Here is a 72,089-nt window from a genome sequence, read left to right as displayed (position 1 = left end):
TTCTTTCATATGGAGAGTGTATGGCTTGATTGAACTTGTAGTGCAATCACACTCCTTAACCAGTGAAGCATTGCCAAAAGCCAAGTAAAAAAGCAGCACCCAGCAAAGCAAAGCAACAGAAATCCAGCTGTCCCATTTCCTGTATCAGCTATACATCAATTATTTGTCAGGCAGCAGGTGTAATGTCATTGCAGGTTGTTGAATCCATGGAAGATTGCTGATGACATTTATGGAACACAATGGTATTTCAGGAGCTTCTTGGTGTTCTTTTATCAAAGGTGACACACTGCAGGTTAAAGTCAGGAAGGCCAGACTGCGCACTAGGGACAAATGAGGTATATTGATGAATGGTCTGACAAAGCAGACCTGCCTGCAGAGAATAAGTCCTGGGAGGTGAACATGAAGTAAGTCACAGAAATCCAGAATGAGAGGCAGATGAATTCTAAAAAGAAAAAGGCATGATGTCTCTGTGCACTTAGCTCAGTGGAGTGTAATATCTTCTTAATGGCAAGCTTAGATTGAGGACATGAAAGGGTCTGAGTCTGTTGGAGACTATGAAGACTTATGTTTAACTTGACAGAGTGTACTCTGCACTGCCTCTGGTCCAGCAGGTAGTTTCAGTCTAAATTCAACCTTTAGTTGACAGGGCAAAACAATCAGTGCTGACTGATTGCATTGGGATTACATGAGGTGTAAGCGACTCCAGAATTTGGCTCCATGGGTTTAATTTGGTAAAAGGCTGCACTCGGATCTGCTCAGGCAGTTCATCTGCCCATGTGGTCTGTACAGAACTCAGTGGGGCTCCATATAGGCAGATGGATCCATCCATGTAGACTGAGTTTCAGAGGCAGGAGATATAATATGGTCCCATGGCTTTGTGCAGAGGTGAAACTGTGAAGGAAGTGAAATAAACTTTGGATTTATTTCTCTCTCTCTGATGAAGGGAAAGGTCTAACAGAGGTACATTGTCCTGCTATGCCTAAATATATGCCACATAAGAGCAGAAACTGAAGACGAAATTTCTCTCTTAGCAATGTACCCAGCCATTTGATGGTGTCATCCTCAGCCAGATGGAAAATTGGTAGCCTGCCGTCAAAATAAGCCAGCAGGCATTCATGAAGGATATGAGGCAAGTTGACCGCAGCTGCATCATGGGTTGTTAGAAGAATCCCATTTGAAGAGATTAGCTATACAACTGGCCTGGCCTATTCAAAGCTAGTTCAAAGATGATCGCAGGTGCTTTGGCAGATCAAACTCTGGTGGACAGATGGTTGGATAGGTGACAAGAGAGTGATTAATGACAGTCTTCTCTGACCACTCATTGTGCTAAGCAGATTCCACTGTTACGTCCCACGGCGACATAAATGACCATATAGGGCGTCTAGTAAATGGACGAGCTGGCGAGTGGTTGAAGAGATCTGTGTACAAAAGCAGGTCACTGTTCTCATGGATCTTGGCCAGCAATGTGATGGAAACCTCCTCATGGTGAATATGGGGCAGTGCTATGTTACTAAAGTATTGGCAATGGAGTTGCATGTAAAGTCCCAGTAACAATACACAGCTTTGTTAAGCTCAACATCCATGAGCCTCATGTGAGAGCCCCAGAGCAGCCATGGAGTCAGCGCCTGCATCTCCAACAAAGATTTCTAGATGGTCAAGCGTTGGGAGGACCTACTGGTCACAGTGCACCCTGAGAGTCTTATATACGTTGGCAATCCTAAGGCCGCCAACCTGGATCACTTCACAAAAACTGGAGAAGGGGAGTGGAATAACATCAGATGTATTGGAATACATGCATATTGCATGGCCTTATTTAGCGTCAGTGGTGTGTGAAATGAGATCAAAGCTGTCAGTGCTGTAACGTCCTGCTACATTAATTACAACTTGTGTTTCTTGCAAAAGGATTGAGTCAATATTGGGATGAGACGCTAAGGCACTAATGATGCTGTGCTTAGCTGCTGACAGGCCCTTGACATTAAGCTGAAGAATTTGATGTGCTGGTCCAGTGGCTTGAAAGTCAAAGGGTGGTGATACACTGAGGTCGCAGTCAGAAATAAAACAGGGCACTATCACAACAGAGATTATTAAACAGAAATTCCCATTGGAATTAGTGTTCTGCTTAATAATCCATGGTATGATAGGACCCATACAATAGAGCAAAAACAAAACTAAAGTAAACTAAACTAACCAAATAAACGGCTAAAAACTGCATTTTTGGAATTCAGTATCATGGCACAAGAACCTCTGGCCTACCAGTAGTTCATGTTACAACTAAACCAACTCAAATGCTGCAGAGCTGTGGAGAGTCTCCACAAAGGTGGGGTGATGCACTCCTTGCTGCCCACCACCACACATTTTCCATTTGAGCAGGCCAGTTGCAGGAGATCAATAGGGATCAGTCAGTTTGAGGGGATGGATTATCACTCCAGAACAAAGACAAGCAATTCACGTCAGCTCCACATGGTTCCTATTGGAAGGAAGGAATGTCACTCTAGGGGTGAAAGAGAGAAAGAGAATTGGCTGTGGGTAACCTGATTGGCTCTGAGCCAATCATCTGTCACAAGGACACAGGTTGCATAGGACAGGGTAATGGGAAGTTTTATTGTAGGCTGGGAGAAAAAGACAGCAGAAAAGGGGGCAGCTAAAAGCTGTTGTGAGGGGTCAGACCTAGGGGCAGCAAGAGCCACTTGGGAAGTCCAAGGAACAAGATTCAGCACCCCAATTGTAAAACACATTCCAATATGCATGACTTCAGTATAAGGTTGTTTGGGATCCAGAATGGGATAGAAGGCTGGGTTGAGCTGCTTGGACTCAATCAGTTTAGAAAGCATTAATCTGTACATTTAGATGTTGGGGGATTAGGCATATTTTACTACTGCTGGGGACATGTATGTGTAATCCCTATAAGAGTCTCCTCCTGGAACTGCCCCTGATATTGACTAAGGGCTTGCCTAGCTTAGATAAGCATTGCTTTATGTTAAGAACAGCTTCTGGTCTTGGGATTAACTCCTGCCTCTCTGAGAGGGGCTGGGGCTCAGCTAGGGACAAAGGGGGCAGTCCCAGGTGCAGTCTGGAGTTTGGGAACCTCTCAGCCACCCTGGGATAACCCCACCTGACAAATGCCCAGCATCATTTCTTTACATATTCATGAAGTTTTAATTTTGTAAAACTGACAACACACTTTCAATTAGCTTGGCAGAGCAGTATAAATGCATGAGCTGATCTTCCTCATTAGAACTTGAAACTGCAAATTTATTTAAGTAGGTGGTAAGAGTATTTTTTATATCCCCAGTGACATACGTTTCAATACAATATGTTACATAAAATTAAGGGGGGGAAGAAGGAAAAAATACTCTCCCCCCCAAAAAAACCCACAGAATAATACAGAAAATCACATCTGGTTCCCCGAACAGCGATGAAGTTGTAAAGGATATGTATCTGTGGTGTCTCTACCTGGAATGACAGCAGGACACGGTACTAATGGCTGTGAGTTTGTATAGTATATTATTAGGCTGATGTTGTGGAGTGATAGAAAGATAAAGCAGAACTCTGGAGTGCAGCAGTTCAAAGCTTTATGTTTTATTCTTCCTATATAGTTTATGACTGTGGTCATTCATTCTCCATCTGAACACTTTTAGAGGGGAGAGATAGGAATAAGCGAAGTGGAAGAAAAAAACCTAAAGTGAGCTGCACGACAGGCTTACATGATCAGATGATGCTGTAGATGGACAAGGCCAAGATAATTATAAGCATAGTCTGTGCTCACAGGACCAAGGAAGTTTAGATCATGCATATTTACATCTTCAGTGTATCCTTATTAGTATGGAGAGCTGGCCAAAAAAAAATGAAATATTTTATTTCCAAATAATTATTTGATGAGAAAAAAGCCAACATTTGCAATGGTATGATTAGAGAACAATATTAATTATACTCCTCATCAGTGACTAGCTCCGGAAGATTGGGATTGAGTGCAGCTCCTTATATGGCCCACATCACTGTAGTATGTGTAAACCAACCCTATGAGGTAGAGAAGTGCTATGATGAGGCATGAAGATTAAGTATTTGATCGAGCAGTCATAAACATCAGCAGGTGTCGTTCCATGTGTAACCCACGCACCACCTGGATGTGGTGTTCTGTTCCATCTAGTGACACCAAGACCACTTAAAGACACAGCTAAATGAGTCTGCTCTACAGCCTTCACTAACAGCCACTTCGCTTTTAGCTCATGCTGTAGAGGCTCATGCACTATGCTCCCGAGGTCCCAGGTTCGATCCTAGAACTCCAGACTGCACCTGCTGACAACTGGGGTCTGTCGGTGTTACACGTGGACCTTCAGTTGATATTGGCTCAAACGCACAATGACTTGCTTCAGGTCAGACCATAATTCAATGGCAGAGTCAGGAAATAACTACTGTCTCCAGACCTAATCACAAGAGACCATTATTGCACTTTTCACCAGATACATTTTTAACATAATTCTTATTTTCTCTATTGAAAATATTTTGTAGGTCCTTTTAAAAACTAACATTGGTTCTGTAGGGGTAGTTTATTAATAGTCTTTCCTTCCTGCTAATTTTGAACATATTTTGCATATTTATTGGATAGAAATTTTTTATGTCTGTGATAATTGCAAATATTTTCAGTGTATTAAATAAGACTTTTGTTTAGTCATGGTCAAAAAACATTCCATTAAAAAAACTTTTTAAATGGAAAATTGAGTTTTCAACTCACTGAATTTTATTGCAAAAAGTGTCTACCAGAAAATTGAAATATTTTGATTTGGAAATACCAACCCAATGCTTCCTAGGAGATTTAGTTCAGTTGCTTCTCTAGGGTCCCCATTCTTCTCTGTGGACTGGGCTCCCCAGCAGGACTTCATAGCTCAATATATTTTGGCCCACTCCCATGGTGCACTGTCTTCCGTCACCAAAAGGTGAGACCATCGTGCGTGATGGGAAGCTGTAGTCCAATCAGGGAACCCAGCCTATAAAAGAGAATGGGGTATAAGACAACTTCCATGAGATATCATGAAGGCATTTCCTAATCAAAATAGTTCAGTTTTCAGTTGAAAATATTTGGTTTTTGTTTTTTCCAGAAAGGTCAAATTTTCTGTGGAAGATTTCAAGGGATTCACTCCCACTTCACATCAGTATGGTCTGTGTGGGGGAAAAAAATCCAAACATTTTCCAAACCAGAACTACTTTTAATATATGATCCTAGATATATTATTTTATATTGTATTATATTATATTATATTTTGGACTGTGTTTAATGACAGAAAAGTGATATTTATACTAAAGTAGTTTATTGTTTTGTTGGATTTTTTTTTTCTTCCAACTCCCTAAGAAATGTGTGATAACTGGACACTGTGGTTCAGGAAATAAAGTACAGTCTCAAAACTGCTACCATTGAAGTCTGTGGCAAAACTCCCAGCAATTTCAATGATACAGAATGGAGGTCCTGTGTTTATCTATGTATTTTCCAAATGTAAGACACATTGGTGGCCATTAAAGTAAACACAGTGGATCTGATGCTCATTTACACTTTGACTCCTTTATACCCCTCTTGCATTGTAAAAGGGCTTTTAATGACTGTAGATTTAATTTATGTCAATTTTAATGCCCTTTCACACCACTAGTGGAGTATAAAGGGGCCTAAGTGTAAATGAGATTCAGGGCTAAATGATGGACAGACAGACACACACAATCTGGTACTTTCTTCTGCTTCCAGTGAAGTCAATTGAAGTTTTGCCTTTGATTTCCATAGAACAGCATCATATCCTTTAGCTTTTCATGGAAAGAGTCTATAAATTATCTACTCCTACACAGTCCAATATGTGATAACATAATGTAAAAAATTAAAGTTTGCTAATTCTAATGATCACTATTTTATATCCTAAGCTAACATAATATCTATTAAAATGCAAGCCTACCTTTCCTGAAGATGTCAAATGACAATGAATACAATAAATTTAGCAAATAACTCAGAGGGACTGGAAGGGACCTGGCTGAGTGAAGAAATATAAAGGGGATGAACTTTATCAAGATCACAAAATGTGCTCACATGGTATAAATCTGCTGGGTACAGATACAGCAGAACCTCAGAGCTATGAACATTTTGGGAATGGAGGTTGTTCATAACTCTGAAATGTTTGTAACTCAGAACAAAATGTTATGGTGGTTCTTTCAAAAATTTACATCTGAAAATTGACTTAAAACAGCTTTGAAACTTTACTATGCAGAAGAAAAATGCTGCTTTCCCTTTTTTTAAAAAAATGTAATTTATTTTTAACACAGTACTGTACTGTATTCACTTTTTTTTTTTGGTCTCTGCCTTTGCTTGATTGCATACTTCAGGTTCCAAATGAGGTGTATGGTTGGCTGGTCAGTTCATAACTTTGAGATTCTACTGTAATTCAGATAGAGAACAAACCCTCATACTGACCCATCAATGGGAATTGGAAGATGGACCCATTTTTAAAAAAAATTATTTAGAAGATCTAAATCTGTTACACAACGAGGGACAGGGGAAGGGGGGAAAGTTGTGGAAAAATTTCCCCTATTTTTGTGCGGGAAAAAAATTCTGTAAGAAGTAAAAAAGTGAAATCTTGGCCCCATTGATGTCAATGGCTCCTGTAGCCTTATCTATATTTATGGATTACTTTAACCAGTTGCCCACCCTAAGGTGGAAGTTTACATGTACTTTAATCTGTAGGAGTTCAGCCCCCAAGATCCACCACAATAGAGAGGTTATCAATGGAAGGAGGACTCCATGGTGCACAACAGAGGCTACATAGTCCTTTTTCTATAATAATTACTTTTATTAGCCAACCAAACAAGTATACACACACTGCACTCTACTAAAGGAGTGGGAGACCAATACGGTACACATAGTATTTTCACTACTCACACCATGCCTTGCTGAAAACCCAAAGTGTTAGTCATCATCTTCCTCATCCTCACCATCAATCGTCATCACCCTGGCGGTCTCCCCAGCAAGGCACCTAGGCCAGGATACAGCTTTTATAATGAGTTACATGGATACCCACTGGTCTCTTGTAGACATTACTATCCAAATTCAGCAGTTATTTTCAAAACATCAGTACATCACAAACAGACACACGCTTAGCAAATTTATTATAATATAACTAACTTATTCTAATACCTAAGGCCTAATTTGACTTAGATAAATATCTTTCAGGCCTGAAGCTCATAGACCCTATGTTACAACATTAACTAACTTTTATTTCACCTCTATATCCTAATTATACTTGATAGCTTTTATTCTTGGCTACACTCCCATTGACTTTAACAGGAGCATGGATTTCATCAGTGAAAATTTTTAACCGTTTCTGCTGTGACAATGCTTGTCCTCTCCTTAACAGACAACCCCACCCCCACTTTCTTGCAGATACAAAGTTTCCACAAAGATTTATTTCCCACAAACTTTCAGAAATGCTGTTTTATTTTCTCCCAGAGCTGGCCGAACAATCCTTGTTGTTACTCATGTCGTCTTACCAGCTGCTTCATACAGCCAGTGCTTACTGGTATGGTCTTGTTTCCTCTATCCAGAGTAAGGGGCAAAGCTTGACTATGAATCCATTCGTTTGCATAAACACTGCTTGCTCCCAGCTCATGGATGACATTTTCGTGCTCAAAATATATCTAAACCAGAATCTTGGACCTAAATTTCAGAGTCAGCTCGCACCTCCAAATGAGAAAAATATAAACCACAGCTCCAAACGTCTGAGAACTTTGGGCAATTTTAAATCTAGAGATACCAAATTTATGGTTCAGGCCCGTCTCCCAGTGTTCTGGAAAAGGCTGCCTTACAAAGGATGTTGTCAGACTGGCTTCAGTGTGATGGACACAATGCCTACTGCAGTGCTACCTGTGCCCCTCCACGTGCCTCTTTTTATCATGCTCTCTACGTTTTTTGTCATGGAATTAATAAGCAGAGTTCTCATGAAATGCAGCTCAGTGAACCATGATGCTTTTACTGTTCTCTTAGCTCCAGGCACTATCCAATACAAATATAGAAATGACAGCTGTCTGGAAGTCCAACACTGAGAATAGTTTTCCTTTGGATGTTTATTAAGTATATCATTACATAACAAAACAGAACCAAAACAACAAACCTATGTTAAAAGAAAGTCAAGATTGCAAAGTCAAACACTAAAAAGTTAGGACATGGCAGACTTAAGGTTGCCTGTGCAATATTAATTTGACCCTGCATGGGGAGATAGTCAATATTTGTTTCTGTCATCATTCAGTGGGTAGTCCCATGCATTACTTACTGCATACCCATCCAAACCTTGCACTGAATGCAGAATTATAAAATCTCCTCATGGGCTTTTCCATGGTGCTCTCATTGTGGTAACTTAGCACTTTACAATGATTAATGAATTATTCTTCATAACTTTCCTATAAAAAATAGGTGGTATCTCCATTTTGCACTTGGAAGACTAAGGCACAGAAATTAAAGGCAAAAATATCAACTAATTTTGGGTGTCCAATCTGAGAAGCTGGGGCCTGATTTTGCAGAATACTTGGCATTTTATAGCCCTTGTGTCCAAAGCTCCCACTGACTTCAGTTGGATCTCTGAGTGTTCAGCACTCCTACAAATCAGACCCTAGACTTTCAAGCTGGGCACCCAGAAAATGAGGAACTCACAGTGGCCACCTGTGAAAATTTGGTTTAAATGACTTGCCTATCACACATAGGAATTCTGTGGCAGAGACAAGGATAGAATCCAATTCTCTAGGGAAGCACTCAAGTGCCTTACCCATGAGACCATCCTTCCTGAAACTTTCTGCCTCATTCATCACACACCCTCCTAACTTCTGCAAATGGAGCAGGGGTCCTACAGACAACAGCCTCGTTCAGTACACAGCCCTGATTTATCCTACAACACAGTCCATCTTGTGCACTTCATGAGGGCAGGCACCCCGTGGTAAACACAGTATGTGATTATGTAAATAAATGCAGATGCATCAGAGGACTGAATTAAGCCTGAGGCAGAGACCCAGCATGGAAAATTTCAGATCAAATATTTTAAGTTCAGCAAATGTATAAGCAACTGAAAACAGAGAGTTTTATAATGGGAGATGTTGGTCAGCCTTAACTTAGGCATCACTACCTGTGCCACCTATAATAATGGTCATGTGCAACGGATTTTGTAAAAAAAATTCATTCCATTCATATCTGCCTGGGAAGTGTAGTATACTTTGTCTTAGGCAGATGCACTGGCCAAAGGAACTGAAGGTACGAGATGCAACTTTGATGTGTGAGACAAAACAATACAAGGTCCTCCTATTTAATGAATTAGGAAATTTAAAAAATCCCTAACTATTTAATTAAAACTTTACTCTGGGTGTGGGGCTGTGCACCCACTAAGTCACCAGTGAATTTCAAGTATAGGAGGGGCAGAAAATCTCCCCCAACAAAGTACTTTATTTTCCCCCTGGATAATGACAGGTTTCAGAGTAGCAGCCGTGTTAGTCTGTATCCGCAAAAAGAAAAGGAGTTCTTGTGGCACCTTAGAGACTAATATATACACCCCCACACACACCCCCACATATATATATATATATATATATATAATAAATTTGTTAGTCTCTAAGGTGCCACAAGTACTCCTTTTCTTTTTTTATTTTTCCCCTGTAATTTTTAACTTCAACCATTGACAGCTGAGTGAATAGCTAGCAAAATTATTCCCAAATGTTTTGGGGTCTTTTAAACAGAAATTTGCTTCAACCATGTATAACCCGCTGCCCATTTTATTGACTTTTTGTGAACAATTGTGTGAACAAAGTTTTCTTTATTATGCATGTTTGTGGAAACTTAATTTTGGGTAACTGAGTTTCATTTAACAAACATGCACCAAAATTCATTTGGTGATGAAATTAAAATTTGTTTTGGGCAAAAGTGGAAGTGATTTATAAAGGACAGTTCACCCAGAATAGGATTAATGTCATGTGACTACAGTGACCAATCACAGAGTTCATATATGGAATCATGCATACCCCATACTTGAAGGAATGCTCAGAGGAGAGATTCTGGACAATCCTTGGGTTGAAGTTTGCACAAAACGTTAGCTGAATAACTTTGAATAATGAAAAATCATCATAAAATTGTAGTCTGTTCACAATCAATTCACAAAAAAGGGGCTAAATTGCAAATACATTTCCAGTGCACAACTGTTCACTCTGCTCTATCTACAAGGCCCGCTTGGACCTGGTCTAGCAGAGTTTTGTTTGGCTGGCTTGAACTTCTCTATCAAATTCTGGATTAATGTCCATTAACGTTTTGAACAGTCCCTGAAAAATACACAGGTTTGGTTTTGTGAGTCCTGTTCACCTTGACATGGTGCTGAAATGGTGCATTCTTTTTGGTTTGTATTAACTGCCTGCAATTTTTCATAGTTCATAGCAAGTGTTTTCTAACAAACAGTTATTTAGGGCAAGTCTTTCTCCTGGGATCTGTTTGAAATCTGCATCAGCAGCAGAGGTAATGGGTGCAGGAGAGATGACAGCCTCCACAGTGGCCTTTAGGTGTATGCATGGCACCTTTTCAAGCCAACAGGTATGACTGAAGGTGGCACTACCAGTGACTCCATGGCTCTGGCACTGCTCAAAACCTGGATTTGCTACTGCACCATCCTGAAGGTGTTATACCAATAAAATAAAACCCAACAGGATCTTTTGAAAGGGGATAAGAAAAATGCCATGTTTATTGTGAATACAAAAAGAGGCACAGTAAATAGGTAGTCATAAACATTCTATCCCAGGTACTCACACAAAATATCAAAAGAGGCAAAGCAAGTAAACAGTCATAGTTACATTCCATTCACTCCCACACACATACACATACAAGTTCTGCAAAGTTGTTATAGTTACCAGCCTAGAGGTTGCTCGTGCCAAGTTACTGGCCAGGTAACCTGGGCATGAGGGTGGAGCCGAGTCTTTGTCAGATGCACATCCGATGCTCCTGGAAGGTGGTTGCAGAACCAGATTCAAAGTCCTTAGTCTTTAGGGTCTGTTTTTATAGGAGTTTATTCCTATGCCAGTCTATGGAGATGGCTTCATCATGCTGTTCCTGAGTCAATCAGCAGATGGCACATCTCTGGTGGCTCCGTGCTGCCAGATGTTATCTTGTTCTTTGGCTGTCCCATCGTTGAGGCTGTTGGATGGATTCCAGTCTGCCCTTGGGGGTCATCCAGTTATCGCCACTTAGTGCAATCTTCGGCCAATCGATACTGAAGTGGTAACTCTTAAGCTGGTACTCCTAACCATTCATCTTCCATTTACACACAACATTCATTCACATGCATTCTCAAGCTTTATTTCAACATTTATCTCTTCTGACTTTAACAACTCTAAGGGTGTAATGAAACTGCTTAAACTCCTTACCATATAACATACATAACAAGCAAGATAAAGAACGCGAGAAGGGTGGGAGTCTCTGTCTGCTGCTCTGAGGAACAGTTGTTTTTGCAAAGTCTTATCTCTTCTGAGAACAGACTCTCTGTCCTAGGGTGTGCTGAGCAGTTTGGCCTTGCATACTGCTCACAGAGAAAGGAAAAAGGAAAGGCCTTCTAATTAACATTACTTTGGGATCTTAAAACTATATAAAATTAAAAATCATACAGACATCCTCTGGTATAGTAACAAAGTATCACTATGTTAATGTCATAAAGAACTGCTTGAATACAAGATGTCCAAATGCAGTGGTACATGTACCTTGAAAGGAAGAGTGGATCCTATGCTATCTTTCCCAATAGATATTAAACATGGGGTAGAACAGGAACAGGTTCCCACACAGTGAATAGAGAGTGGCCTCATGCAGTGAACTTACATACAAGGGGCAGATCTGCTCTGCTTAGTAAGAAGGAAACTATTCTGCATAGCCATGTTTTTTAGGAGTGAAACTAGACTTAATTTTTCATGTGGAACAACAGTAAATGGACACAGACTTAAAAAAAAAATAATCAGACACTCTCTCCCAGGTGATAGTTACTTTAAGTTTCTGTTGGCAAAGCAATCCTAGGAATTGGAATCAGTCTATGCTCACAAACAAAAAAGAAATGGGGCAGTAAGAATAGAAGTATATCTTTCAGCCTATTAAAGACCAAAGGTGGCACTCAAAAATAAATAAATAAATACATAAGAAGTTATTTAAAGATTTCTGCACTAAGTATAAACAACATCTTTGACTTCAGTTTCTTGCATTATACCATAGGAGATATCCTGGCTCATCTTCCACGGTAAATTCTCATGCACACTCAAAAACAATGGTTTGTTTCCTTGCTGAGAGCTCCAATGGCACCAAATCATTTTGAATCACAGCTTAACAGCAGCACATAACACCAGTCACTGTTGCAAACTATTTCAGAAGAGAAAATGAAAACTGTTTGTGACTCAAACTGAATTTAGGTGATAAGGCTTCTGAAGTTCTCATGAGGGTCTTCAAATCAGTCATCTGGTGTGGACAGAAGCATTGGAATCAGTTTTACTAGGTGGAAAACTCAGAGATGGAAAGAAACATGAAATGTGGAAGTGCAAAGTTACGCTCCGGAAAGGGGAACACAGGAAAATATAGGTCTACAGGCTTCTCAAGAATTGTTTTCCTTTCATGCTGATGGTGATAATTTTTCCAAGCAGTTTTGAAATGTTATAACAGACAAAGAAATGCATACCATAAATGCCTTTCATCTAATTGTATGCATTTACAATACTTATTAAATTACTAGATATAGTTCTTACACACTGTATCTCTGACTCACATACCATTTAGTAGCATTAGAGAAATATCTCTGACAAATATTATTGGGAATGAATGTCCAGGGCACATTCAACTTTGGAGGCAATTACTGGTGAAACCTAGAGAAGTTCTGGTCCAATTCCTTAGAATAAGGGCCAGCAACACTGATCATGGGCATTTGCCCTCCACTTAGCTCAGAATGACTTTTGTGTTGGTGGTGGTGGGGATCAGTTACATAGATTTCTATGAAAATTAATTTATATAAATTTTTGTCTTCCATATCATATGTCAGAGCTCATATATAGAGAAGCATATAGGAGAATTGTCTGAGAATATACATTTAAATTCAATACTAGTTTTAAATTTGACTGTATTACACTTCCACACTCATTTTCCACAAATATTTAATTTTTCAAATCAAACTTTAATGCTCAAGAATTTGTCAAAATCAAATTTTGGATTATGCATTTGAGAAAATTCACAACAGGTGGTCTGTTGTCTATTTTCATAAGTCAGACATGATCATCCACAAATCATGAGTTATGGCTTGCAACTGAAAATCTTAAATACAAGTCAAATATGCAATATGAACTGGGCTAGTTAGTCATGTAATTCATGTGATTTTTTTATGATGCCTTTATTAGATTAGCTTGGTAACTGACCAATACAATCTGAATTTCCAACAGTATATTACAAATATATTTGAATATTTTTCAGTGTGCATATGTAAATTTATTATATAATAAAATATAGAAAAATTGTCATTTTCTATTCAATTCTGTAGAACTCTCCCATGCTGAAAGGCCAAGTGAAGCAGACGCCTGAAACTGCAGTAAGAGAAAAGGTACAAAGCATTGGGATTCATCTGGTCCACCCATTCATCCCTAGAGTCGATAACATGACAGATGTAATTTACTAATAATGGGAATTAGGTGATGGTAGCAAGCTGTTTGACTAGATCCTGAGTTAGCTCCTAAAAGGGTTTAATAATCTGATGAAATGCACTACCACTCTCAGACAAGAGATGCTATAAAGTTTGAAATGGAATTCCCCTTCCCCAAATTTGTTTGGGTATGCAGGGTTTTGATTCAAACTTTACATTTCAGGTGAACAAGTTTTCAGAATCAAAACACCAAGGTCCGTTTGTGGTGATTTTTTTTGAAGAGTCATGAATTAGTAATGCAAAAACCAAAAGTACATCATTAAAAACCAGTGGTGGAGTTGGTCACTCAAAAGCAACATGTACATATTTCTCACAGTGGAGAATTTTTTTCCCCTAGTAACCTGACATCCTGAATGAGTTTTATCATGAAGCACTGAACAAGTACCATGAACATTGCTTCCTCTCACCTGATGGTCATCTATCAGAGCTCCCACCCCTTCTGGAATGAGTTTGTAGGCCAACAGTCGGGGAAATACTGCTTTCAAATATACCAGTCCATTGGAATGACTATGTTTTGAGATAGCTTCCTCAAAGCTTTGTTCTCTCTCTCTGTCCAAACCCATTTCACATTCTTTCTTTCTTAATGCAGACACTGGGTTGATTAATGTTGATAAACTATTATGGAGGATCCACTCTAAAATGTAACAGTGGTGGAAAAGACCTCAGCTCAAACATTTCAGGGTGAGCTACAGTCACTCCAAGGATCTATCCTCGGTCTTTAAAGATACCCTTTGGATCTGTATCATATCCCCAGAAAGCATCTTGATTCTGGAAGAAAAACGGGTTTTGATTTTATCTCTATAGTCATTTTTGCAGCCTTTTCAGAACATTTGTTTCACCTCTCGTATGTTACTTTATATCTCTCCAAGTTATCAGTGTCATCATTGAATATCCTGGTGCATCTGATTCATTATCCTCTGAAACATTTGGGCCTTGCTCATCTGGGAACATTAATGGAAATTATGGATTTCATGGATGTACTGGAAGGGCAAAGACTGGCTACGTTTCCCATTGCAAATTGAAGAGCACCAATTTCTATGCTAAAGAAGTTGATGGCCACTGTTATCACATAGCTATTCAGAAATAAACCTTCTTCTGCCTTTTCTGTCTAATTTCAGATATTAGAAGAATATTTCTGTACACTGAATATTAGAAAATGATAAACAGCTCAATGTGCTTTCATCACATCGTATTATTTTCCATGCCTTGCCTTCACAGAGCATAGGCAGCTGTGTCCCATTATTTTATGGAGCTGTGATAGAGTGTCTAGCCACTATACCATCCTAATCTGCTAAATTTCAATGACATTAGAAAGCAATAGAAAATTACATAAAAACCTTCCCCAATCTTTCTACTCTCAACCACTCCTGCAAAACAAACAAACAGTCAAATATAAAGGGAAGGGTAACCACCTTTCTTTATATAGTGCTATAAAATCCCTCCTGGCCAGAGGCAAAATCCTTTCACCTGTAAAGGGTTAAGAAACTAAGGTAACCTCACTGGCACCTGACCCAAAATGACTAATAAGGGGACAAGATACTTTCAAATCTGGAGGGAGGTGGAAAAAGGTTTTTGTCTGTCTGTGTGATACCTTTGCTGGGAACACATCATGGATGCAAGCTTCCAACTCCTGTAAAGTTAGTAAGTAATCTAGCTAGAAAATGCGTTAGGTTTTCTTTGTTTTGGCTTGTAAATTCGCTGTGCTGGAGGGAATGTGTATTCCTGTTTTTGTGTCTTTTTGTAACTTAAGGTTTTGCCTAAAGGGATTCTCTATGTTTTGGATCTGACTGCCTGTGAGATTATCTTCCATTCTAATCTTAGAGTGTTTCTTTTATTTTTGTTTTCTTCTTCTAATAAAGTTCTATTTTTTTAAGAATCTGATTGGGTTTTTAGGGTCCTAAGAAACCCAAGATGGTTTGTGCTCAACTTGTTTATTCTCAAGCCTCCCAAGGAAAGGGGGTGTAAGGGCTTGGGGAGATAGCTGGGGGAAGAGGAACTCCAAGTGGTCCTTTTCCCTGGTTCTTTGTTAAAGCGTTTGGTGGTGGCAGCATACCCTAGTCCAAGGGCAAAGATTTTGTGCCTTGGGGAAGTTTTAACCTAAGCTGGTAGAAATAAGCTTAGAGGGTCTTTCATGCGGGTCCCCACATCTGTACCCCAGAGTTCAGAGTGGGGAAGGAACCTTGACACAAACAAACAAAAAAAGCCAAATAAAACCCCACAACCTTCTAAAATACCCACCTTTTAATTTCAGAGGAAGCAGCAGATGTTGAATTGGGATTCAGGTTATTTTAATTTACTTTAAACCTTCATTTCCTGAATCCAATTTACCAATGCAGCTTTCTAATGAGAGAGAGAAACCACTTTTCTCTTTTGAGTGTAATTTTTCCCCCCTAAGCCCTTACAGATTTGCTGTTGGAAGAAGCTACACTGTACAGGAGCACAGGTGAGTCAGGCTAATCTGAAGGCCATCAGATAACTATGGGCTTGAATGTCCCTGCATAAGGGGGCAGAGATAAGGGTTGCAAGAAAGATTTACTCACACTGTACAAGACCAGGGACCAGTGAGTTTCTGCACTAATGGAAGCTGTTATACATCCACTCAGGGAGGGAGCAATTTGTATTCAATGTTGAAAAAGATATGGAGCATCTATGCCTGTGCACTGGGACAATTCAAATAGTAAAAAGGGCTGCATGGTTGTGGGGGAGCGGAGGGGGTGTTTCCCTAAGAGACTGCCTACATAATTTCTGCTTTGGAATTGCCCAATAGTTGATCATATAGTGTGCTGACAGTGTAACTTTTTACTTGCATAAAGGTAGTGATATGATAAGGTTATGTTGTGTACCTATCTTGTTTTTAGCCTACAAGAGTCATTTGTTGTGATTGTTGTTGCTAACAGACTATTAGGGGATTTGTTTTTGGAAAGACAGCTGCACTAAAAAGAGACAGTCTAACTTTCTGCAACCTGAAACAGAAACACTGTGAGGCATGAATAAACCCTGATAAGAAAATATATTCCAACAGGGAGGGGTAGACCTGGCCACTGAAGCTCTGGCCATTGAGTACTACCTTAGTTCATTCCATATAAAGTCCCACAGAAGTCAATGAATCAGGTCCTTGGCTGGTGTAAATGGGCATAGAGCCTTTGACATCATTAGAAACATAACATTTTCCACCAGTTAAGGATTTGGCCCAATGGGACTATTTGAAGAGTAACATGCTACCAATATGATTAGGGGTCTCACAGTCTAACCCTTAGTTCATTTAGGGTCCAGTCTTGTATGTTTTTCCCACACAAAACAATGAAGCAAAAATGCCAGGAAAACAAACGTTTGACACTGCAGAAATCATCCAACTGCTGTCAACTTACTATTGGAAGAATCCAAAGTGACAGGAGTGATAAAGCCAGCTGTGACTGATAGAGAATCCAGTTTTCATGTTACTGCTAGCCACACCGAAAAGCAAGCACTGGGTTTTCTAATTTGATTGGTTCGTTCTTCAAATAAAAAAGTTAAGTTTACCACAAAAGAGCATTTTAATAAATGTAAATCAATAAGCTTCACTTCCATCTCCTTTTTCCGTTGTGTTTCACAGAGACCAAGGATGTTGCAGGCCGCTCTTGCCTTCTCCTCCATTAGATGGTTGATCAAATTGTCTCTCATCAGTGTCCTCCAGTTATAGGTGCACACTGAGAGGGCAGTCCTTTTTCTGGCCCCTGAGATTCTTAATAGCCTCTCATCAGTTGAGCTCTCCACCACCATCATAGAATGGATTGAGTAGCAAACAAGGAGTTGGGGCCCATTTATTTGTGTTGTTTTAGCCATTTCTTCATCCACCCTCTGGTTATGCTGTCAGTGGCGCATTTACCTCCTCAAGTTAGCTAGCACCTCAAGGAGGAGGATGGCTGTCCTCTCCCTGGGTTGGTAGTCTGACACCTTAATAGTATGGTTGAACCTACTGAAAAATACACTCCTCTATTCTCACTGTCAGACAAGCCACAGTCACCGATGCACCACTTGGAGGCATTGAGGTAGGATTTTGCAGCTCCAAAAACAAAATTTATATGGTCTGACACCTTGCCAAAAGCCCAAATAATAATCAAGGGAGAACAAATAGACATATTGCTCAACTTCTTCTATTTGGGCCAAGAAATTAACATGCACCATGATCAGGAAGGTGAACTCTCACGAAGAAAGAAAGCAGGTTGGTGTGCATTCAATTCCATCAAGGATGTCCTCCAAGAAAAAAAAAATCAACAAGACAACACATGCCAGCCTCTTCAACTCAACAGTGTTGACAGTAATGTTGTACAGCAGCGAAACATGGGCACTGACGAAGACAGAGGAGCAGCAACTGTCTGTCACACAGAGGGCAATGGAAAGAAGAATTCTGGGAATTTCAATCCATGACCAAGTCCCCAATTAAGTGATCAGACAGCAGTGGAGATCAGGATGCCATCGTTGAGAGCAGGCATAGTAAAATGTGATGGGCCGGGCAAATAGCGAGGCTCACTGACGATAGATGGACTACAGCTGTCGCCAAGTGGTACCCACGGGAACTGAAATGACCACTCGGCCAACCTCCAAGGAAATGAGAAGATTTTATTGTGAAAAGACATGGCTGCACATGGAGAAGGAAGGCCAGGATACAAGAAGAATGGAAGACGTGCTGTGATCAGCGCAATCTATATAGGGGCTGAAGGACCAATCGATCAAGGTGATTAAGGTGAAATCAGTAAACACAGAGCAGACACAATGTGTTACCTCTCAGCTAATAACAAGAATATTTTTAAAGATGGCTACAATTAGTTTTTTTAATTATAAAATCAGTGTCAACATTGGGCATTCCAAAAAGTTATTAGAAACGACACGATCTAACAGTTAATCTGTATTATTCAGCAAGAGGAAACAATTACACATCAAGCAACTTCTTGCTTAATTCAAATATGAAGTCATCCGGTAAAAAAGAAGCAAGTAGCTAACCTGTACCAGAAGTAGAACTGCCAGCCCTTGTTCAAAGAACTGGGAATGATTCTGAGCCCTGGTCTATACTAGGACTTTAGGTCAAATTTAGCAGTGTTAAATCAATGTAAACCTGCACCCGTCCACACAATGAAGTCCTTTATTTCAACTTAAAGGGCTCTTAAAATCGATTTCCTTACTCCACCCATGACAAGTGGATTAGCGCTTAAATCGGCCTTGCCAGGTCGAATTTGGGGTAATGTGGACACAATTCGATGGTATTGGCCTCCGGGAGCTATCCCAGAGTGCTCCATTGTGACTGCTCTGGACAGCACTCTCAACTCAGATGCACGATTGTTTGCCGTTGCTCTGACGCAGGGAGAGGCGACTGATGACACGGCTTACAGGATTGGCTTACAGGGAGCTAAAATCAACAAAGGGGGGGCTTTACATCAAGGAGTATTTCAGGCAGGACTTCATGGAGGGTTCCAATAAGAAATGGTGCACCTAAGTTATTGTTCTTATTGGAACAAGGAGGTTAGCCTGGCCTCTGATTGTTACATGGCTAGATTTACCTCGCTGCACCTTCTCTGTGAGTGACTGCAGTGTGACCTAGAGGAATGAGTCCCCTAGACGGGGGGATGGGGGGTGGGGGGGTTTGCAAATGAGTACAAAACAAATCTGGTCTATTTCTTGTTTTGGTCCACTCCATCTATCTTTTACATCTTTGGCTGGCAGCAGATGGTGCAGAAGGACTGCATGCCATCCACATCTCATGGCTGCTCAGCAGAAGATGGTACAATAGGACTGCTAGCAATCCGTATCACCTGCCTGCTTACCATAAGATGGTTCAATAGGACTGACTGCAGGACTAAAGAGAATGACCTGATCAAGTCACTCCAAATTTAGTTCCTGTGCCCATGTCTGCCCAGGCGCTCCTGATCGACCTCACAGAGGTGACCAGGAGCACTTCGGACCTGACGATGACGACTACCAGTCCTATTGCACCGTCTGCTGCCACAAGGCAATGGGTTGCTGCTGCTGTGTAGCAATGCAGTACTGCGTCTGCCAGCACCCAGGAGACATACGGTGACAGTGAGCTGAGCGGGCTCCATGCTTGCCGTGGTATGGCATCTGCACAGGTAACTCAGGAAAAAAGGCGCGAAACGATTGTCTGCCCTTGCTTTCACAGAGGGAGGGAGGGAACGGGGGCCTGACGATATGTACCCAGAACCACCCAGACAATGTTTTAGCCCCATCAGGCATTGGGATCTCAACCCAGAATTCCAATGGGCAGCGGAGACTGCGGGAACTGTGGGATAGCTACCCACAGTGCAACGCTCCGGAAGTCGACTCTAGCCTCGGTACTGTGGAAGCACTCTGCCGAGTTAATGCACTTAGAGCATTTTCTGTGGGGACACACACACACTTGAATATATAAAACCGATTTCTAAAAAAACGACTTCTATAAATTTGACCTAATTTTGTAGTGTAGACATACCCTGATACTTCCTCTACAGATCAAATACTGAAAACTGAATCAGATACTGAATCAGAGTGTTAAGGGAACAGAGTGTTTTATTGGATCAAGGCATTAGTGAACATGAAGAAACTAATGAAGAAAATGTAACAGAACAATTAACTTTAGACGGAGAGCTTCAGGCTGATTTTAGAGAATGAACAAAATAGTATCATTAATCAAAACATACAGTTACCTATGGGTTTTGATTATTAACTATAGATAAACCTAATAGAACAAAGACATTGATTTGTGGAAATTTTTCTTTAAGATTTCTGACCTGATATCTTGTACCATGCTAGGATTAAGTAGAATGAAATACTTATTAATTGTTTTAGAGGACTTAAATGAGCATACAGAAAATCATGATGAAGTGGTAGGCCCAACCCTGCATGCCTTTCTTAAGTGAAAAGAAAAGGAGTACTTGTGGCACCTTAGAGACTAGCTTTTCTTTTTGAGCATACAGACTAACACGGCTGCTACTCTGAAACCTTTCTTAAGTGAGTAATCCCTTTGAAGTCAAAGGTATTATTCATGTGAGGAAAACAAACAAGATTTGACCCTATTCACACCACCTAAATATGCCATACAGAGTGTGTATACACATGTAGACAATAGACAAGAGCCTCCATTGAAGTCAATGGAGTCATGCCAGTTTACATCAGCTGAGGATCTAGTCCAATATTTCTATTCTTTCATTCAGTGGTGCAGTTTCTATGGACATCCTTGGTGAAAAGTTACTTGCATTAGTTTTGCTTCAATATCTACTACAAGAAGTTATTTGATCGTGCTCAAGTTGAGGCTTCACACTTCAGAAAGGAAGATTCTCTAGAGCCCATAGCCTTCAAAGGAGGCAGTATATAGGTTTAATGAGTTAAAAATGTGAGGGTAGAGTTTTATAACTGGTGGGAATGGCAAACTCCCTGTGAAAGTGAAATATAGCTAACCAATCACAGGAAGTTCATTGGCTGCCAGCATCTACCAATACTCCTCTTATAGCTAGAGAAGCATGGTTACAGACCTAATGACACAACAAGGTGAATACCAATTATACAGTTGTCCTATAGATGCTTTGAACCCCTTCACTGAAGCAACAGCCCTGAAAGTGACTACACTTTTGGCCCTCTGGTGTTAGGTGCTCTGTGAATAAAGGGATCTGTGATTAATTGCCAGTTGACACTCCTGTACAGGCCTTTCCAGGAAGAGGGTTTCTACTATGGGTAGGTGTTGCTGTTCCTTCACTTCTGAGTATGAATTTGCTTGTTGTCCTCCAATGAGGACAAGCTGCACAGACCATTTTGAGGTTCAGTATCTTGGATATTGGTCTGGAAAAGCTACAAAACTTCTTCCCCTCTAGTTACTGGCTTTTGCAACTGTGCACCCTGCATACATGCTGGGAATAGGCCAGCTAAGAATCACAATTACTCTTGTTTGTATCAAAAAGCATGCCTGAAAATAGATATTTTTGAGTTCTTTTGAAGATGCAGATGTACTTTATCTACTTGTCTCAGCACTGAAATGAACCCTCTTAAAGAGGATGATATCACAGCATGTATATGAGAGCTAAAAATACCACAGGTGAAATTCTGCAGCCCTCACTCATATTGAATGGAAGTTAGTCATGCAAGTAGTCCTACTCAAGTGTGAGCAAATGCTACACTATATGAATAAGGGTTACAAACGCTGCCCTTATATGAATAGACCTCCGTCAGTTTTAATCCTAGAGTGTGTGTATGTATAGTGAGAAAGCTCTGTCCTTGTCTCCGTGGGTCCCTTGTTTCCTGACGGATTTTGATAGCCTCAGAGGCTCACTAAAAGAAAAGCAGTACTTGTGGCACCTTAGAGACCCTCCACGTAGCCCTTCTCTCTCTAGAGGCAAGGGTCACAGCCTACTGAGCCATTTTCATCATAAGCCAGTGAGGGAGGTAAGGAGAGGTTATCCTCCCTTGCACCATCCCTGTTGACTCCCAGTCTCAGTGATTCATCAGAGGGCAAAGTGGGGAGCCCGAGCCTGCCCTCTACTCTGGGCTCCAGCCCAGGGACCTTAATAGTATCAGCTATGGTAGCTGAATTTTTAGAAACAGGATACGTACAATTCCCTGGGCTATTTCCCCACAGCAGCCCCCACTTCCTCAAGTTCCACTTCACCCTTACCACAGGGCCTCCTTCCTTGTGCCTGATATGGTGTGTACTGCTCAGTCTCTCCAATGGTGCAACTTCCTCCTACAGCTCCTGAAATGCCCGCCCACCTGACTAACTGGGAGGCTTTTAACTAGTTTCAGCCAGCCCATGATTGGCTTCAGCTATCCCAATCAATCTAGCTGTCCTCCCTGCCTTCTGGAAAGATCTTAATTGGTCCCAGGTGTCTTAATTGACCTGGAGCAGCTGCCATTTGCTTATTCTGGTAACAGGTATTTGTTTAGCCTGTGGCTAATATATTTGTCTCCCATTACTTTACTATAGCCATCTGGCCTTGCCCTGTCCCAATATATAAATAAAAAAAAAATTCCTTCCACCCCCCCAAGCATGAGTACAGTTCCCCCCCCCAAAAAAAAAGTAACATTGTGCTGTGTAGGAGTTAGTACTAAAATTTACTGCCTCTCTAATACTGTTTGCTAGCTCATTTTATAAGCGCTTTTGAGTTTGAGGAATACATTGCAAACTTTGGAAGGGCAGTGGAGCACCAATCTACCAAATGATGTCTAAATCTCATTTTCAAGATGCAAAGAAGGTTTTTCAATCACCAAGTTAGTCATTTTTTTAAAGCATCCAACTAGTTTGTTCAAAGGAGATTATAGATTAAAAATAGGAGTTAGCCAGATTTCCCAACGATTACGTACTTTTTTTATATAAAAATAAATTTACAATTATTTCGCCAGTCCAACACCTCCGTCAAAACATTTGAACACACAGTTGAAACACAACATAGTACTTTGGCCCAGAATTGGGAGGCAGGAGATCTGGATTCTATTCTTGGTGTTGTTAAAAACTTGCTGTATGATCTTGAGTTTGACCTATGGGTAAAATCCTGGCCCTGTTCGAGTGCATGGGAGTTTTGCCATTGACTTCAATAGAGCCAGGATTTCACCTTCAACATCCATACTTAAGGTTCCTCCATCTGTGAGATAGAGACAGGGATAGTTACTTAGCTTCATAAAATGCTTTGGACCAAGATTTTCAAACAGGCACATAAAGTTAGAATGAGCCAAAAGGGCTGAGCACCCTGTAGCTCTCCTAAGATCTCAGTGGGTGTTTAGCACTTTTGAAAAATCAGGCTAGTCATTTGGGTGCCTAAATATGGATTTATGAGCGTAACTTTAGGATCCTATTTTTGAAAATCCTGGGTTTAGATGAAGGATATGTTAATAATGCTGTTGGACCCAGATCACATGCTTCCCTTCAGAGCCCACCAGCCTGCAAAGAGGACTAGGAAACCTCCTGAACATTTAAAGTGATACCTTATAATTTTAACACAGTTTTATATACACCAAAACAGGAAGCAGCAAGTGGTTGATAGGGGCAGATGAAAACAATCTTCCTTAAGTAGCTGTGAGCACCTGCTCCTCTCTTCCCTTCTCTTGCCTACCTGAATCAGAGAGAGGCATCCAAATGACTCATTGTGTGGCACTCAGATAGCTGATTTTATTTATTTGTTTATCTTAGGAAAAAGCTTTTGGATTCTTTAAAACCATTAAGTTGTGCAATAGCATAATCTCTCCCTCATTCCATTTCCCCTTCTGTTGTTACACTCGTGTTGCATTTTGTTTCAGATTAGATTATAAACTTTCTAGGACACGGCAGCTTTGCAGCACCAATCACAATGAGTACTCAGAGGCCCCACTTTAATATGAATAACAAATATGGACCACTCAGAGCAAGTGTTCTGAGCAAAATATGGTAGGGTTTACATGAAATTGGACACAAATCTGAGGTTTCTGAATTTGGAATTTTTCATACACCTCTGCAAAATACATTACTCCCTCTACTAGCTTGGCCCTATGAATGCCTGAAAAGTACATATGTTACCCCATCAGAATTCTGTGCCACTGCACATGGAGAATGTGTGCAGAAATTAACAGGTTTTTGTGCAGAATTTTCTTTCCCTTCACAGAAATGGGATGCAGAGCTGCTTGCCACCACTTGGGGCTGCTGGATCTGGCAGAACACAGCTTGCAAGTAGAAGACACTGCTTGTGGGAGGAGGAGGAGGGGGGAGCTGGAGGGTTCCTGGCAGCTGCAGTTCTCAGCAGGTGCTGAAGGTGGTGTGCAGGAATCTCCACACAAGCCCCAGCATCAGGCTGTTTCACGCTCTGGATCCCTGGGGGTGCGAGTGTCTGGGGTGTGAGTGGCCCACAGCTGGGCTCTGGTGCGGAGGGGCTGTGAGTGTCTGGACTGGGGGTGGGCATGCAGCTGGGCTCTGGTGGGGAGGCAGTGCACGTGAGTGTCTGGGCTGGGGCGGGGGGGTGGAAATGGAGGCAGAGAAACAGGAACTGAGTTGTGTGACAGATTAGATCACAGAAACCCACTTGGGGCTGCCAACTGATGTGCCAAGACTACTTCTGCCCCTGTTTTCCCTGCCAGCTTGGGACTCCAGCACCCTGTCTTGCTGAGCCAGACACGCCAGTCTGCTCCATCACAGACCCAGGGTCTGAACCATGTGCCCCAAAGCTGCAGGCTTAACTGAAAGCAGCTTAAGAAGTGTTCCTGTCTTTAACACTCAGATGCCCAACTCCCAATGGGGTCCAAACCCCAAATAAATCTGTTTTACCCAGTATAAAGCTTATACAGGATAAACTCATAAATTGTTCACCCTCTATAACACTGATAGAGAGAAACACAGCTGTTTGATCCCCCCCCTCCCGTATTAATACATACTCTGGGTTAATTAATAAGTAAAAAGTGATTTTATTAAATACAGAAAGCAGGATTTAAGTGGTTCCAAGTAACAGACAAAACAAAGTGAATTACCAAGCAAAATAAAATAGAACATGCACGTCTATATCTAAGAAAACTGAATACAGATAAAAACTTCACCCAGTAAATTTCCTTTTACAGACTAGTCTCCTTCTAGTCTGGGTCCATCAGTCACTCACAGCCCCTGTAGTTACTGTCCTTTGTTCCAGTTTCTTTCAGGTATTCTTGGAGTGGAGAGGCTATCTCCTTAGCCAGCTGAGGACAAAATGGAGGGGTCTCCCATGGGCTTAAATAGACTTTCTCTTGTGGGTGGAGACCCTCCTCCTCTCTCCTATGAAAAGTCCAGCTCCAAGATGGCGTTCTGGAGTCACATGTCCATGCATGACTCAGAACTTACGGGTAGAATCCATAGTTCACATGCTTCCTTGAATGTCCTCAAGTAGACTTCTTATGTGGACTGGAGCATTCCAAGATCCATTGTCCTTTAAGTGTTTCTTGATTGGGTACCTAATTTGCGCATTCCTTTCTCAAGGAATTGACCAAATGCTCTACACTAAGGTTATTTAGAAATCAAGCTAGTACACAGCCAATATTCATAACTTTGAATACAAAAATGATACATGCATACAAATAGGATTAATAGATTCAGTTGTTCATAACCTTTACAGAGACATTACATGGCATATGTCATATATTTCCATAAAGCCTTATGGGGGGCACCATCACAGGTTGTAATAGCGCTTTCCTTAACTCTCTACTCCTGGAGGAATTTGTGTGTGTGTCTGTACTGTTACATAGTTGCTGATAGGTATTTTGAAATAAATTACCATAAATAATTCAAACTGGCATGATTATATAATGTTATTTTGACAAATAAAATATGCAGAATTTTAGAATATTGTGTGCAGATTTTGTTTATTTTTTGGCACAGAATTTCCCTAGGAGTAATATGTCCCAGAAATCACTGGTACAATTATGGTTCAGGGTTGTTACTTAACATAAGTAAAAGTAATAAAGGGATGTGTAAACGGTGACCCCAGTTCAGCAAAGCACTTAAGCACAGGTTAGCCTGAGGATGTACTGAAATCCATCCCTATTCAAAGCACTTGCACAAGCTAAAAGTTAAGAACAGGTTAAGTGCTTTGCTGGATTGGGCTTATATGCATATTTATTGTCTGTAGAGTACCTAGCAAATAATAAAAATGAAGGATAACCTATTTACAGTTTCTCTTTACTGGTGCCTGATTCATAGAGTTTAAAGCTAGAAGGGACCATTATGTTATCTCGTCTGACCTGTAAATCATAGGCCCTTAAATTTCACAGTTACCCCTGCATTGAAACCATTAACTTGTGTTTGGCTGAAGCATATCCTCCAGAAAGGCATCCAGTCTTGATCTGAAGACAGCAAAGGTCTGAGAATCCACCCTTGGTAGATTAACAACTGGAACAATCTCCCTGTGGTGGGGGACACTCATCTCTCATCAGTGACTCCTGTTGCATGGGTTTGGTGCTGCAATTTCTTCAGTTCCTGGTGCCCCACATAGGTTGTTGACCTTAGTAGGTAAATCTTTTGTGGCTCAGTCCTCTGGCCAAGTCATATAGTCTAAAATGGATGAACAATCCCTTCTGTGGTATTCAAATCCAAACCAGTTTTCCAGTCCCTGGCTCAACATGAACTCAGCCCCCTACTCTTGAGGGCACCTTCTCTCTTCAGCCCCTCTTGGGCTCCATTAAATTCAGCCCTTTGTTCAGGCTTCTAAAGGAAACATATCCCGGTCTCAGGGCTTACTATAGAGTCCTACTGGAATGGTCGGTGCACCCTCACCAGGACTTCAGCCCTGTCTCTGGGCCCTTTTAAATCTTATCCCTTTTCTTGGGTTTTAAACTAGCTGTGTCCCCTTTGCAGGGCTTAAGCCACTCCAGCACTGACTGTTGGGGAGACCCAGGCCCACCCACTACTCTGGGTTCCAACCCCGGTGTCTATGAACAGAAGTCACACACTGCTCCCTTTAACTCCTTCAATTAGCTGCTACTGTTGTCCCTGAGCTTCTTCCCACCCGGTTCCTTTCCTTCTACCTGTTACCTTAGGGTTACAGTTCTCATGCCCACTGTCTCCTTGCAGAAAGCAAAATGCATCCAGAACTCAACTTGTAGTTATCTCTCAGGCTCCTGTGGCCAGAGCAGAGCATCCTTCTTCATCACTCAGATCCCAGCCAGGAACTGACCTATAAAGCCCCAGCAGCTCCTTTTCACTAAGCCTACTGGGATCTGATTGGTTGCTTCTTATGCAGCCTCTAGAAAGGCCTGGAGAACCCACATTTGCTGCTGCTCTCCTGATGTAGGGTGTAGTAGGGTCATGAGGCCTCCAGCAGGGGACTGCAAAGTACTCCCTGTCACACTCCCTTCTTGTTAAAATTTGTGCCTGATTGCAGTTGTAATGATTTTAGGATATACATAACTTCCCAAGAGCAACTATCAAACTTATGGTTGATATGGCTTATAAAACCGTATCTCCAGAAATGAAGGTAATGTCACTATCTTGCTGTACCACTAATCCTTCCTATCCATTTTTCTAATCCCAATGTGGTGCAGTCTTTTAGAGCAGGATTCCAATTAGAGATAGTAGAATGTTTTTCTGAAGTTTAAATTCTTACTGAACTAAGAGACAAGTTAAGTCCAACCTTTATTCAAACTCTTTTATTCCAATCTCTCATGGTTGGAAATGCTGAAACAGAGCATCATTTTCTGAACAGACGTTCCCTAAAGTAGTTATAATTTTGAACTTTGTCTTGGATCTAATTAATGTACTTTTACTGAGCTTGATTACTTGAGATTGAGTGCATTGTTTTGCTATTAAAAAAAATCCGTGAAATATGAGGTGCACCGCTAATGAGATTAGTTTATCTGCCAACACTGCATTATTCCTCTGCTAATGTAGATAGCATGTTTCCCTCAGTGCAGATTCAAACAATGATAATATTTGAGTAAAACTAATTGTCAGAACACAAGAGAAAACTCCACTCAACAAATGACTTAGTCCGTTGGGGCCCGGAAATGAAAAAAACCTGAGTTTCCCCTCCATTCTCTTATCAACTAGATGAACTAGCTTTGCCATCATGTTCAAACTCACACTGTGCTAGTGAAGAAGCTGTAGTATCACAACAGTAAATGCTAAATATTTTTTCAATTATCCATTTTTGCAGGGAACGGGGTTGGGCAAATGTGATTGTTAAAGTGACATAATTCCATAAATAAAATACTTGATCAAACCCAATGATGGGCAAGCGTTAAAAAGGTCAGATTAATATAAACACACAGCGATCCAGGTGTTTATCTCTTGTAAAATTTTCCAAAGTACCTAAGTCACTTCAGCACCTACATCCCATTTTCAAAAGGGGCATAGCCATTTAGAAGCCTAAGCTCTGGTCTACAGTACAAACTTACATCAGTATAACTATGTCACTGAGGGGTGAGGAAAATCCACACCCCTTAGCGACACAGTTATATCTATCTAATCCATGGTGTAGACAGCACTTATGTTGACAGGACAGGGCAGGACAGGGCTTCTCCTGTCAATATAGCTACTACCTCTTGGGACAGTGGAGTACCTATACCATCTTCAGTAAGCACTCCAGTGGTGCAGCTGTAGCTCTGTAAATATAGACAAGCCCTAACTCTTATTGAAAGTGAAAGGGGCTTCAGCTCCAAAGACTCTGTTGAAACTGGGACTTAGGTGCTTCTGAAAATTTTCTTATCTACACTAGTCAAAACTCAGGTCCTTTTGCCAGCCAAGAAGAAAAGTGTGTCCCTGTGTAATAATATCCAGTGGAACTGGGGGGAAAACCAGGTACGTATTCCCGGTGCTCCACCCCCATTCACTCTGTCTCTCTCTCACACACACACACACACACTATAGACTTGACTAAGATGGAAAAACCAGGCCAGGGTTCTAGCTGGTGTAACTGATTTAAATGGAGCACTGGTGATTTACCCCCGCTGTGAATTGATGGGGAAAAACAACAAATAGAAACAGAGGTCCCTGGGATTCTTTCCCTTGGAGATTTTGAACTAGCAGCAGGGGTTCCCAAACTTGGTTTGTGGCTTGTTCAGCATAAGCCCCTGGCGGGCCGCGAGACGCTTTGTTTACCTGAGCATCCGTAGGTATGGCCGCTCGCAGCTCCCAGTGGCTGCTGTTTGCCATTCCCGGCCAATGGAAGCTGCAGAAAGCGGTGGCCTGGCTGCTTCCCACAGCTCCCATGAAGCACCTAGAGACCCAACGCTAGAAAACACCCCCACCCACCCCCTCATAACATGGGTTCTGCTGCTGTAGCTCCAATTTCTCATTCTTCTACCCTGTCTGAAATCCACTCTCCACCCTCTGTCATCTATGAGGAAAGGAGAACCAGCAGGGAGATCTCTTGCTCACCCCTCCATATGAGAGGTCTCTTTCTCTGTTTAAGTCCTCCTTGTGAGGAAAGGAGAAGAGTACAGCTAAGAGGTGGGCTTTTTTAAAAGCCCCTGCTTCCTTGTCATCATAGGTAGCCATTTCTTCAGCCTCTCCCACATTGTGGGAGAGAAGGGCAGGGGGAGGCCTCTCCTATCCATGGGGAGAGAGAAGCCATGAGTGGTGGCTTTCTTACACCTATATCCTGAGCTGGAGGAGAGAGGGACTTGTATAACCTGAAGAAGAGTGTCTTATGGCATTCTTTATCACAGAGCCCATTGCCTTGCCAGCCTTTGGCAATAATTCACACAGCAGGGGAATAGAGCTTGTTTCAGTGTAGGTGGAAGGCTTAATAGTGTTACCTATATCAAGTGCAGAGCTGGTCCAGGGCAGTTCACATATTCTGCATATCATTAGAACCACATCTGAGCACAAATGCAGGTGAGCGGTTCAACCTCTTCAGTAAGGGAGGGAGGGAGGAGGCTGCATGGTCCTTCTGGGCATAATTGTAGGGCTCTAGTAACATGTGATGTGAAACTGATGACAGAAGCCCAGGTCATCTTACTACAGTTTTCTTGCTTCTTCCAAGAAAATTCACCACAAATCCTCTCCCAACTGCCTCATACGATGAGGGATAGACAACTAAACATGGCCACCTCACAGCCAACAATCCCTACTGCACTGCCTTATAACATACACTGGAAGAAGCATGACCTACTAGATTGAACACAGAACTCTCCCTGGAGTTCTCCTCCTAGCTCAGTATCTTCTTCGGTCGTCTTCGGTATAAGCATATTGACATAGTTACAGTAGATCATAGGGATGTTTTAAGAATTCAGCATTTAATTACAGTACACCATTTTGAGTACATAAACTGTTATGCAAATACTACATTTTATCATCACACATACCCTTTCCTTACTTTGGTTATGACCCTCAATATTGCTCCATTTGGACCTGATACTGGCCTCCAAATAGAAAGAGGGTCAATTATTTCTTGCTGTGCAATACCAGATTGAGGCCACTGGATAATGAACTAATAGCACAATACCTCAATCCCACATTTCTTGAATTCTTTCCTTTTAGTAGATTGATCTTCCTACAATTGGAATTACTGAGATCACTCTTAACAGTTTCTTCTTTTACAATACATTTATTATAATATCCAATATATGGGATAGGAAGACTAACTGTTAGAAATATTGGTCTTGGATATTTGTACTATATGTTCAAGAGTTCTGCTAGAGATTTCATTTCATTGTCACTTCATTTCTCTGCATCCTTAAACACACAATTAGGTAGAGGAAACAGAGCTCTGAAAATGTTGCTGATTTCCAGCAACACTCATTTTAGTCCCAAAATTTTCTACATTCCACCCTTCCTTTTAGTGTTGAAACATATAAATATCAGAAGTAGAGGTATAATGAAAGTAAGGTTATATAGAGATATTTACACAGAGGAATAAATTCCTCATCATTTTAAGTATCCTGTGTGACTTTTTTTGTCCCGCAAAATAAAATAAATAAATAATAATCATAATACCCAGCTCTCATTTAGCACTTTTCCTTGGTAGATCTCAAAGCACTTCACAAAGCAGGTCAGTGTCATTATCCCCATTTTACAGATGGGGAAGCTGAGTCTCAGAGAGAAGTAACTTGCCCAAGGTCACCCAGCAGAACATCAAAATTGGGCTTGATGTAGGTGAGCACTCTCACTCTTTGCGCCTGTAAGATGCACCTGGAAGCCTCTCTGGGGCCTTCCTGGTTTGAAACATATGAGCAGAAGAGATAATAAATAAGAAGGTGTGTGGGTGTGGGTGTGCGTGCACTACTGCCCTGTGATGGAGCAATAGAGCTGCTTACATATAACAGCAATTAGCTATAGTGATGCAGGAACTTTAGATTCAGTCTTGTGCTTACAGAGCAGAACATTGAGATTAAATATATTTGTTCTATCTTGAAATTAATGTTTCTAATATTACACAGATATGCATTAGAAAAGTGAACATCTAACCGGTGTCTACATACTTAAGGAGACGTCACAGCGATATGAAAATAATGAACTAAACAGCAATGATTAAATAGTCATTTTGATGAGAATCAAACGAGCCCAGAGAAATAATTTTAAAATGTTAAGATTATATAAAAGTGAATGCAAAAAATATTAACGCAGCACTAATGTATACAGCTAAAAATATTAAAGTTTCAACAAAACGACTAGCTGAACCACATGGTATATTTGAAATGTGTTATGGCATAAGTTTGAGTGCAGATAAAATGCTGAGCTACATATTTAACTAGAAAAATTCTACAAATGTACAATGTAGCCATTTTGGACCCAGGATACTAGAGAGACAAGGTGGGTGGGATAGCATCTTTTATTGGACAAACTTCTGTTGGTGACAGAGACATGCTTTTGCATTTACGCGGAGTTATTCAAATAAAACAAAAGATATGAAAAGATATTCATCTTGTCTCTCCAGTGCATCAGAGTTATTCTACTGGATTTTGCTACTAGAAACTCAACTTTGAATAATTTAAAATGCACAAACTTAATGCTGAAATAATTTAGCTTTTTGCACTTCATGTTCTTTATACAAATGAATAAAAGGGAAAACATACAATGCTACCCTCACTAACCATTCAAATATGAGGGTACTAGGAAATATCTGGATACGTCATGTAAATGTCAATAAAATAAAATCAATAACATTTGATTTTAAAATGAAAATATATTGCTTCTACGTAATACTACTATCATTTAAATGGGCCCAATTAGGATGTGACGGTCATACCATTTTAGATGGACTATAACCTTGGCTGCAGCTGTTATTTTTGTTTGTTTGAAAATGTTATGGCCAAACTGGATTAATAAGTAGTGCATCTGTATAGAAAGAATTGTTTACATAATAATCAAATCCTATCACTTGAAGAATGCATTATGCAGAAGATCAGACTAAACCATATTTATTCCTTCTGTCCTTAAAAATCCTGGATGTACTGAAATGAAAGGGAGTTTGACCTCCTTAAAATGGTGCGGATTACACTTTATGAATACAGAAAACATTGCAACGAGTCCTTCAAATTATGGGATCTGTGTCCCCCCCCACACCGTGCCTGATATTCTCTCCTGATTAACCCTACTGCTGAGGCATGGGTTTGTTTGTTTGTGGGTGGATTTTGATGGAGGAGAATTTTGCTACATGTGTTTCGCTGAGTCACTTCGAGTCCCCCTTATGCAAAGTGTCCCAGCAGCTGTCCACAAACAGCAATTCCTGTGCCTGTCAGGCTAGGCAGGGACAAGTTACAGACTGATGTAAAAAACAAATTCTATGTTCACTGAGCATGCTTTTCAATTTTCATTTTTTTTTTCAATTGCTTATACCTATTTATTTTTTAATGTTTCCCTTCAAAACAAGGCACTGTCTCTCAGGAAGGGTGCTGCACATCCTAATTTTCATATTTCAAACTTTATCTGTTTTGATCTAATTGTGTTTCCAGTGGGAAAAGTATATACAGTGGAGGGAGGATAAACATTCCATTGGTCCACACACTTAATCTGCATAAAAGGCTGGCTGTCACTCAGCAAAGATTTAACTTCAAAGGAGTAGTGACATATCCCATTTCTAAGGCTTCATTAGTTTTACACATTATCCTACAGTACCTTTACATGGATGCTGTGAGGTATGATCATAAATAATCAGAAGCAAATTACAGTTGTCAAAATAAATTAATGAAGTGTGGTACATTTTACAGTGTATTATCTTTGTTTGTTTACTTGACAATTTGCAAAAATTGTCAGTCAGTCATTTGCAATGAATTAATGAGATTAGAATATAGATTCTTTCAGATAAATCAAAAATAGTTGAGGAATTTTGTTCAAAATGTCCAAACATTTTTAATGCAATCTTCCTTGGGCATTGACCGGAGATGGAAAAACTTATTGTTAACCTATCCAACTATACTCTTAGCCCAGCAAAAGCAGCTGTCCTATCTCGGGGCCTCTCCTTCTGCCCCTCCACCCCCACGAACATGATACAGTTCTGTGGTGACCTAGAATCCTATTTTCGACGTCTCCAACTCAAGGAATATTTCCAACACACCTCTGAACAACATACTAATCCACAGAGACCTCCCTACCAACACTACAAAAAGAAGGCTTCAAGGTGGACTCCTCCTGAAGGTCAAGACAGCAGACTGGACTTCTACATAGAGTGCTTCCGCCGACGTTCACGGGCTGAAATTGTGGAAAAGCAGCATCACTTGCCCCGCAACCTCAGCCGTGCAGAACACAATGCCATCCACAGCCTCAGAAACAAGTCTGACATCATAATCAAAAAGGCTGACAAAGGAGGTGCTGTCGTCATCATGAATAGGTCGGAATATGAACAAGACCCTGCTCGGCAGCTCTCCAACACCACTTTCTACAAGCCATTACCCTCTGATCCCACTGAGAGTTACCAAAACAAACCACAGCATTTGCTCAAGAAATTCCCTGAAAAAGCACAAGATCAAATCCTCACAGACACAGCCCTGGAACCCCGACCTGGGATATTCTATCTACTACCCAAGATCCATAAACCTGGAAATCCTGGGCTCCACATCATCTCAGGTATTGGCACCCTGACAGCAGGATTGTCTGGCTATGTAGACTCCCTCCTCAGGCCCTACGCTACCAGCACTCCCAGCTACCTTCAAGACACCACTGACTTCCTGAGGAAACAACAATCCATCGATGATCTTCCTGATAACACCATCCTGGCGACTATGGATGTAGAAGCCCTCTACACCAACATTCCTCACAAAGATGGACTACAAGCCGTCAAGAACACTATCCCCGATAATGTCACGGCTAACCTGGTGGCTGAACTTTGTGACTTTGTCCTTACCCATAACTATTTTACATTTGGGGACAATGTATACCTTCAAATCAGCGGCACTGCTATGGGTACCTGCATGGCCCCACAGTATGCCAACATTTTTATGGCTGACTTAGAACAACGCTTCCTCAGCTCTCGTCCCCTAATGCCCCTACTCTACTTGCACTATATTGATGACATCTTCATCATCTGGACCCATGGAAAAGAAGCCCTTGAGGAATTCCACCATGATTTCAACAATTTCCATCCCACCACCAACCTCAGCCTGGTCCAGTCCACACAAGAGATCCACTTCCTGGACACTACAGTGCTAATAAACTATGGTCACAAACACCACTCTATACCGGAAACCTACTGACTGCTATTCCTACCTACATGCCTCCAGCTTTCACCCTGACCACACCACATGATCCATTGTCTACAGCCAAGCTCTGCGATACAACCGCATTTGCTCCAACCCCTCAGACAAACACCTACAAGATCTCTATCAAGCATTCTTACAACTACAGTACCCACCTGCAGAAGTGAAGAAACAGATTGATAGAGCCAGAAGAGTTCCCAGAAGTCACCTACTACAGGAAGGCCTAACAAAGAAAATAACAGAACACCACTAACCGTCACCTTCAGCCGCCAACTAAAACTCCTCCAATGCATTATTAAGGATCTACAACCTATCCTGAAGGATGACTCAACACTCTCACAAATCTTGGGAGACAGGCCAGTCCTTGCCTACGGACAGCCCCCCAACCTGAAGCAAATACTCACCAGCAATCACATACCACACAACAGAACCACTAACCCAGGAACTTATCCTTGCAACAAAGCCCGTTGCCAACTGTGTCCACATATCTATTCAGGGGACACCATCACAGGGCCTAATAACATCAGCCACACTATCAGAGGCTCGTTCACCTGCACATCCACCAATGTGATATATGCCATCATGTGCCAGCAATGCCCCTCTATGCCATGTACATTGGTCAAACTGGACAGTCTCTACGTAAAAGAATAAATGGACACAAATCAGATGTCAAGAATTATAACATCCATAAACCAGTCGGAGAACACTTCAATCTCTCTGGTCACGCGATTACAGACATGAAGGTTGTGATATTATAACAAAAAGACTTCAAAACCAGACTCCAGCGAGAGACTGTTGAATTGGAATTCATTTGCAAATTGGACACAATTAACTTAGGCTTGAATAGAGACTGGGAGTGGCTAAGTCATTATGCAAGGTAACCTATTTCCCCTTGTTTTTTCCTACCCCCACCCCCTTCCTCAGACGTTCTTGTTAAACCCTGGATTTGTGCTGGAAATGGCCCACCTTGATTATCATACACATTGTAAGGAGAGTGATCACTTTAGATAAGCTATTACCAGCAGGAGAGTGGGGTGGGGGGAGAGAAAACCTTTTGTAGTGATAAATACCCATTTTTTCATGCTTTGTGTGTATAAAAAGATCTTCTATACTTTCCACAGTATGCATCCGATGAAGTGAGCTGTAGCTCATGAAAGCTTATGCTCAAATAAATTGGTTAGTCTCTAAGGTGCCACAAGTACTCCTTTTCTTTTTGCGAATACAGACTAACACCGCTGTTACTCTGAAACCTGTCACACCAAATATATATGAACGTTCTGGAAAATTAGTAATCTATGAAAATGGCTTGTTATGATAAAGTTATGACACTAAACTGGGAGGAGAGGTAGATATGCTGGAGGGTAGGGATAGGATACAGAGGGACCTAGACAAATTAGAGGATTGGGCCAAAAGAAATCTGATGAGGTTCAACAAGGACAAGTGCAGCGTCCTGCACTTAGGACGGAAGAATCCCATGCACTGCTACAGACTAGGGACCGAATGGCTCGGCAGCAGTTCTGCAGAAAAGGACTGAGGGGTTACAGTGGACGAGAAGCTGGATATGAGTCAACAGTGCACCCTTGTTGCCAAGAAGGTCAATGGCATTTTGGGATGTATACATAGGGGCATTGCCAGCAGATTGAGGGACGTGATCGTTCCCCTCTATTCGACATTGGTGAGGCCTCATCTGGAGTACTGTGTCCAGTTTTGGGCCCCACACTACAAGAAGGATGTGGAAAAATTGGAAAGAGTCCAGCAGAGGGCAACAAAAATGATTAGGGGACTGGAACACATGATTTATGAGGAGAGGCTGAGGGAACTGGGATTACTTAGTCTGCAGAAGAGAAGAATGAGGGGGGATTTGATAGTTGCTTTCAACTACCTGGAAGGGGGTTCCAAAGAGGATGGATCTAGACTGTTCTCAGTGGTAGCAGATGACAGAACAAGGAGTAATGGTCTCAAGTTGCAGTGGGGGAGGTTTAGGTTGGATATTAGGGAAAACTTTTTCACTAGGAGGATGGTGAAGCACTGGAATGGGTTATATAGGGAGGTGGTGGAATCTCCTTCCTTAGAGGTTTTTAAGGTCAGGCTTGACAAAGCCCTGTCTGGGATGATTTAGTTGGGGACTGATCCTGCTTTAAGCAGAGGGTTGGACTGATGACCTCCAGAGGTCCCTTCCAACCCTGATATTCTATGATTATCCCTTATGGAAACATTCACTAGAGATTTTTATGGAAACCTCATGATAGATTTTTTCTTCCAAACAATCTCATTGAATTGAATAGAAAATTTCATAGGGTGGTTCAGAAACATACAGAAAGCTAAATGCTATCTAACTTCAGGAGAGACAGTGCTTCCCCTTGTGGTGTGTTTGTATCTAATAAAACATGATGTCAAATAACTAACTCAGTGGAAGTTTTATTTGAGTAAGAATTAAGCAATACTGAATATAGTGCTTTAAAGAATACAGAAAGGAAACATACATACTAGCTCTCTATAACTGGAGAAGCGATGGCAACTTTACTTCAGTTCACTTCTATCATCCCCAAATCCACACTTTGTATACCAGTTTAGAACAGAGAAAATCCTCTCCCGTGCTTTTTTCCAGGGTTGAATTTACTGACATTTTGCTTACTTTGAATATTCTTAGTGTAACCTAATCAATAAGCTAATTACATCTGTAAAAATATTCAGCTCTTAATGACTTAGACATTGATCAACACATCACTTAATGGTCTGCTGTTACATTGATTACACAGCACAGCTGCTATACTATGCTATTTCTTGTCCATTTTCTCAGTAACTAATTTTATCAATTATAGTTAGGGTGACCAGATAACAACTGTGAAAAAACGGGACAGGAGGTGGGGGGTAATAGGTGCCTATATAAGAAAAAGTCCCCCCAAAGGGACTGTCCCTATAAAAATGGGACATCTGGTCACCCTAATTATAGTGCGTTTGTCAAGTACATAATTTTGTCCATTACAACACACATCTATAATAATAGGCATCCCTTTATATACTATGGAAGGTTAACAGAAGACAGACCAAGAAAAAGATGACCTATTGACCATGAAGCTCTTTCTACATTATCTGGTTTACATAATTGATAAATGAAAGCATCTTTTGATCTTATTCATCACAGAAAACACCTGCTCTGGATCAGTTACATTTGGGAATTTGGGCTATGTCAGAGTAAAAACAAAATGGTTAAGTACAGTCCTATTGATTGATTTTCCTGATCACTGGTTTCACACAAAGCACTGGGGTCAGCTACATTTCAGCTTCGGTTCCATTTAAATACAAAGGATAATAAACATAAGAACTTTGGTTCATCTGCAAAGAGTCAAAAGGGTTATGGGTAGTTTATTTCATTTACTAACCTCCTCCATCCTTGACAAACTTTGACCCACCTGGGAGAGATGACGTGGGCCAAGTAGACTGAAAACATTTCCCAACTGACAGCTCTGAAAGAGAATTGTGAGTCAGTTAGAAAATAATGGCCCAACAGGGTTAACGTCCTTCCCTTCCCCCCTTGAAGGGAGAAGGGGGCGGGGAACAGCCCCTTTGCAGCTGCCACTGCCTTCAGTGGTCATTAAGGATTCTGGATGACAGTCCCTCTCCTTCCCCACCGTAGCTGCTCCAGAGGATTACTCCAATCTAGCTTACTGAAAATAAAAATGCATATGCCAGCAGTGTTGCCGTGGTTTCTGTTCTGTAGCATTTGAAATGGACCTGTTTTTCATTTTTGTGTGTGTGATTTTTAAAAAAATGAAACCTATCATAACCTAGGTTTTCAGCAACCCACTCTAGTAACAGTTTCAATAATGTTCAATAAAATGTTTGGATTTAAAACATCATGAAAATGAAAACAAAACAAAAAAGGAAAAGAGTCAGTTTTATTTGAACATTTTATCCTTTGTCTATATAAATTATTTAAATTGTTATTGGGAAAACCACATTGGTGGCCATTAATCTGTCAAAGCCATTCAAATATAGTCAGGAGCTGATGGAAGACCTATAACAATAATCCTCTGGTCTGCTTATTCTGAATATGAAACTGTATAATGTGCTATTTTTATTTCAATTTAATGTATATCTCCCTCTGTCATAAGTTGAATAAAATTTGTTTTGAACACAAAATTCTGAAGTAGACTCTGACACGTCTGACAATGAAGGTATATTTTTTATAATTTTCATATTTTTTAAATAATTTTCACATTTACGCCAGAAGAATTTAGAGATACTCCTTTACTGTTTTCTCTATGAACAGCTGTCTCAGGAATAAGACGAGGGATCCTACTGGCTTGTCCGTAGTCAGGCAGAATTCCCATTGGGCTCAGTAATTCCATTGATTTTAGTGGAGTTACTTTAGATTTGCACTGGTGTGAATGATAGAAAAATCAAACCTTCTGTATTTTCTTTATGATGATGGATAAATTTCTATGAAAAACACAATTTTGAAATTGGGAGGGGAGGTGTCAACAAATCTGAACCACTTTCAACATGAAAATGCAGATTCTAGAGGAAATGAGTCTGTTCCAATACCCTGAATCAAACTATCCTTGGACTTTAGTGAAATTCAGAATGGGTTTCAAACTTTGTTAACTCAAATAGTGGGCAAAACCAGCATCCCAGATTAAAACATAAATCTGGATTCAAATCCAGCTCTGAACTTTATGACTAAGGTCCATCTTTGTCTTTAGAATGTGGACACACCAGCTGAACCCCTCAACTTCATATCTTGCACTATCCAGCTCCGCAGCTCCAAGCTACTTTTGTTTAAACCTGAGTGCTTACCATTTGAGAGAAAAAATGGCCACAATCATTATTCATGAAATGAGAATTCAATTTCTGTGAAGGAATTTAAATAGTGAGCAAGGATAGTTATCGTTCTGATATTTTATAAATGGAAAAAAGATTTAGTTATCCTGAGGTAAGATTACTTTTCAGAGAGGATGACATTTATTACCTCAAGGACATATTTCAACATAACTCTATCCTTTATCCAGAAGTGAGAGTTCTGTTCATCTGAGAAGAAGGCAATTGCATTATATTTTTGTGTGCTCGGGTAGGGGTGGGCAATTGGTGTATTTCTGGAGGGAACATTTGTGGAATATGGGAGAGTGCATTCTATGAAGGGTAAGCAGTTTATCCAGTGAACCTTTCCCCTTACATATTTTCAATTCTACAGTAAACAATTCAAGCTATAACACATGTCTGCTGAGCCCTAAACACACAAAACATTGCATCTAACAGAACAAAAAGTTGAGTGATATCAACACCCCTCCACCCCTCAAAACAAAAAGCAAGCAGCTAAAAATTGCCAATTGTAATCAATGGTGGAATTCCTCAATTTGTATGATGGATGAAACCAAAATGACACATTTTCAGGGTGCTCAGTGGGTACAATGTGATTAACCCACTATCATTTCACTACTCTATTATTTTATTAGGTTCCCATATTTATGCATTGTGTTTTACACGTAAATTCTTTGAGCGTGAGGACCTAATGATCTCATTGCGCCTTAAAGCCAGGGGAGCCAGCTTTAAACTTCCATCATCGAACCCCAGGAACCCTGTCAGCAGATGCTGCAGTACAATGTACTGATTCAGCACATAGTCCCCAAAACTGTACTGATATTTCTTCCTCCAGTGCTGCTCAGTTTTCAGGCTGTGTTGACTCCTATTTGTTTACTACTTTCCGCTGTCACAACTTCCCCCGCTGGTTAACTTTCTGCTATCAGAATCCTAGTGCCTTTATTTTTGTTAGTGACAGGCAGTGGTGTGGCCATCCCAGAGAGTAGGGCTGATAGAAGCAGAAACAAAACAATCTCAGAGATGAGTAATAAGCATATGCTGAGTAGACAGTTGCCTGTAAATGGAGAAGCTGAGCCAGGACACCTTTGAAAACATTGGAAAGGTCAGAAATTCTAGGGAAGCTGAGGTAAGTCAAACAATCAAGTAGACCTAGGTGGGAATTTTCTGATGAACTGTTTTTTTGTTTGTTTATTTTAAACCCCCAACAGCCAATAACTGAAACTGTTTGTGAAACTGGATTGGATTCAACAAATCTCCTCAAACACTTCTTGAATTTTTTTTTTAATTGTCAAAATGTCTTGTTATGACATTTTTGAACAGGGAAGTTTTGGTTTTATGGGTTGAAACAATTGTTTGTTTTGAAATTTTAGTAAATTTGGACTAAAAATGATTTTAAAAGGTCAAAATCAAAACAAAGTTTCAATTGACCCACATGAAATGTTGTCTGCCCCCGCCCCCTCTCAGTTTGATGGTTCTCAAAATATTTTAAGATTATGACTTTGTGTCCCAATCTGGGACATGAAAAGTTTTGAAATCTGAAAATTTTCTGTGGGATGGGAAAATCGTTTCCCATCCCATCCTACTATCAAGACTGGTACATACTTAAGCCAGGGCCTGTGTTTTCTCAATCAGCAGAGTCTTTTGGAATGACTGGGACCCAAAAACTTCTCCTTCATGACAACATAATCCTGCAGTTTTTGAGGTGTACTTCTTTTCACCTGTCTCATTTATGAAGTTATTTTAAATGGGTTGTTAAAGCTATTCACCATTTTTCCAAGTGTATTTATACATTATTTAGGAGTTTGTGATTGTTCTAGTATTTCATATTACCAAATGGTATTTTTTCTATGCAATCATTTCACCATTATAAATTTTAGGTAAGTTGGTTTTCATCACTTCTTAATTCTAAACTTTTGCCTTGTGAGCTTTTAACATTATGAAGGTTAATTGTGTGCTGCATATGTCTGTCTTATTCCAATATAAGTTTTAAATATAAGTATTCAAGACTATACCCCCATTTGCACCCTCAGCAAGTTTGCAGATGACACTAAACTGGGAGGAGTGGTAGATACGCTGGAGGTTAGGGATAGGATACAGAGGGACCTCGACAAATTGGACGATTGGGCCAAAAGAAATCTGATGAGGTTCAACAAGGACAAGTGCAGAGTCCTGCACTTAGGACGGAAGAATCCAATGCACCGCTACAGACTAGGGACCGAATGGCTCGGCAGCAGTTATGCAGAGAAAGACCTAGGGGTTACAGTGTACGAGAAGCTGGATATGAGTCAACAGTGTGCCCTTGTTGCCAAGAAGGCCAATGGCATTTTGGGATGTATACATAGGGGCATTACCAGCAGATTGAGGGACGTGATCGTTCCCCTCTATTCGACATTGGTGAGGCCTCATCTGGAGTACTGTGTCCAGTTTTGGGCCCCACACTACAAGAAGGATGTGGAAAAATTGGAAAGAGTCCAGCGGAGGGCAACAAAAATGATTAGGGGACTGGAACACCTGACTTATGAGGAGAGGCTGAGGGAACTGGGGATGTTTAGTCTATAGAAGAGAAGAATGAGGGGGGATTTGATAGCTGCTTTTAACCACCTGAAAGGGGTTCCAAAGAGGATGGAGCTAGACTGTTCTCAGTGGTAGCAGATGACAGAACAAGGAGTCATGGTCTGAAGTTGCAGTGGGGGAGATTTAGGTTGGATATTAGGAAAAACTTTTTCACTATGAGGGTGGTGAAACACTGGAATGCGTTACCTAGGGACGTGGTGGAATCTCCTCTCCCTAGAATTTTTAAGGTCAGGCTTGACAAAGCCCTGTCTGGGATGATTTAGTCGGGGATCGGTCCTGCTCTGAGCAGGGGGTTGGACTAGATGACCTCCTGAGGTCCCTTCCAACCCTGATATTCTATGATTCTATGATTTTGGACAGTGATTAATTTAAGAAAACATTATTATAGAACTGACTTCAAGATTTTAATAAGCAAATTACAGTTCCAGTAAAATGATATTACCTTAAATTCAGTTGGCATATCTGAATGTATTTAAAGAGCAAACATACCAACCCCAGTAATTTCTTTAAAAAAAGAGGTAGGAGGACAACCTTACATTATTTTGGAGAGCAAGCTATCTCTCCATAACTAAAGCAGTAACTTGCATTTAATTATAAATCGTATTTCGACCCCTGCCCTACAATTCCACAAACTAAATTGAATCTTCATGAAAATTTCTCACTTGAAGTTCCCTTGTGATTGGAAATTCTTTCCTTTTGCCAAAAGTGAAGGACCCCAGATAAGATATTTTAGTTCTGTAAAAATTAACAAAAGGAGGATTCTCTCTTTTTTTAAAAAAAACTCTTGGGGTGAAATCCTGGCCCTATTGAGGTCCATGGGATTTTTCCTCATTGAAATCAATAGGATCAAGGATTTCAGCCTTGATTAGGTGGGTGGTGGGGAAGGCACTGAGCATAAGAATATTCCAAATTTCAATATACTCATCTGCAAAGGGTATAATTATTTCAAACCTCACAAGATTTTTGCAAGACTAATTCAGGTAATGTTTATATGTAATTGTTCTGAGAAGGAAGGCTCTATACAGAGTGGGACAGCTTCATTCTTGCTGTTATCTCATGAAGTCAAAGTAACATCAGGCACGAGTACAGCCCCAAAAGTGCAAATGAATTATTATAAATAATGCACTCTACCTTTTGAACCTACTATAAAAGGTGATAAATGCATCCTTTCCTCATTCTTATCTATGGATGATAAATATAAATCCTAATAAAATATTGTTGGAGTCTTGAATATTTGCCTTCTTTATTGATTTAACCTGAATTGTAAGCATTCATGAGATAATTACATCCTACTGGGAAATATTTTACAGTTAAAGTGGGCTAACCAGTGACGAATGCATACTATATTTAATTAGTAGTATTATGTCTTCTTTGTAAATCAGTTTTCTTCTCCCTGGATCTTGCATGAGGCTGTTACAGAAGAGAGTATCAGAAACTGGTCCTCTCAGATCAATATCAAACTGAATTAATGGAATTTAGACAAAATTATCAGATTGTGTCCCCATGATGGGAGTTTTGGAGCTACCACTGTCTCTCAGGCAGCCATAGCAGCTCCATCACAAGGGTGGTTTGATATCCAGATCAGGGCAACTATGCACAGTGATTCTGAGTGATAGCCCAGACATATAGTGATAAAGGAATGAATATGTTCAAGGAGGATCCAAATCATACAGAGGCACAGAGCAATGGGAAGGAAGAGTATTTATGTGGGGAAATAAACCAGCATTTCACACTACAGTGGAGAAAGAGAAGTCTGCTGGATTTCAGAAAATGGACATCGGTGACATGGACCAAGTTTTAAGAAGCAACTCGTGATTTTTAATACCCAACTTTAGAAGCCTTGAAGAGTCCTGTTTTTCAGAAAGTGCTGATCACCAGTGATCTAAAAATCATGCCCCTTTAAGGGGTCTTGAGTTGAGCTCTCGAAAAGTTGAAGAACTGTAAATCACTAGTTATTTTTGAAAAGCTTGGCCATGAAGCTTAAAAAGGCTAACTAATTTACACTAAACGAAGAAGGAGGTACCATTAATAGATCTGCCTACTTTAGCCTCCATTAAAGGATGTAGAAAAAGGGAAAACAATCAAATCTATGTAACTGAAGTAGAAAGGTACTGGAGGTTAGTCTGAGCAAAGTTTGTCAGAGCCAGTGTCAAATCCAGAATTTGAACACTCCCCACAAAATTTGTGGAAGGAAGTTTGATACAGGTCTGGATTTCTGGCTTATCTCTAATGTCTGTCTCTCTGTGTGTTTTTACATATATAGATATACACACACATACACATACCCATACACACACAGAGAGAGACAGACAGACATATATATATACACACACATATACAGATAAGATAGAAAGCTTTATGAAGACGAGTGAAACATGTCCCTCAAGGAGGGGATAATTTTGAATAACAGTATCTGAGAAATAAACTGATTTATCCTAGTTTATCTTGCGCCCTGAAAAATTATTGAATTGTTCTATGAGTGACAGTATTGCTGGAAATGAGTTTTCAAGATCAGACAGAAATAAAATGATCATCTGCTTAGAATTCTAATTTTTTGTTTAAAGTCTTCACCCAGCAGACTTGTCACTGTGATGCCCCTTCAAGATTCAGCAAAGAAGGAAAGGGCTAATGATAATTCAAATTTAGGACTGTATTTTCATGGAAAGGACATAACTGCAGTTAATATTATTGCTACTGATCTAGTGGCTGATCTCAATTATCACAAAGTGCCCTACATTTCACTGGGATTTGAGAACATTCACTACCTCCCAGGGGGCATTCAAAACCTTGCAGAATCAAGCCCTTAAAAAGATCCAAAGGGACTGTCAGTCTAGCCTTGATCACAGGTTACATGGCATTCTGAGGCACATAAGCTACAAAAAGCTGCCAAAAGCCAGTTGCCTATCATATCAACCTTTTTAGGAAATGTTAGCCTGGTTTATGGGGGTTGGTATGGAGGGGGAAATGCACTATACACTCCATGCAGTAATCATAGTTCTTGAAAGGGATAGCCTTGCAGAGCCACTTGAGGGTGAGAAACTCATGTTAAAGGAACTGTCTGGCTCTGCACAGCCCCTACTTATATCTTAAAACCTCTGCTCTCCTGATCAGGATAGGTCTCCTTTTCATTACAGTGGAGCACTAAGGTTGTATCAGGGTTTTCTGTTGCCCAGGGCAATGATTTGTTAATATGTTCTAAAATCATTTGAAAATAACAATACTCAAATTGTATTCAAGTTAGAAAATAAGATCTACAGGGTACAACGAGCCAGGAAGTTGCAGGGCTGTCTCCTCTTGTCTTTAGTACTGATTGCCCTGAAGTCATTATCTCCCTGTCGTGTCTCCCTAGGTGTGTTCCAGAGCTCCATAAATCCTTCATATGCCAACTGAGCTGGGCTCTGGACTCACCCCTGAGAAGAAGGAGATGCGCAACACCATATCGGGTAGACTGTCTTCTCAGAGGAAGATGTTTACCCTTAGGTGCAGAGTGATTCTATAACTACAGAGTCCATGAAGAGCCAAGCAGCCAGGGTTCATAAAACACGGAAACTCTCGTGTGCAGTACTGGGCCTTATAATCACTTCCAGAAGACTTTGCTCACTCTAAATACAAATGGTTCTGTGTATCCATGTACCTCATCAATGGAATACCTGGATGTCATTTCAGATAGCTACTCTTGATGACCCTGTGTAATTTTCATTATCATGGCTGTCCTTCAAAGCCTTACTATTGTCTTTCTGTGTACACACTATTCACCAAGTAATCTAATTACATCCATAAGGCAGGCAGCCTTGAGGGGGGGAAATAGAAGTGTCTGTATTAATGACAGATTCATCTTAATAATCAAAAGTTTCTTTTCTTCTGAATATACTTAGATGGAAAAAAGCAAAAGCTATCTTTTCCTATTTCATTTTCCAGTTCTTTAGTGCATAGCACTTCAGATGGAAGTCTCTCAGTGAAGAGTCAAGAATGATTTAATGTCCTCAATAAACATTAAGAGAGAATTAAACTTGATGTGAGGATTTTTGCATGTCTTTTCTAACCCACTGGATTTAAGCAAGCATATCATACCAAAGTGACAAAAATTATATGGATTTTTTTCATAGTATTGCAATCCCCAATAAGAGTTATGAGCTATTAAAATTGAAGTTTGAAGTGCTTTGGAGCAGCAGTCCTGATGCAGCTCTGAACTCCTATATGGTCGTTTTTAGTACATTTATACTCTTACAGAAATGCCTTTGACAAATTCTCCATCTCTTCATTGAGAAGCTAGGAGAAATGTGCATACACGTTTTATAAGTGAAAGAATGCAAGACGATTTGGTGAGCAGATGTTTGCAGATGCATCAGGAGGAAGGGAGAACAGCTCTTAATCTCAGTGGTGATACTTTTTCATATTGCTACTGTTATTTTAATCCACGTTTTCTAGACATTTAACCCTGGTCTACACTACAGGGTTAAGTCGAATTTAGCCACGTTAGTTCGATTTGGTAATGAATGCGTCTACACAAGCAAGCCTGTTCCATCGACCTAAAGGGCTCTTAAAGTTGACTTCAACATTCCTCCCTGGCAAGGGGAATAGCGCTAAAATTGACCTTGCTGGGTTGAATTTGGGGTAGTGCAGATGCAAATCGATGTTATTGGCCTCTGGGAGCTATCCCAGAGTGCTCCAATGTGACCACTCTGGACAGCGCTTTCAACTCTAATGCACGAGCCAGGTACACAGGAAAAGCCCCAGGAACTTTTGAATTTCATTTCCTGTGTGGTCACTATGGTGAGCTCATCAGCACAGGTGACCATGTAGTCCCCACAGAATCGCAAATGAGCTCCAGCATGGAGTGAATGGGAGACACTGGATCTGATTGCTGTATGGGGAGAAGAATCCGTGCAGGCAGAACTCCAATGAAAAAGAAGAAATGCTAATATATATGCCAAAATCGCACAGGGCATGATGGACAGAAGCTACAACAGGGACACACAGCAGTGCCGCATAAAGTCAAGCAACTCAGGCAAGCCTATCAAAAGACAAAGGAGGCAAATGGTTTCTCTGGGTCAGAGCCCATACATGCCGCTTCTATGAGTGGCTGCATGGTGTTCTAGGGGGGACCACTACCCCACCACTGTCCATGGACACCTGCAAGGGAGGAGTCTCATGCAACATGGAGGAGGATTTTGTGGAGGAGGAAGAAGAGGAGGAGGAGGAGAATGCACAGCAGGCAAGTGGTGAATCCGTTCTCCCCAGCAGACAGGACCTTTTCATCACCCTGGAGCCAATACCCTCCCAAGGCAGGATCTCCAACCCTGAAGGCGGAGAAGGCACCTCTGGTGAGTGCACATTTGTAACTACAGTACAGGGTTTAAAAGCAATAGTGTTTAATGTTTGATTTGCCCTGAAGACTTGGGATGCATTTGCGACCATTACAGCTACTGGAAAGGTCTGTTAACATGTCTGGGGATGGAGCAGGAATCCTCCAGGGACATCTCCATGAAGCTCTCTTGGAGGTGCTCTGAAAGCCTTTGCAGAAGGTTTCTGGGGAGGGCTGCCTTATTTTGTCCTCCATGGTAGGACACTTTACCATGCCAAGCCAGTAGCAAGTGGTCTGGAATCATTGCAGCACAAAGCATGGCAACAAATGGTCCTGGGTTTTGGTTGCATTCAAGCAACATTTGGTCTTTATCTTTCTGTGTTAGCTTCAGGAGAGTGATATCATTCATGGTCACCTGGTTGAAATAGGGGAATTTTTGTAAGAGAACAGTAAAAGGACCCCGTTCATGCTGGGCTGTTTGCGCTTGGCTAAAAAGGGATCATCCCATAGCCACGCGGCAGGGGGAGGGGTGAATCAATCATCCCAAATAGCCATGTGGAGGGGTGTGAGGAGGTGTGTGCTGCACAGACCCGAAAACCAAAGCCCCTCCTTTTAAATGGCAAACCCAACCAGCAGTGCTTGCTAGGGGAAAGGAGGACTCTGCAGTTTGAAAACATTCCCACATGTTATGAAGGCGGAAGAAGCCAACCCCACGTACCATTTGGCTTACCTGGAAACTGAATTCTGTTGCCCAGCTGTGTGTGATGTGTCACCATACCAGCAGGTGCTCAATATAAAAAGGCAAAATGCAATCTTGTACCTAAAGCACATGTGCTGTCTGCTGTGAATTGCTTGATTCCTTGTGAAAGAGTGTCCCTTTTGTTCTCAGAAATGTATCATCTTAAATTTTACTCTCCCTTTTTATCCCCCTGTAGGTGCAAATGTTTCTATGCTCCCCCTATCATCTCCGTCCCTGAGGTTATTGCAGATTAGAAGGAGGAAAAAATGCACTTGTGATGACATGTTTTCTGAGCTCATGCAGTCCTCCGCACTGATAGGGCACAGCTGAATGCACGGAGGCATTCAGTGGCAGAGTCCAGGAAAGGATTAAGTGAGCACGATGAGAAGAGGCAGGATGCAATGCTGAGGCTAATGGGGGAGCAAACGGACATGCTCAGGTGTCTGGTGGAGCTGCAGGAAAGCCAACAAGAGCACAGACCACCACTGCATCCTCTGTACAACTGTTTGCTCTCCTCCCCAAGTTCCATATCCTCCTCACCCATACTCCCAAGAACGCAGTGGGGAGGCTCCGGGCACGCAGCCACTCCACTGCAGAGGATGGCCCAAGCAACAGAAGGCTGTCATTCAAACAGTTTTGATTTGTAATGTGGCTACAATAAGCAATGTGCCCTTGTCCTTCCCTCCTCCCCCACCCCAGGTGGGCTACCTTATCAGTTGTTATCTCCCTTTTAAATTAATCAAGAAAGAATGCATGGTTTAAAAACAATAGTGACTTTATTTCCTTTGCCAGCTGTGATCAAAGGGGGGAGGGTGGTTAGCTTACAGGGAATTAAAATCAACAAAGAGAGAAACACACACAACTGTCACACTGTAGCCTGGCCAATCATGAAACTGGTTTTCAAAGCCTCTGTGATGCATAGCGTGCCTACCTGTGCTCTTCTACTCGCCCTGGTATCTGGCTATTCAAAATTGGCAGCCAGGTGATTTGCCTCAATCTCCCACCCCACCATAAACATCTCCCCCTTACTCTCACAGATATTATGGAGCACACAGCAAGCAGTAATAACAATGGGAATATTGGTTGCGCTGAGGTCTAACCTAGTCAGCAAACAGCGCCAGCGAGCTTTTAAATGTCCAAAGGCACATTCTACCACCATTCTGCTCTTGCTCAACCTAGAGTTGAACTGCTCCTTACTGCTGTCCAGGCTGCCTGTATATGGCTTCATGAGCCATGTCCCAATTGCCACAGCCCACGCTTTCTGGAACGTCTGTGTCCAAGTCCTCCTCACAATCATCCTTGTGCTGCCGTCTCTTAGCCAGGTTCTGAACATACTGCGCTATAATGCACAAGGTGTTTAAAAAGCTCACAACAGCAGCAGTGAGCTGAGCAGGCTCCATGCTTGCCGTACTATGGCGTCTGCATGGGTAACCCAGGAAAAAAGGAGCGAAATGATTGTCTGCAGTTGCTTTAATGGAGGGAGAAAGGGCGGGAGAGACGGAGGGGAGACTGACAACATGTACCCCAAACAACCCGCGACAATGTTTTGCCCCATCAGGCATTGGGAGCTTAACCCAGAATTCCAATGTGCAGCAGAGACTGCAGGAACTGTGGGATAGCTTCCCACAGTGCACCGCTCTGTGAGTTGATGTTAGCCACAGTAGTGAGGACGCGCTCCCCCAGCTTAATGCACTTAGTGGGGACATACACAATCGACTGTATACAATTGATTTCTAAAAATCGATTTCTATAAAATTGACCTAATTTCATAGTGTAGACATACCCTTAGATGCAAAGAAAAAAGAATCACAGCCATCATGGCCAGATGGTACCAATTCAGAGTCTTTTTCAGCAGTGTCTTAAATAAATCTCTTATACAGCAATAAATATTTCTAATATTGGATAGCTCAAACAACTCAAAATAAATTCAATAATTGAAGATGACTATGGCTATCTCCCAGCTTTCTGCTGTCTTCACTGTGGTCTAGTCTAAGGCTGAAAACCAGAATTCTTAGGTTCTGTGCCTGAACCTGCCACTTGCATTTTGTGTACTGGTGAAAACACAGTCTTTCCTATCGTAGTTAGTACTCTGCAGTCTGCTATCATTTCCCTGTAGACATCTTTTCTACCTCTCACAGCTTGACCCTGTATGCTCCCTGAGCCAAACACTGTAAAATGTCATGAAGGCAACAGGAATATGACTTGCACTATAGAAGAGGAGAGGTACTTTAAAAATGAAAACGTGAAGATTAAGAAATGGGATATTGGAATGAAATTCTGGGTATAAGAAAACGTGGGCACAGTAATTTGCTGTGAGCAATTCTGACTCCAAAATTGGAGGCTGTTTTGGAACCTGGCTGAAACTGAGGCCTAATGTATTGATATTTTCAGAGCATTAAGCAGGAAAATTATTTCATCTTGGGTTACAGTGGCTGATGAGATACAGAAAGTTGTAACTGTGTAGTAGGTTGCAGGAGAATGTTCTCAGAGCCTAGAGTATTACAGACACAGTATATATTATATATATTTAGAAAAACGAGGCAGTGACATGCATTAAGAACAGATGATTATGAACAAATGTATTCCCTGAGGCCACTAAAAAAAAAATCAAGAATGAACATGAGCAATAATTCTCTCATTTGTTCTGGCTGGTTAAGAAAGAATCCCGAAAGCATTCTCTGTCTCTGTAACTTGATATGATTTTGGCATAGCAGGGTTTTGTTTTGTTTTTTTTAAAGAAATCACAACATTCACATGATGAAGAGGGTCAAAGTCATGGAAACAGAGAGGGGTGGGGTTGTTTTTATTTCCAAACAAGCTACTCAGAAATCATGTATTGTGTGTCATTCCTAGTGTAAACAACAAGAAGATATTGTGATAACAGCCATTTTGAATGTAGGAGTTCTGCCACAGCATCTGTCCTATGTAAACTTCACCTAACTCTAAGAAATTCAATGAATGGAACAGTGTCCATTTCTTTTGCATAATGTGTGAGGCTCAGGTTTTCAAAGGGCTCTAAATGAGTTACATCAAAATCACACTGCTAGTCAATGGGAATTGAACACCTATCTACTTTTGGCCCCTTTGAAAATCCCATCCTGAACAAATGCAAGTAATGAGAGCTAGTGAGATATTCTTTTTTGAAGAATTAATGTTTGGAGCAGCAGGGATTGAGAATATGAAAAACAAAGAGAATTACATTTCTCAAAGATCAATGCAATCTTTGCCATTATAATTAGATAATGTATTCTTAATCTGATTAAAGTGTCTGAGTAATAATAGGACTCATTCTGAAGTTTGCATTTCCTCCATTAGTAAATATTTTATTTACTTATTACAAAAGCTGGCTACGTTATACTTAGCGCATTATGATTATACAATTAGTTGGCATGCTGTGTTAGCTCTTCCCCTATTTCGTTTTTACTTATTACAGTTCTTTTTTAAAAAAAATGTACTGTTGTCAAAGGCTTAGTGTAGTCTTTTTAAGTCACCTATCAGTGATATTCATGTGCCAGACAGTATTTTACAAAATGATTATTTCAATGAGTTAATGTTATGTAGCATTACAGCAATATAATAGGAATGTGGCTAAGTTTGCAGTCACCCCCTTGGGCTTTTAAGTGAGTCTTATCCTCTTCTTGGGGCTTAGGCCACTTTCCCTGTGGCCACTGGCGAAAACCCCGGTCCACCCAGTACTCTGGGTACCAACCCAGGGAACCTGTAAATAGCAGCCATGTACCACTGCATCCAGTTTGCTGCTGCTATTCTGTGACTCTTTTCCCACATAGCCCCTTTCCCCTCACTCCTTACCTCAGGGATTCTGTTTTCAGGTCCTCTTCTTCCTTGCTGAATGCAATGCCACCAGAACCCATCTTCTGGTTCTCTCTCAAGCTCCTGTGACCAACTAGGAGCACCCTTCCTTGCTCCCTGGGTCCCTGCCAGGAACTTTTATCTGATCCAGCTGGGCTCTGTTTGGCTGCTTCTACACATCATTTCTAGGCAGGCCTGGAGAACCCATTTTCACCGCTTCTTTCCTGGGGTGGTTGTGGATGGCGGGACCTCCACTAAAGGGCCTTCAAGGGCCAGGTATATCCCATCACAAAATTCACATACCCTTACATAACCCATACATTGTGCATGTCCCATCCTTGCTCTTGCAAGTGTTAACTGATCACCTATCACCCTTAGCCATATTTGATGTATTCTGTGCTATATACATATTGCATTTTCACATCACACACTCTTTTCCCTACTTTTTTTTAAAGCAAGCTTTGGTCACAAAACCCTCCATTCATATTGTTATTTATACAGCTTAATTCTTTGGCCTACGCATTTTCCTGTTTTTCCTCAATTTTATGGCCTTATTCATTTGCTCCATCGTCCTTACTCACTTGTTTTTCTATACTGTTATCTATCTATCTATATAGCAGACTACTCACACAGCTCCTGTTTACTCAGTTTCTTTTATGCCCCTCCAATGCTTTGATTCTCCAACATTTTGGACAAAATAATGAGATGACCAGCTATTCTGCCATCACTGCCATTTGGGGTCCTTAATAAAAGACTTTTGAGGGAAACATTAGCAGAGATGGAGCTCAAGTGCAAAAATTGCTGATGGAAAGAAGAGGAAGGAGCAAGTTTCACCATCCTGGCTGCCATCCTCACCATCTTCTGGGATCAACCATGACATCATCGAGCCTTCATTGTCCTGATTCTAAGAGATGTCCGGACCAGACCGGACCAAGAGAGGGATCCAGATGACATTGTTACCCGGGGTTCTTTCAACCCAAAGCTCTTGGTAACTTTTACTCTGTGTGAGGTGGTGTCAGGAAATAAATCAGGGGAGACACGGCCATCCGACCAATAGATGGCTAGCACAAACAGGACAACTTAAGAGTGCTTTCACTTAAAGCTAAACTTTACTCAAGCACTAACACACGTCCGCAAAATGTTAGTAAAACACCCCCAACCCTTGATAATTACCAAAGCTGAGAGTGGCTCTCGAGTGGCACAGCTGCAGGTTTCTAGTGGCCAAATCTTCCATCTGCCGGTGGAGACTGCAAGATGTATCCAGAGGGAGAGTCCAAAGAGTCCAACTACCTCAAACTTTTCCCCCTTATTTATACATTAGTAATAGAATGACATGTCCCTTAAAGAAAACTTGTTAAGTAAGCAGTTTCAATAGTCAAGCAAGAGGCTCCTTCTGATTATCAATTAACCAGGTGTGGGTTTTTCCAAAGTTTGTAGCCTTGATGCCCCAAAAGACATTCCTGGCGCACATCTTGCTCTTCGAAAATGCATGTAATCAGCCACTTCAACACAATTCGTATCAGGAAGCCTGCTGACTTGGCTACTTTTAGCAATAAGCCACAGTGGTTTCAGGCACTTTACTGGTTTGCCAAAGTCTCCCCATACAATATTGCCACCTCCACTGGCTTTGGCTTAATCCCAACCACCACCTGGAATGTAAGACTTTGTCACCCTTCATCCTTGTGTGTCCTTTCTCTTCCCCACCTTATTTCTTTTCTTTCTTCCCTCACTCTTCTGTTGAATAAGAGTCTGGCTTATATGGCCAGAACTGTACAGTAGAACCTCAGAGTTATGGACACTTCAGAAATGGAGATTAACTGTAACTCTGAAATGTTTGTAACTCTGAACAAAGCACAGTTCCGTCTCCAGATCCAGTAGCTGACACTCCAAGCCAGGCTTCAGTGGCAGCTGAGCACCCTCCTCAGCTCTGGCAGGGCAGCTTCTTTCCCTGCGTTGGACTGAGTTTTCAAGCTTGTCCCCTTCCGGCCGTGTGTGTGTGCATGAAAACAGCATGTCCCCCTCCAGGTGGGGAGGGGTGAAAGCAGCGCAGACCCCAGTGCTGCTCCCGCTCTGCTCTGCTGGCTTCAGCTGCCCTGGGCTGGCAGCAGCTGCCCTGGGCTGGCAGCCCCAGTGTCTTCACCTCTTAGCTGTAAGTAGCTGCCCCATGGGTGGAGGTCGGGGTGGGGTGGGGACAGGCAGCCCCGATATGTCTACCTTGAAGATGCAATGCAGGCACAGTACAGTATTTGGTATTTTTTTTCCTTGTGTTTTGTCTCTGTTGCTGCCTGATTGGTTACTTCAGGTTTCACATGGTGTCTTCTTGACTGGTCAGTCCGTAACTCCGGTGTTTGTATCTTTGAGGGTCTACTGTATATTTTGCAACTCTGCTCTAATCCTGTGACCAGAAAGGCAGTTAAAAGTAATGCCATAAACAGCCCAGTGCTGGTACAACTTTGCCAGGTCTTGGAAATGCTGATAAGACTGTGTGCCGTGCCTGTGTTTTTCCAGCAGTGAGGTTGCAGGTGAGAGCCAATACCAGAAACAGAAGCTGCATTTTCTATCTTGCTGTTTTTTTCTTCCCTCTTTTATGTGTTTGTCTTGTTTGGTCTTCTAGGAAAAGGGATCAGATTTTAACAATGACAGCAGCAACAAAAACAGCTTCAGCCCATCTCAAATAACTTCTTCTCTTTTCCCCAAAAAGGACAGTTAATACCATGTTTGATACCATCTAAAAGAACTGTCAGACAAGGATTTTTTGTTCTAAAGACACGCTGTTAAAATGAAAACCTTATTTAATACTGTATAGAAAAAGAAGGAAAAAATGGTTGTAGCATTTGAAACTTATCTTTATAGCCCATGTCAAAAGGGCTCACACATGAGCTTCTCTCTGCCTTTAGGTTCCAGGAGAAGGTTTCCCTGTATCAAAAGGGCTCAACCATTTTTTTATATTGTATGTTTGCTCTAATGATAATTATACACGTTAGCTGCTTTCTTCCTCCTGTTTCACTGATACAGAACCATGGTCAGCTTTCAAATAATGGTAATGATTTTACTATTGGATTCCTGAACTGGTGCTCCTCCTTCCCCATGATACCAGAGCATCCCCTGCAAGTCAAAAATTTATGAATCTTCAGTAGTGCAAGTAGATTTTAATTCTTACCGGTACACATAGGCGACTCATGGGAGGGACAAAAAGGGGGGCACCAGCTAAAGAGGGGGCATGTGAACTCCCCAAGTGACCCCCCGATATGACTCTTCCCCCCCCCAGTCCGGGCCCCCTATGCTCTCCCCATCCCACATTACCTGGGTGGGGGGCTCTGTCCTCCTGCTGCAGCAGATACCAATTTCTGAACTGTGGGGCTCTTCCAGGAACCACAGCGGCAAAAGGAGCAGAACATGAAGCCACCGGGTGACCCTGCACCAGCAGCTCCTCCAGCACGGCTGTACTGGCTCAGCCCTTCTACACAGCTGCGTCTCCTCTCTGGGGTCTGTATCCGCTGGGGTGTGTATCCAAAATCGGTATCTGCTGAACTGGAGGGGTGAAAGGAGCAGAACGTGGGGCTGCTGGGTGGCCCCACATTGGCAGCTCCCCTGGTGCAGCTGTACCGCCCCCAGCTCTGTCCTCCGGCAGGGCTGTACAGACCTCAGACAGGAGACGCAGCTGTGTGGAAGGGCTGGGGGCAGTATGTTCTTCTCTTTGCGCCACTGTAGTTCCCAGGAGAGCCCTGTGGTTCTGAAAATGTGTCTTTCTGGTACGGTGTACCGGCAATAAATATCTTAATAGTACGCCGTACCTGACCATACCTGCTTCCTTGCACCACTGCTACTCTTCCAAATGCTGCAGTGTCATAATTTTAATAGCCTACCTTTTGTATCTTACCGCTTTTAGTTAGTTGATCGAATATTCTGCTATCTGTTAATGAAGAACTTAGTTCACAAATGTTTTCTGTGTTAATAGTCTTAGCACTACTAAGCTGAAGATTAAAATACAGATGAGCTGAACTGCTTGAAGACAACATCTTCATTTAAGGAACTGGCTTATCATTATTGTACTTTTATTGCATAATTTTTAAAATGTCCATTCTGTGCGGCAAATATCCTGTAGCAATGCTAACTCTGGCTTTAAAATATTTCTGAAGATTATTCTGACTAAGCAGCAATGTTGTTTCAAGGTAAAGGTGATCTGGAGTCAGAAGTCCTTGGTTTTATGCCTGCTTGCAATCGCCACAGATTCCTTCATTGCATTTATCCTACCTGTGGATTTCCTCATCATTACCCATGTAAATATCTAATTGTTTTTGAATTCTACAAGCTCTTGGACTGAATGGTATCTTGTGGCGATTAGTTTCTCAGGTTAACTATGCCCTGTGCACAAATGACCAAAAAAACAAACAAAAAAACATAGATTTCCTTTAGTCAGTGTTAGATGCATTTGCCTTTTGATTTCCTTGATTATCTCCTTATTCTTCCACTATAAGAAAGGATAAATACACCACCCAATCTATTTTTTCTACTCATTCATTATGTTACATAACTTGATCATGTCTCGTATTTTTCTACTCTCAGTGTAGCAATCCTAATATTGTCTGTATATCCTCATTTGGATTTCTATTCAAGAAGGGAATGCTCCACTCCCTTCTTCAAAAGGATGGCAACACCCTCATGGTGTTCTCCATCATACCATCCAGAAAACAGCAAAGTTTCTCCCGAGGCTGCTGTTAATCTTCCTGATCCCATCCATCTGCTCTCGCTGACACCCAGGATGTGTAAGCAGTAGCGTCCCCTTTCTGCTGTGACCTGAGCTAGCTTCCCTGTATCATACATTGCCTGTACATTCCAAAAAACAAGCTTGTTTTTTGTCTTGGTGTTGAGCACTTCAGTCTTCATGCCAGTGGCTTTCTTTCGGCTTTCACAACTGGCAGTCATATGGGTCATTGACTCCTGAAGGCCATCACACACGGTAATGGTCAATTTCTCCTTTGCTGTTTCCATAACATATTTTGTTTTTTACCGGACAGGTTATGAGAGCCAGACTGAAAGGGAAACACAGGAAACTGATTCCCTCACCAGAGTAGCAATCAGATGGACACCTGAAGGCAAGCGAAAATGAGGCCACCCACAAACAAGGTGGCAAAGCACTGTGGAAGCCAAGCTGAAAAACCTGGGGCACAACTGGGGAACCACTGAAAGACTTGCCAGGAACAGACAGGAGTGGAGGAGCTTTGTCACTGCCCTAAATGCCAGAGGCATAATAGGAACATGATGATCCTCATTTGGAAAAAAAATAATTCTTCTCATTCCTCTAGTCTTTTTTTTTTTTTTTGGTCATCCACATGTGGATTGCATCTGTTTCTGTTATATATTTTTGATATGGGGTGACCAGAAGTAAACACGATCATTCCAGTTGAGTGTATAGCATTGTTTTACATAGTGGAATTAGAATATTTTCACTATTATTTTTTTATCCCATTCTTTTTACATATGTATTCCAGCAGCACTCAGTATGCTAGGCCCTGTCCAAACACAAATGAAGATACAGTCCTACCAGTGCTTACAATGTAAGAGGGCAAGCGATGTATGAATGGTGGTAGATAAGGACAGACTATACATATCTTCTCTTTAAAAATATAAACTGTTTGTGAAACTGGGTCAATTTTGATGAATGAAAAAATGTTTGAAAAAAGTTTTGAAGTTTCAAAAATGTTTTGGTTTTGAAATTTTGTAGATGAAACGTTCCCATTTGAAAAGACTTTTCAGTTAGAATTTTAAGCTAATTAGAAAGAAAAAAAGTGTTGAAATCTAAACTTTTTTTTTCAAAATTATCAAAATGAAGACCCAAATCAAAGAAGTTTTCAGTTTTTCGATTTGTGAATTTTTTTGTGATTTCAACTTTTTATCCCCATGGTAAAATTTTTTGAACTCTCAAAAACATTTGTGGGACAGGCATTTCCTAACCCTAGTTATGACTCCTAACCATTTGAGCTGATAACACTTATATAAAACAAGGCTGTCAAGGGTACGGTTTGTGAAAATCTGTCTCAGAAAATAAAATCTGTTGTATATTTAGTTGATATTTTCTCCAAATGTATCTAACTGTATGTTCCTTCATGAGCCAGTACAGACGCTCCCCAGGTTACACAAGACACAACTTACGCAAATCTGCACTTACGGAAAATGTTCTGTAAGCTAGAAATAGGAGGTTTTTTCTTTTCTTTTTTTTTTTTTGCACATAATGGTTGGGTATATGTTTCCGACTTATGCAAAATTCTACTTATGCAAGGCATTCCGGAACGGAACGATTGCGTAAGTTGGGGCACATCTGTATTCTTATGATTGGAGCTAAAGAGATCAGTGGCCAACATAGAATATTAGTTTTGAGTTCTAGAGTAAATTTTTGGCATCAGAGATAGCAATGGTGATAGAATGGTGTTTGCCAGAAAGTGGGATTGAGTGACAGGGCATGGATCACTTGATGATAACTTGTCTGTTCATTCCCTTTGGGGCACCTGCCATTGGCCACTGTCAGAGCACAGGATACTGGGCTTGATGGACCTTTGGTCTGACCCACTATGGCCGTTCTTATGTTCTTAATTTAGGTGGAGTTTAAATGACGGTATAAAGAATATACAAAGGCCTAGTAGGGGAGGGCAATGCCATCTACTTCACCTGTCACATCAATCCCAGGGGAACTCTGACAAGCTTGGTGGAAGTATTTATCACCAAGAGAATGACAGAAAAGAAAATGAATTAAATTGCTTTTCATTATCTGAGGAGGACTCAGTGACAGGTCCAGCTGAAGTATTTATCACTCACACATGGATAGAAAAAAATGAATTAAATAGCTTTTCGTTATCCAAAGATGAATGAAAGGTGGGATGAGTGTAAAAACATGTCAAATTGTTTAAGGATTATCTCACTTATTTTCCTTAATATCTTCTTTCCTTTGAACCAACCCCATCTCCTTACCCCATACTCTCCCCTGCTGACTAGGTAATGAGCTGAAGTTCTTAAGAGACATAAAAATATAGGGTAGATACTCAGAGGTTTTAAAGATATTTCCAACTCAAGTAGCCTGAGACTTTGGCCCAGAATAGGACTGAGCTCCTTTACTCACAGCAACAGGCAGTTATACACAAGTAGTCCCGTTTTGTTCAGGGGCATTACTCATGAATAATTGTTCAACAATGTGAATATTGAGTTCACAATCGGGTCCTGTCTGTTTGTATGGTGTCTAGAGTCCTCATCTTCCTTGTGGCATTCAGATGCTACAACTAAATGAGATTATAGGTGTCTGTAGAGAGAAGAAATTATAGTGTATTACAGCAAATAGTGAAGGTGGGACTGACTTGTTCTCAGTTGCTCCAGTTATGTCCAGTTTTTTCAAAGTGCACACAAACTTTTGCATGTGCTTTAGGGGGGTATGCCTACAACACAACTGGAAGGTGTAATTTCCAGCTCAGTAAACAGACCTATGATAGCTGTGATTGACCTAATGTGCTAAAGTAGCAGGAGGAGCTAGCTACCATCAGTATAATCCCATCTGAATCCATAGATATGTACAGAGGCGGCCAGTCCCTCCTGTAATTGGTGCTGCACTTCTGTTTTCAGTGCATTACAGATAGCTTGGGTCTGAAATTACACCTTTCAGCTCCAGTGCAGATATGCCCTAAATTACATGAGCAATTTCCTTGGTTCATGCACGTACTTTAGGCTTGACTATGTGAAAACCCTTGGCTTTCTTGCACACATTGTGCAGCTGCAAATGTAACACAGGGGCACACATAAAAATGTGACCCTCAAAGCTTTGCACCAACTTTAATGGGAACAGGATTGGACTCACAGGGAGGTAATTAGTAGGTTTCACTGTGATCATCCAGACTTTTTTTGGGTACTGTAAGTTCAGGAACTTTTGAGAGACTCATTATTGAACCCATCTCACCCCTGTAACTGAGTGCTGCTAGTGTCCCTGGAAGCAAAAATTGGTGATACTTAGACACTTAATCATACAAAGACATGAAAATAACATCTGGTTTATCTTGAAATTGACAGGGAGATAGCGATAAATTCCATTTATAACTGGGCTTTATTTACAGAGCTAAGACAGAGCTGGGGTACAGCCAGCCTATAATTACATCAAGGGGAACAGAAACCTTAACTTATTTATGCTTTGGTTCTTTGCTGTCCCTTACATATTTTTGCATAAGATCAGAAATGGGGCTCAACAAAGGATGATTTTATTACAATAATACATCTTTTTGACACACACACACACACACACACACACACAGTAAAATGGTCAGCAGGCCTTTACATTTCCTTTATTTAATAAAACTGCATATAAATGACACAATGAAAATGCTTATAGGCAAACCCTGTAGGAGAGCAGTAAAGGATGTTGGTTGATGCTCTCAGGCGCATGTTAGCATGTCATTAGCTAAAGAGACATTTGAAAGTCATTATATAAAAAAACAAATTCCAGTTTATTGGCAACTTTTCTCCCACATTCATTGACAGAAAGGGGTTCGGGTAAGCAGTGTAAAGCTGGATAGAGCTGCCAGATAGATTGATTACTATATTAATAAAAACATAATCCAAATGATTCTTTACTTTAGCCAAAGTGTATTGAACCTTAGCAAAATTAGTGAGATTACTCTAATTCTTGTGCAAAATGACTATTTTAATAATCAAAGATCTAGCTTTAGCAATGTCCATGATCTGCTTGATTTACCCACATACCAGTGGTAAAACAAAGAACAGTGCATATATAACTGTACTTTCCTATGCTACCTGCATATAATAGTGGTGTACCCAAAATCTGTATGTATAATATTGATGTGGATATCATCCTATCTAATTTACACAGAACATTCTTAGAGTATTAAAACAGCAGTTTTGACAATCCCAAGTGTTCAAGAATCATGAGATTTGCTTTAAGAACAAATTGTTTTCTTTTTAATTTTCTGTGTGGTTACTAAGCCTTACAAGGACTTTAAGGAAAATATCAGACTACAGACTCATGCGAGAACCATGAAACCTTCTAAGACTGATACAGGCATTTGCAAAAGGCCCTGACATAGTATCATTTACATAACGTACATAGACACATCCACATTAGCAATAGGATACCTGGCCTTTCATTGCAAGGTCCTCAACTGGTCCCATTTTATGACTGCTTCCATTTTGCATGGATAAGGACCCCTGAAAAAGTGCCTCCTTCAGTCCTGGCAACATGCACTGGGAAACTGCCCCACTGGAATCCTCTACCACCCACAAGGTTTCATTTCTTAGTTCCCTGCTCATTCCCATAAGATCTCCCACTCCCTTTTTACCCCAGCTCTCCTGGGTTGAGTAGTAGCAGATGGCTGGGGCCTTACAGATCAGCTTCCCAGGAGAGGAGAAATTGGTGACAGGGTGTCTAGGCATACTCTAAACCTCACTTGTTTTATTTACACTATATCTGACAGTCATGGAACAGAGGTGGTCACAAAGAGCATGCAGGCAAACTGTTTCTTCAGAAACATGAGCCTGTTATGTTCACAGCAGACACATGGAGTTGTTAAAATGAACAAAGGAAGGTTGCAACATAACACTACTTTGTCTCTTAGACTCCAGAACCCTAATACAAGAACCAAAAACAGAGACACACATAACAGGCTGCTACTTAAGAGAGAGGCACAACTCAATCCACCTTGATCCAGGCTGTCTCTTTGAAGCCTGCACACAGAGGGCCCAAATACACAGCTTCCCTCTGAGATACAGAGCTTGCAAGAGGGCCAAGGAACCCTTACAGTTTAAAGTGATAGCTTGTAATCTGAGTACAGTTTCCAATGTACCTCACAGCCTTGCCTTGTTCCTACAGAGTAACTATTCCTCGGGAATTTATTCTAATCAGAGACCAAGAGATTAAATGTTCTTGCTGCTTGCACAGATCCCTCTCCAAAAGCCACTACCTCTGCCCAGAACCTTGCATAACTAAAAGCAAACAGCAGCCTTCCCAAGACTGAATATTTGTTTGAATGCTAAGAAAAGAATTTGGAAGACTTTGTAACAGTCCAACCTGATGATATCTGCCACAATATTAGAATAGTAAAAATATATTTTAGAAAATTAAAGAACAAGCCTAAATCTGGGTATGAATGTAACCAATAGCATAATAATAAATGGACACACGCAAGCATTCAGCAGCATGTTGCTATTTAGCCAGACCTTTTGCAAAAGGGGCAGAAAGGGACTCACCTACAGAACCCGCATGGAGATGCTTAGTACCATCAAGCAGACCCACAGGCTTGGATCAGCCATATATTTAACTATTTAAGTTTGCATGAGTAACCTCCTGTAAAATTCTTTTAGCACAGAAACTGAGTCACAGAAACCTGCCACGGGTCCACTCAACAGTAGGGGCACCTACTTCTGGCCACTCTGATGATTAGCTCCTTCCAAGTGCTGCACCCTGCTCTGGAGGACTCTCTACCTATCATCCTCTCTCATCCTGCAGCCCCTCTCACTACAAGAGTTGCAGCTTCCTTTTTGTGACTTGGCCCTCTGGCCAGGACAATCATGATGGTTCTCCCCTTCTAGGGTAGGAAAGTCTTCAGGGATAAACTGTCCCAGGCTCTCCCCTGCCTAGTCAGTGCCACTTCACTAGTGGCTGGTAAGAGAACCTGGCCCTACCCTCTACTCTGAGTTCCATCTCAGGGGCCCTCTCTTCAGCAGCTGAGGTCCATGCTATCCAATCTTTGCTGCTTTTCCCTAGAACCTTTCCTACCTCTCTACCCCGTGGTTTGCCAGCTCAAGCTTCCTCCTCCCAGGGAGTAAGACTACATGCCATAGTCCGCAACCTACTTCCTTTGCCCAGGGAGTGGCTACACACTACTTTCCTTCAGCTGCTCTCAGCTACTGGGCTTTATAAACCAAGCCCAGCTCTTTCTCCAGCTAGACTTCATCAGCAGATTAGGCCATAGCACACCCTGGCTTTCCTCCAGGTGCAGCCTATAGGTTAATTAGCTTAATTCACCCTTTCAAGACCAGTGAGGGGTGGAAGCCCCAACACAAACCCTAAATAAAAACTGCTTTTCATTACAAAGATGGCCTTAATAATGCTGATTCTAATCTGGGCATATTCTACATGTTGCCATCTGCCCCCATTGTATAAAATAAAGTGCACCAAAAATAGATCATAGTTCTCTTCTACTAGGTGAGTTTAACATCAGATTAAGTATATTGATTTTGCCAGAGTTACTCCTGAGTTACACCTATTATAAATGAGAGTGGGGGAGAGAGAGGAAAGACACCTGATGCATAAAATACATAAATGTTCACAGAAGCTTTTTTCACAGTGTGTACACAGAATTAACTCCAGAGTATAGTTTGCTGTACAATACCCATCTGTTCATAACTCTCACACATGATGTTCAAAACATTCAACCTTTTTTTACTGTTCATAAGCAGGTTATGACCTAGCAAAACATTCAACCTTTTTTCACTGTTCGTAAGCAGGTTATGACCTAGGAATCTATTCCCTATTCCTAATTGTTTGATCAAGTTTGTGCCAACACATTTTCATTGTATGTGGATCCTTTCCGCTAGGTGTTAGCAGCATCAAAATATGCAATATTCAGTTTTTCCAGGGGTTCCTTCTGAAACTTAAACACCAGAAACCTGGGAAACTATATATATATATATATATACACACACACCACCCTGGGCCCCCTTGTTAAGCACTGAGAGTAAGAGTTTAAAACAAAGAACTTTGGGGAAAGGGGTGGCCAAGGAGACAACAGAATAAATTTGTGAAAATCAGTAATTAAAAAGTTCACAATATTAGGTAAGCCTCCCACCCCACCAGGGTTTCTGAATACCAGTCTCAACTCAGAGTTCCTCTTGCTGTTTTAAGTAGCTAATACATCCTCACCTCTTCCTCCTCCTCTTCCTCACAGTTTGTTGTCCAGGATTAGCAGAGTCCAAGAATTCTTGCAGGTCAGTCTCCAGAATCTAAAGGACGTTTTGCCTGAGGTGCTCCAGGAACTCTGTCATCTGACCCAGCTGAGCCTATTTCAGCTTTGATTGCTAGATAAGGAGACCCACACACTGGAGTCCCTCAGATAAGCTGCTGCTGCTTCAGCCTAACCTAGTAACACCACTTCTGTGCTGTCTCACAGCCTCTTCAGCTCACTACCACGGTGCCAAGTCTCCTAAGAGCAACCACTGATACCTAGGACCCTTAACAGAATGCTTATCACCAGAGAAGCATGACTAAATAGGATTAACAACATATTTTGCACATATATGACTACCCTTCTCATATGCCAAAAAGGGCTTTCATGTAAATAGTATTGTTCAAACATGTATGTTCATGAAAAGGGAATATAAAGGGGTATGACCATGGTTGAAGCAGGCAATCATTTGAAATTTAGAAGATTTCTGTGGAATTGAAATGTCAATTAGAAATATTTGCAAAAGTTTTCTTTCTTTCTTTTTTTCTTAAACTCGCCCTCCTCCCCCTCCCAATTTTCTATCCTGTGCCTTTATCTGCAAAAACTTGGGGGAGGGGGAGTGTTGCCTTTTTTTGTTTTTGTATTTGGTCTCATGTCCCCATAACTAGATCCTTTTATTTAATTTTCCTCAGTTTACATGTTTAAAAATAGGATCTCTGTCTCATACCAATGTACTGAGGATGAGAGCTGCCAGCCAACTGGGTGCAGTTTAGAAGAAGAGGTGGATGTGGGAAGCCCATCGTTAAGCAGTTTCTCTTTCCTTTCTCTTTTTTGTTCTAAAATGATTATTGCTTATATAGGTAGATAGATATAGAGCTATGTAAAGTTTAGATTGCTGTAAATGAGCAGAGGATGATTTCTTCTTGGAATCATCATCTCCGGTTTGTCATCTGAATTATACCATTTGCCAAACATTTACTCTGCCTTGCAACAAGTGTTTTGTTTTTACTGCATAAGGGGCGACTACAGTTGTGGCTCAAAATATTTTTCTGGTAGAGCCCCTTTCCATATCTCAAAAACTCTTCTGGCAAAATAATTAAAAGGGAACTTGAGTACACCAAACAAAAAAAAACTGACCCAGAAACTCCTTCTGTTGTAACAATCTAGTCTCTATTGACTCTTCTCAATGTATGCTAGTCCTATTATGTGAACTTTTGGAGGTTGGGAGGAGTGGCCCTTTAAATTTGGCATGCACAGTTGCAGCCCTGGATGTGTATTTAGAATTGTATAATAAAATAAAGGAAAATAATGAGTCATCCTATCCTCCATGAATTTATCTAAGTCTTTTTTGAACCCTGTTATAGTCTTGGCCTTCACAACATCCTCTGGCAAGGAGTTGCACAGGTTGACTGTGCATTGTGTGAAAAAATACTTCCTTTTGTTTGTTTTAAAACTGCTGCCTATTAATTTCATTTGGTGGCCCCTAGTTCTTGTGTTATGAGAAGGAGTAAATAATACTTCCTTTTCTACTTTCTCCACACCAGTCATGATTTTATAGACCCTTAGTTGTCTCTTTTCCAAGCTGAAAAGTCCCAGTTTTATTAATCTCTCCTCATACGGAAGCTGTTCCACCCTCATCATTTTTGTTTCCCTTTTCTGAACCCTTTCCAACTCCAATATATCTTTTTTGAGATGGGGCAACCACATCTGCACACAGTATTCAAGGTGTGGGCGTACCATGGATTTATATAGAGGCAATATGATATTGTCTTTCTTATTATCTATCCCTTTCTTTATGATTCCCAACATTCTGTTTGCTTTTTTGACTGCTACTGCACAATGAGTGGATTTTTCCAAGAACTATCCACAATGACTCCAAGATGTCTTTCTTGAGTGGTAACAGCTAATTTAGACTCCATAATTTTATATGTATAGTTGGGATTATGTTTTCCACTGTGCATTACTTTGCATTTATCAACACTGAATTTGATCTGCCATTTTGTTGCCCAGTCACCCAGTTTTGAGACATCCTTTTGTAACTCTTCGCAGTCTGCCTGGGACTTAACATTAACTAAACACTTCAGAAAATCAAAAAGAGTTAGTTTATCTCAGTGCTAGGTATAGAAGAAGGTTGAGAGGGTTCTTGTTCTGAACTTGATATTCTGTCCCTTGTGGAAATAACTGAAATGATTCATGATTAAATGAAGTGCCTTTTGGCCTAACAATTCAGTTCCTTAAATTTTAATTGATAAGAGAAAATATTTTTATAGAGCTTGTTCGGTCTTATCAAATCTCTATTGTTTTTTTTTCTGGGAAGCTTATTCGATATATAAAAAAATCATATCCATTTCACAACCTAAATTAGAGCATAACTGTTCTTTGAGCTTTCTGTAGACACAGATTAGGGCAACTTCATTCTTTCCAAGAAATAATATTTTCCCCTCATCCCACTAAAATGCTGAGGGAGCCCTAAAAAATTCAACTAAGTTAAACAGAAGGGAATAAAAGACAAAGAGAAAAAGAGAATTTGCTTTAAACAGAAATGAGCTGTGAATCTCTGCAAATTGGGATTTGTTGGTTGAATAAAGCATGAATGGAAAGATTTGTCATTTCAGAAAACAGTCAGCTTATTCCATAACTGAGAACAACACATTTTCATGGCAGTACACATCCTCTTAAACAAGGATTGTTGCTTTTCTATTATTTAAGATAATGGACTGTGCTGTTTTATGACAGAAAATTAAAACTAGGCACTTTAAAAAAAAATTCCTGGCTCAAATATCAGAAATCTGAGGTCAGCTCTTCCCTGTGTAATATTTGTTTAAATCCTACATCAGAAGTATAGGAGATATAAACAACACCTCTTTGTGTGACCCAATTATTTTACAGGGTGCACTTCAGGCTTTGCTTTTTAGACTTGTTTTCCTTTTCTTCATGCAATTGCTCCATCTTCTCCACATATCCATTCTCTTCTCTTTTCTCTGTCCTTGCCACCCTACTTCCCTTGCTGAAAGGTTTCCCTCTGCTTCTGAATTGAATGATTCACTTCCTCTCAGTGGTTTTTCAAAGGTTTCTGAGTTTCAATATCTCTGATAATTGAATGCCCTGTTACTTTTGGAATCTTTTATTTAAAAAATAAGTAACTCTTTCCCCCCTAATAGTATTTGATCTCAGCAAGTAACAAAACATCACGAGGTTTGGTTAATTTGTCCTGTGCACATTTTTGTACTAGAGTTGGGGTGGGAGCTATGCAGGAACTGACATAAATGAGAAAAGCAACAAAGGTTTAAACAGATAAAAATAAGTTAAGCATTTACACGTGTGAACCACTGGGCTAGGGGCTATTGTGGGGCAGATCTTTCTCAGTCTTTCTTGTTGAAGCTGTTCCACTGTGTATAAATAAATATACATTGGATTAGAAAGACAGTTAGAAAGAGTACTCCCCTGGGAGGTTGGATACCCAAGTTCAAAACTGTTCCACAACAGGCAGAGCGGGGACTTGAATCTGGATCTCCCACATCCTGAGTGAATGCCTTAACCACTGGGCTAAAAGTTATAAGCATGGTGGGGTAAGGGGTGCTAGAAAGGGGGCGGGGGACATGGCCCTATCACTTTTTACTGGCCAGCTGAATAGGGGATTTGTGAATGCCAGTTGTGCCTAAATGTTGGATTTAGGTACATATGTGGCAGTTAGGCACCTAAATCCCTCTTGTGAATCCCACCCTAATTGAACTCACCATGACTGTGTTCATGCCTCTGTCAGATCTGCTCCCTGAAAATATTCTAGTGAATAAATTTACTAGTAGGAATGTTTACCAAAACAGTGACTCTCTGTAGGTAAACTATGCTTATTCAACTTAAGTGGTGGGGGGTAGGGAGGCTCATTGCCTGAGGGAGAGCATCAGGGGGATTGTGCCTCTGAGAGTTAGAGTCCCTTCCCGGTGTGGTAGCGTAGCAGATAGGCTGCACCTTACAGCACTAGGTCTACTCTGTGAATGGGCACTGAGGAGGAGAAACTTCATAGCCTCCATCCTTCCTACTCTCTTTGCAGTAATATGTACCACCTGGGACACGCTGAGAGGGCATTCCCAGTGCTCTCTCTCACACAGTGACTCAAATTGTGCCTAAATCTTGACTAGGGAAGTAAAGGGATGGAAAGCTACTGCTACCCCTTCCTACTTCTCCATGTGGGCACCAATGATATTGCCAAGAATGACCTGGAGCGGATCACTGCAGACTACGTGGCTCTGGGAAGAAGGATAAAGGAGCTTGAGGCGCAAGTTACGTTCTCGTCCATCCTCTCGATTGAAGGAAACGGCCCAGGTAGGGACCGTTGAATTGTGGAGGTGAATGCACGGTTAGGCAGGTGGTAGGACTTCGGATTCTTGACCATGAGATGTTGTTCCGGGAAGAAGGATTTCTAGGAAGAGATGGGATCCACCTAACAAAGAGAGGGAAGAGCATCTTTGCAGGCAGGCTTGCTAACCTAGTGAGGAGGGCTTTAAACTGGGTTCACCGGGGGGTAGTGATCTAAGCCCAGAGGTAAGTGGGGAAGCAGGATACCGGAAGGAAACACAAGGGGGAGGGTACAAGATGTGAAGCCTCCTGATTCATACTGAGAAAGTAGGGCAATCGGCTAGTTATCTGAGGTGCATGTACATGAACGCAAGAAGCCTGGGAAACAAGCAGGAAGAATTGGAAGTCCTGGCACAATCAAGGAACTATGATGTGATTGGAATAATAGAAACTTGGTGAAGCAGTTCATAAGACTGGAGCACTGTCATGGATGGGTATAAACTGTTCAGGAAGGACAGGTACAGGAGGAAAGGTGGAGGAGTTGCATTGTATGTAAGAGAGTGGTATGATTGCTCAGAGCTCAAATATGAAACTGGAGAAAAGCCTGTTGAGAGTCTTTGGGTTAAGTTTAGAGGTGAGAGCAACAAGGGTGACGGCGTGGTGAGCATGTGCTATAGACCACCGGATCAGAAGGATGAGGTAGACAAGGCTTTCTTCGGATAACTAACTGAAGTTTCCAGATCAGATCCAGGCCCTGGTTCCAATAGGGGACTTCAATCACCCTGACATCTGCTGGGAGAGCAATACAGCAATGCACAGACAATCAAGGAAGGTTTTGGAGAGTGTTGGGGACAACTTCCTGGTACAAATGCTTGAGGAACCAACTAGGGGCTCTTCTTGACCTGCTGCTTACAAACAGGGAAGAATTGGTAGGGGAAGTAGAAGTGGATGGAAACCTAGGCAGCAGTACCCATGAGATGGTTGAGTTCAGGATCCTGACAAAAGGAAGAAAGGAGAGTAGCAAAATACGGACCCTGGCCTTCAGAAAAGCAGACTTAGACTCCCTTACGGAACTGATGGGCAGGATCCCCTGGGAGGCTAATATGAGGCAGAAAGGAGACAGGAGAGCTGACTGTATTTTAAAGAAGCCATATTGAGGGCGCAGGAACAAACCATCCCGATGTGCAGAAAGAATAGCAAATACGGCAGGCGACCAGTTTGGCTTAACAGTGAAATCTTCGGTGAGCTTAAACTCAAAAAGGAAGCTTACAAGAAGTGGAAATTTGGATAGATGACTAGGGAGGAGTATAAAAATATTGCTAGAGCATGCAGGGGTGTAATCAGGAAGGCCAAGGCACAATTGGAGTTGCAGCTAGCAAGGGATGTGAAGGGTTTCTACAGGTATGTTAGCAACAAGAAGAAGGTCAGGGATAGTGTGCGACCCTTACTGAATGGGGGAGGCAACATAGTGACAGATGATGTGGAAAAAGCTGAAGTACTCAATGCTTTTTTTGCCTCGGTTTTCACAGACAAGGTCAGCTCCCAGACTGCTGCACTAGTCAGCACAGTATGGGGAGGAGGTGAGCAGCCCTCATTGATGAAAGAACGGGTTAAGGACTATTTAGAAAAACTGGACATGCACAAGACCATGGGTCCAGATCTAATGCATCCAAGGGTACTGAGGGAATTGGCTGATGTGATTGCAGAGCCATTGTCCATTATCTTTGAACATTTGTGGCAACCGGGGAGGTCCCGGACAATTGGAAAAAGGCAAATATAGTGCCCATATTTAAAAAAAGGAAAGAAAGAACCTCGGGAACGACAGACCGGTCAGCGTCACTTCAGTCCACAGCAAAATCATGGAGCAGGTCCTTAAGGAATCCATTTTGAAGCACTTGGAGGAGAGGAAGGTGATCAGGAACAGTCAACATGGATTCACCAAGGGCAAGTCATGCCTGACCAACCTGATTGCCTTCTATGATGAGATAACTGGCTCTGTGGATATGGGGAAAGCGGTGGATGTGATATATCTTGACTTTAGCAAAGCTTTTGATACAGTCTCCCACAGTATTCTTGGCAGTAAGTTAAAGAAGTATGGACTGGATGAATGGATTATAAGGTGGTTAGAAAGCTCGCTAGTATTGTTGGGCTCAACGGGAAGTTTGATGTTTAATTGGCAGCCGGTATCAAGCGGAGTGCCCCAGGGGTTCGTCCTGGGGCCATTTTTGTTCAACATATTTATTAATGATCTGGATGATGGGATGGATTGCACCCTCAGCAAGTTCACAGATGACACCAAGCTGGGGGGAGAGGTAGATAAGATGGAGGGTAGGAATAAGGTTCAGAGTGACTTAGACAAATTGGAGGATTGGGCCAAAAGACATCTGATGAGGTTCAACAAGGACAAGTGCAGAGTCCTGCACTTAGGAAGGAAGAATCCCATGCAGTGCTACTGGCTGGGGACCGACTGTCTAAGCAGCAGTTCTGGAGAAAAGGACCTGGGGATTTCAGTGGATGAGAAGATGGATATGAGACAGCAGTGTGCCCTTATAGCCAAGAAGGCCAATGGCATATTGGACTGTATTAGTAGAAGCATTGCCAGCAGATTGAGGGAAGTGATTATTCCCCTCTATTCAGCACTGGTGAGGCCACACCTGGAGTATTGTGTCCTTTTTGGTCCCCCCACTACAGAAGGGGTGTGGACAAATTGGAGAGTCTAGAGGGCAATGAAAATGATGAGGGGGCTGGGGCACATGACTTATGAGGAGACGCTGAGGAATGAGAAGAGTGAGGGGGTTTAGATACCAGCCTTCAACTACCTGAAGGGGGGTTCCAAAGAGGATGGAGCTAGGCTGTTCTTAGTGCTGACAGATGATAGAACAAGAAGCAATGGTCTCAAGTTGCAGTGTGGGAGGTCTAGGTTGGATATTAGGAAACACTATTTCACTAGGAAAAAGAAAAGGAGTACTTGTGGCACCTTAGAGACTAACCAATTTATTTGAGCATGAGCTTTCGTGAGCTACAGCTCACTTCATCAGATGCATACCGTGGAAACTGCAGCAGACTTTATATATACACAGAGAATATGAAACAATACCTCCTCCCACCCCACTGTCCTGCTGGTAATAGCTTATCTAAAGTGATCATCAGGTGGGCCATTTCCAGCACAAATCCAGGTTTTCTCACCCTCCACCCCCCCACACAAATTCACTCTCCTGCTGGTGCTAGCCCATCCAAAGTGACAACTCTTTACATAATCAAGTCGGGCTATTTCCTGCATAAATCCAGGTTTTCTCACATCCCCTCCACCCCCATACACACACAAACTCACTCTCCTGCTGGTAATAGCTCATCTGAACTGACCACTCTCCAAGTTTAAATCCAAGTTTAACCAGAACATCTGGGGGGGGGGTAGGAAAAAACAAGAGGAAACAGGCTACCTTGCATAATGACTTAGCCACTCCCAGTCTCTATTTAAGCCTAAATTAATAGTATCCAATTTGCAAATGAATTCCAATTCAGCAGTTTCTCGCTGGAGTCTGGATTTGAAGTTTTTTTGTTTTAAGATAGCGACCTTCATGCCTGTGATTGCGTGACCAGAGAGATTGAAGTGTTCTCCGACTGGTTTATGAATGTTATAATTCTTGACATCTGATTTGTGTCCATTTATTCTTTTACGTAGAGACTGTCCAGTTTGACCAATGTACATGGCAGAGGGGCATTGCTGGCACATGATGGCATATATCACATTGGTGGATGTGCAGGTGAACGAGCCTCTGATAGTGTGGCTGATGTTATTAGGCCCTGTGATGGTGTCCCCTGAATAGATA

This window comes from Caretta caretta, chromosome 2 (assembly GCF_965140235.1).
Source record: "Caretta caretta isolate rCarCar2 chromosome 2, rCarCar1.hap1, whole genome shotgun sequence".
Lineage (NCBI taxonomy): Eukaryota > Metazoa > Chordata > Testudines > Cheloniidae > Caretta > Caretta caretta.
Note: the sequence above shows the minus strand (reverse complement) of the source record.